The sequence below is a fragment of the Engraulis encrasicolus genome, chromosome 5 (genome assembly GCF_034702125.1).
Source record: "Engraulis encrasicolus isolate BLACKSEA-1 chromosome 5, IST_EnEncr_1.0, whole genome shotgun sequence".
NCBI lineage: Eukaryota > Metazoa > Chordata > Actinopteri > Clupeiformes > Engraulidae > Engraulis > Engraulis encrasicolus.
In genome coordinates, this window is record NC_085861.1 from 41,335,974 (window position 1) to 41,399,784 (window position 63,811).

At 44.4% G+C, this 63,811-nt stretch overlaps 5 protein-coding genes across 9 annotated transcripts in view; 2 read left to right on the forward strand and 3 right to left on the reverse strand.

Annotated features, from left to right (window-relative positions):
- The first annotated feature begins 3,393 nt into the window (after window positions 1-3,393).
- Window positions 3,394-11,738, forward strand: si:dkey-82o10.4 (uncharacterized protein LOC797793 homolog). Its single transcript, XM_063199407.1, has 5 exons — window positions 3,394-3,941; window positions 4,144-4,215; window positions 4,688-4,820; window positions 9,716-9,857; window positions 11,332-11,738. Exons 1-5 carry the CDS (start codon window positions 3,519-3,521, stop codon window positions 11,408-11,410), a joined length of 849 nt encoding a protein of 282 aa, XP_063055477.1. The 5' UTR covers window positions 3,394-3,518; the 3' UTR covers window positions 11,411-11,738.
- Window positions 11,739-15,066: 3,328 nt separating this feature from the next.
- efhb (EF-hand domain family, member B) lies at window positions 15,067-26,466 on the reverse strand. 2 transcript variants are annotated; one of them, XM_063199408.1, is made up of 13 exons: window positions 26,250-26,466; window positions 26,090-26,149; window positions 25,692-25,835; window positions 24,274-24,454; window positions 23,740-23,850; window positions 23,392-23,521; window positions 22,588-22,671; window positions 22,395-22,462; window positions 18,117-18,271; window positions 17,432-17,645; window positions 16,692-16,907; window positions 16,178-16,383; window positions 15,067-15,384 (listed from the first exon to the last, which is right to left on the reverse strand). In XM_063199408.1, the coding sequence occupies exons 1-13, from the start codon at window positions 26,286-26,288 to the stop codon at window positions 15,238-15,240; spliced, it is 1,755 nt and encodes a 584-aa protein (XP_063055478.1). In that variant the 5' UTR covers window positions 26,289-26,466; the 3' UTR covers window positions 15,067-15,237. The 2 variants fall into 2 exon arrangements, with proteins under 2 accessions (XP_063055478.1, XP_063055479.1); XM_063199409.1 differs by having other exon boundaries at window positions 16,178-16,359; window positions 26,250-26,463.
- Window positions 26,467-27,039: 573 nt separating this feature from the next.
- On the forward strand, window positions 27,040-41,664 carry rab5ab (RAB5A, member RAS oncogene family, b). Of its 2 annotated transcripts, none has more exons than XM_063199411.1 (6): window positions 27,040-27,285; window positions 29,468-29,655; window positions 31,758-31,909; window positions 33,648-33,770; window positions 38,538-38,631; window positions 39,218-41,664. In XM_063199411.1, the coding sequence occupies exons 2-6, from the start codon at window positions 29,490-29,492 to the stop codon at window positions 39,334-39,336; spliced, it is 654 nt and encodes a 217-aa protein (XP_063055481.1). In that variant the 5' UTR covers window positions 27,040-27,285; window positions 29,468-29,489; the 3' UTR covers window positions 39,337-41,664. The 2 variants fall into 2 exon arrangements, with proteins under 2 accessions (XP_063055481.1, XP_063055482.1); XM_063199412.1 differs by having other exon boundaries at window positions 29,471-29,655.
- A 69-nt stretch (window positions 41,665-41,733) lies between these two features.
- On the reverse strand, window positions 41,734-45,869 carry LOC134449459 (protein phosphatase 2C-like domain-containing protein 1). The gene is made up of 3 exons (XM_063199410.1): window positions 45,465-45,869; window positions 44,436-45,145; window positions 41,734-42,508 (listed from the first exon to the last, which is right to left on the reverse strand). Exons 1-3 carry the CDS (start codon window positions 45,491-45,493, stop codon window positions 41,808-41,810), a joined length of 1,440 nt encoding a protein of 479 aa, XP_063055480.1. The 5' UTR covers window positions 45,494-45,869; the 3' UTR covers window positions 41,734-41,807.
- A 9,316-nt stretch (window positions 45,870-55,185) lies between these two features.
- Window positions 55,186-63,811, reverse strand: part of znf385d (zinc finger protein 385D) — a 179,583-nt gene continuing 170,957 nt past the window's right edge. For 2 of the 3 annotated variants that reach the window (XM_063199413.1, XM_063199415.1), the window contains 3 exons: window positions 61,837-62,021; window positions 59,263-59,364; window positions 55,186-56,190 (listed from right to left, as the gene is read on the reverse strand). In XM_063199413.1, the coding sequence (XP_063055483.1) occupies window positions 55,924-56,190; window positions 59,263-59,364; window positions 61,837-62,021 (554 nt within the window). In that variant the 3' untranslated portion in view covers window positions 55,186-55,923. The remainder of the gene's footprint in view (window positions 56,191-59,262; window positions 59,365-61,836; window positions 62,022-63,811) is intronic. The other variant, XM_063199414.1, reaches the window with a different exon arrangement.

The following is a 63,811-nucleotide window of genomic DNA, read 5'->3' on the forward strand; positions in this document are numbered from 1 at the left end:
TGATCATGAACAAGACTGAGAGACGGGGGTGGAGAGGGGGGGGAGGAGAGAGAGAGAGAGAGAGATAGAGAGAGAGAGAGAGAGAGAGAGAGAGAGAGAGAGAGAGAGAGAGAGAGAGTAGAGAGAGAGTAGAGAGAAAGTGTGAAGAATAGACAGATACAAGAGAGTGAGCAGGTTTAAGAAACAAGAGATGGCAGTTCAGAGTGGATGTTAATTGTGTGTGTGTGTGTGTGTGTGTGTGTGTGTGTGTGTGTGTGTGTGTGTGTGTGTGTGTGTGTGTGTGCGCATGTGCGTGCGTGTATGTGTGTGTGTGTATGTGTGTGTGTGTGAGAGAGAGAGGTGTGTGTGTGTGTGTGTGTGTGTGTGAGAGAGAGGTGTGTGTGTGTGCGTGTGTGTGTGTATGTTTGTGTGTACGCGAGGTTATGTGAATTTATTGTACTGTGTGTGTGTAAGTGTGCCGGCATATGCATGTGTTTGTGGTTTACTAAGGCACACATACATGGCTGTGCGTGCTTGGATGTATGTCTGTGTCTGTGTGTGTGTGTGTGTGTGTGTGTGTGTGTGTGTGTGTGTGTGTGTGTGTGTGTGTGTGTGTGTGTCTGTGTGTGTGTGTGTGTGTGTGTGTTTGTGCGCGTGTGTGGGTGTGGGTTATTCCATGTACGTACGCTAGGCGGGACGGGGGTGTGCAGGGAGAGTGTGGGTGTGGGTGTGGGGGCTACAGTGCTGACAAGAGAGATGTCAGGCCATGTACCCAGTCGTGTTTAACAGTTTAAAATCAATTTACCTCCCAAGAAGAACCAGCGCGCTGAGGACATACTTCATCCACTTTACCAGGGGACTCTCTCCACACCACACCACACCACACCAGCCCCTCTCCCCCTCCCAGTCCCAGTCCCATTCTTAGCCAACCGCAACCAGGGACATTGACTGAAAATTATCCCCAATTTCTCCTCAAGAAAATAACAGTGAATTGATTGATCATTTTTTATTTGTCTATTATTATTGTATATCTGTCTGGCATGGCAAATAAAACATGATGTGTGTTATTAGAGGGGAAAAAACACTGATACATGATCTGTATGCCAAACAGCCAACCAGACAGAGACAACTTCAATTAAATGAAATTAGTGGCTTCAGTGAATGTGTTGAATGTCTGAAAGAAAGAGTTCCACCAATATTTTGAGAATCGATTGAGAGTCATCGCTTCCATTGCTTGCTGGAAGGATGGATGGATGGATGCTCTTGTGTTATGTCTCACTGCCGGTATACTGTTGATGCGTGTGAGGAGTGTGTGTTCCATACTTGTTTAGGACGCCACATGGTGCATTTGCATAGGATAACAAACATATAGCCCAGCATTTGCATGCCTGAAAGTACACTTGAGTAACCGTAATTACACGTGACACCAATTACTCTGTTACTTTGTATTAAATTATAATGGAAAATTCCACTGGAGAATTGGAGCCTAATTGCATCTTAATTTGCATAATTTTGCATATTAATCACATCTCAGATGAATAATAAATTTCAGCAGATTTTTTAATTTATGCAAGAAAAAAAACCTGTGAAAAAAAAAACATTGGTCACAAAAAAACTGAAATTATTACTTACAGCCTTTTCACTAATTTCTGTCATTACAAAGCAACAAAGTTTGAAAAGACCTTTCTTGGTTTGTCTCTTGGGATATTTATGTGTGTGTGTGTGTGTGTGTGTGTGTGTGTGTGTGTGTGTGTGTGTGTGTGTGTGTGTGTGTGTGTGTGTGTGTGTGTGTGTGTGTGTGTGTGTGTGTGTGTGTGTCCAAGCCCAGAATTGTATGACAGATAACTGAAGCCAAAGCAACACCTATTTTTTAACAGTCGGACACTTGCATTGTCATACATGAATTAAAATAGTATAGCCTACTGATATCACACCAGCTTCAGTAATTAACTCACACATAATTATTATGAATCTGTTATTTGAACTGGTCACCATAGGTCAAAAAATGAACCGCTTGAATCAGTTTTATCCAACGATCAACCAATAACATTACGCGCAGACAACAGTGCCTTATAGTGGCACAACATGGAACACATACAGTAGCCTATACCAAACAAATAAATTCTTGGTCACACAATGTTTGATTAAGATGGAATAGCTATCAAAGTCATTTCACAAATGATGCCCAGTCCCCATGAGTAATAATTTTCGAAGGCATTATGGGTCAATATCCATTTGCGTCCAGATGTCAATCAAGCAAAAAAAAAAAAAAAGCCATCATACTGTATGTCAGGAAACCTAATAGGAAAACTGAAAAAATTCAATAAGGTTACAATTTGGGGAAAATGTTTCCCTACCTGTTTCAATCGTCTTACCACCACGAGTTTCCAATGCGAAGCCGGGGAATTCTGTATCAACTTCGCGCACTTCTTCACTACTCTACCCCCGCCAGATGCAAAAGCATTTCAAACTGACAGGGCTAATTACTATAATAGGCCTACATCTTTAAAATGTTCCCATATCCGGACGCTCCTTTCAATAATCAAGTGCACCACTAATTATTTATCAATAAACTTAGTTATAGAACTTCCAGAGAGGGTGGGGGTACACACGCGCAGGTGTCTGTGCTCGTCTTTCATGCGTGGAAATAATACCTCACACGTGAATAAATCAGCATCTTTCAACAAAGAAAATAGAAATATAACGCAAACGCAAATGCATGTGACCTGTAATCACCGGAAACAGCGGGATGGTAATGATGTTTTGGTCTACTGATCAAATTTCCAGCGTTTGAAACAATGATTTTTGCACCTGTGCGGCAGGCTCAGTGGAGATGCTCTGAGCGGAAACGACTCGGAAATGTTAGGCTGCTTTAGTCCGAAGTATAAAATCAGGATAGGCTGCTGTGTTTATTATCAAGGGAAAGGGATTCTGGCTACTCGGAATACTAATAAGCTATGTCGAACTGTGGATTGTCCCACACAATGAACTAATTTAGTTTAGTGAGCAGGCTATTTTCTCGCCTTTCCTTTTTTATTGGCCTAGACCTATATCGTTGAGTTTGAATAAAACAGTCATCAGCTACAACCCAACACAACTTTATTTGGTGATATGAAAAGTATCATTTATTGATTCCAAGGGGAAATTAAGGGAACCCTATAATATAAGAAAAGTTGCACTCATATGGCAGACTTTGGAAAACACTGCGTGTAAAAGTAGGCCTAGGCTACTACATGATTATTAATACAGCCTCGAAGTCCCCCGTCTTCTATGCGTAATACCCTCACGACTGGAAGACCTCGGGTACGAGTTTGCTCTCTCCAACAATTCACAAGTTAGGATGTGTCTCCATCTACCGGATTTATTCGGATATGTCTCAAAACCGGCTCTTCTTCCCAAAAGCATTATGGGTACAACAGGAAGACAGTTGTGTAAGCTTGACCAGGAACAAACTGAACCGGGGACGCGGCATCCCCGTTCTGAAGATCCACAATGAAAATGGTATCGTGTCTATCTGCGCTGGAGATACATAATCTGTGATGCAACGAATTACCTGTTTTGCGACGTCTCTTGAGTTCGGAGGGATAGTGGGCTGCAAACCGCTGGCCTGCCCTTGGAAGAGAAGCCCTCCTACTACTCTACTACCACAGCATACACCGCTCAGCTCACTGGCGTTTCTACAGCCTCATAACTCCCGTTTGCTGGAACGGACACTACAGCCTCATGATCACAGCTTGCAAAACTGGAGGGGACAGAATACATCATTTGTGTCCCAGAAATGCAGATTCTACAGTACCGACAGCGACAATGAACCCAAGACTTCACCAAGACAGCCAGCCATCTCTGTCGTGGGCATTCCAGATCCCATCACCTGGATACGAAACAAAATCATAATGTTATTCATTGAACTTTATTTTGATCTGAATATTTCCAGCGTGGAGTTTGACACTGGGGTGAAACAGGTAGAGTTAAAGTGTGCGTCTGCGCGTCATGGCGCGCACATGTTATTGACACTTGCTAGAGATGAACGGTGTTAATGTGGCCTCGACTATGATGAGGCCTACAAGAGTCGACAATAAACAGTCATACAGCCATGTACAACATATTGCCTGTGACTTGTAAACTAGGTGTTAATGAAATCTAATATTCCAATTCTGTCCTTAGGCTGTCATCCACGTCTCCTCAATGGTCTCCAGTGGCAAGTTTTGGGCTATAAGAGAAGTAGTGTCTGCAGAGGTACTACACTGGATGAAATCATTACTTTATACATCTGTGACAGTAGTGGGCGACCTGAATTCAGAAGCCACAATAAATGTGGCACTCAGGGGCGGAGCTATAGGAGGAGCGAGCAGGGCATTTGCCCCTGGGCCCAGGGCCTTCCCGTATTGTTGGTGGGGGCCCTACTATGACTTTGGAGGGCCCTGAAAGTATTTTGCCCTGGGGCCCCATGTACAATTGTTCTGCCTCTGGTGGCACTGGACTAGCTTCTGTAACCAATTGAACAGGTAAAATTATTATATGGAATATCGAATATGTTTTGGGTACTAGATTGTAGCTTCTGAATCAAAGTTGCCCATTACTGAAGCACTATTTAAAGTTGCATGGAACAGGAATGTTGTGGCATAATAACTTCTAATAATACTATTTCCAAACATTGTAACAGAAACATGTAACATTGTAATTCTTAATTGATAACACTGCATTTTAGGCTGTCAAAAGAGTCAAGAGGAAGTATGAAGACTTATCAGATACCCAAAGAAGACACCTTGCCATTTCTTCAGATGATATTGTATTTGTACTTCCAGAAGATGTCTCGGTGGTCTTTGATACTGTCATATACGGTAATAGATGACCCTGCGCATCTACTATGAGATATACGGTAATAACTCAGGGACGTTAACCTGTGATGCGCATGACATTGGACTTCATTCCGTTATTAGTAAGTTACTGTACTGTACGTGTGTTTTGACGAGCTGCCAGTGAATAAACGACATTATCTAAAAGGCCTCAAGGAGATCCTTTACATGGTGTCAGAAGCGTAAAATGGAGCTATGCCGAAATTCAACCCTCCGATCAACTTCTCATTCGACAAGCCAGCAGAATGGCCCGACTGGAAGCAACGTTTTGTGAGATACAGAACTGCTACCAAACTAGCAGATGAAGATGGCGCGGTGCAGGTTAGCAGCCTGATTTATGCTATGGGCAGCCAGGCTGAAAATGTGTTTCGGTCTTTCACGTTTGTTGGGGAGGGGGAAGATGAAAATGACTTTGACTGTGTGCTAGGCAAGTTTGATGACTACTTTGTGCCGCGCAGAAATGTAATACATGAGCGGGCATGTTTCCATCAACGCGTTCAAAGAGCCGGGGAAAAAGCAGAGACTTTTATAAGGGCTTTGTACGAGCTAGCAGAACATTGTGATTTTGGCGCGAATAGGGAAGAGAACATTCGCGACCGAATTGTCGTTGGGATACTGGACAAAGAGGTGTCGAAGCAGCTACAGTTAATGCAAAACCTGAACCTAGCCGTGGCGATCGAAACCGTTAGGCAGTCGGAGGAGGTCACCTCTCATGTTAGCATGCAAGGGGCAGAAGCCGGGCTAGTGCACGAAGTAACCAACAAATTCAGAAAGAACCTGAAATTCGGCGAAAGAAAGCAAAAAGGGGGAAACAATGGAGGTGGCAAGTGTGGAAAGTGCGGGAAAATGCGCCATAGCAGGGAGGAGAACTGCCCTGCGCGAGATTCCACATGCAACTCGTGCAACAAAGTGGGGCATTGGAGCCGGGTGTGCAAGAGCAGGAGGGCGGTGAGCGAGGTCGCGGAGCAGCAGCAGCAACAGCAGCAGTCGCGGCAGCACCAACCGACATACTACCTGGGGGCAGTGAGCAGAGCAGCCGAGGGGTCACCGGAGCAGTGGATCGTCAAGCTGCGGGTAGGCTCCACTCCAGTTGAGTTCAAGATCGACACGGGGGCCGACGTGAACGTCATCTGCGAGGAAACCTACCACTCACTCAGACCAAAAGCACCACTTGGGCCTGCAGACATCCACTTGGATAGCCCAGGAGGTGAGTTGCAGTGCATTGGACAGATCAAAAGCACTGTGGCTTACAAAGGTAGAAGACACCCACTCACAGCCTACGTTGTCCGAGGCCGCACAGTCAGCAACCTCCTCAGCAGGCCCCTGTCTGTGAAGATGAACCTGGTGAGGAGAGTGGAGGAAGCGGCGTGCAGCAGCGCCGGACACCTGCAGGCATTCGGTGAGCATGGGACTTTAAAGACTGACCCTGTAAGAATACAGTTAAAAGAAAATGCTCAGCCGTACGCCACTCACACTGCCAGGCGTGTGCCAATACCCATGCTGCAGAAGGTTAAAGAGGAACTGGAGCGGATGGAGGGGAACGGCATCATTGAGAGGGTGACGCAGCCTACCGACTGGTGTGCGCCCATGGTGCCGGTCCTGAAGAGCTCAGGTAAAGCACGCATCTGTGTTGACCTTAAAAGACTGAATGAAGCTGTTAAGAGAGAGCAGTACATCATGCCTACCACAGATGAGATCGTAGCGAAGCTGAGCGGTGCCACTGTCTTCTCGACGCTCGATGCAGCCAGTGGGTTCTTCCAAATCCCACTGCACCCTGACAGCTATAAGCTCACAACCTTCATCACCCCGTTCGGCAGGTTCCAATTCAAGAGGCTGCCGTTCGGGATAACCAGCGCTCCCGAGATTTTTCAGAGGAAGGTGACGGAGACGATGGAGGGGTTGGAAGGAGTGGAGATCTTCATGGACGACGTGCTCGTCTACGGGGCGACGGTGAGAGAACATGACCAGCGTCTGGAGAAGGTCATGCAGCGCATCGAGGCGGCCGGGCTGAAGCTGAACCGCGACAAGTGCTCCTTCAGACAGCACCAGCTGCGCTTCCTGGGGCATCTCATCGACGGAGAGGGAATTCGGCCTGACCCAGGCAAAGTCGAGGCCATAGAGCAGCTGCCACCACCGACGAACGTGCCGGAGCTGAAGAGGGTCCTCGGCATGGTGAATTACCTTGGCAGGTACATCCCCAACCTGTCCACAGTGGCGCAGCCACTGTACGAGCTCCTGAAAGGTAAAAATGCATGGACATGGGGTCACGCACAACAAAAAGCCTTCACACACACAAAACAACTACTGACAACGGCGCCTGTCCTCGCCTATTACGACGTCAGCAAGCCCACGGCCGTGTCAGCTGACGCCAGCAGCTATGGACTGGGAGGAGTCCTCCTCCAGCTCCATGGGCAGCAGTGGAAACCTGTCGCCTACTGTTCCAGACGGCTCACCGACGCGGAGACACGCTACGCCCAGATTGAAAAGGAGTGTCTGGCTGGCGTGTGGGCGTGTGAGAAGTTTGACAGGTACCTCACTGGCATGGACACATTCAAACTGGTCACTGACCACAAGCCACTTGTGCCGCTCATCAACAGCCGCAGCCTGGACAACGTGCCTGTGCGGTGCCAGCGTCTTCTCATGAGGCTCATGAGATTCAGCCCCGTGGCAGAGTATGCTCCGGGGAAAACCCTGGTCGTCGCTGACACTCTCTCACGCAGCCCGCTGTCCAAGTGTGCTGAGCCGGACACTGAGAGTGAGGTGGCTTGTTATGTTGCCAGTGTAGTGGGGGAAATCCCTGCTAGCCCGAGCAAGATGGACGAGATCCGTAAGGCGACTGCAGAGGATGCCGAACTGCAGTCACTCATCAAGGTCATACGGGCAGGATGGCCGGAGCACAGCCGCAAGGTTCCTGTGAGTATAAGACACTACACACAAGTAAAAGCTGAACTGTCAGAGTACAATGGCCTGGTCCTCAGGGGAAGCAGAATCGTGATCCCGCAGCGGATGAGGACCGAGATCATCCACAGGATCCGGGCACCAAGAACTGATCAGGTGTCGGGAGAGAGCCTCCTCATCTATGTGGTGGCCCGGCCTCGCTACAGAGCTCAGCAGCCTGGTGTCCTCCTGCCAGGCATGCCTAGGAGAGAAGTGTACACAGCAGAGAGAGCAACTCATCTCTACACCACTTCCAGATCGTCCGTGGAAGAGAATCGGAATGGATCTATGTGAGTACAACCACCAGCACTTCCTAGTCATCTCAGACTATTACTCTAGATTCATAGAGATACTGCACATGCCATCCACTACCAGTGCACATGTCATACTTAAGCTCAAGGCCGTCTTTGCTAGGTTTGGCATCGCAGACGAAGTAGTGAGTGATAACGGGCCGCAGTTTTGTAGTGCTGAGTTTAAAGACTTTGCGAAGCAGTTTGATTTCAGACACTGCACGTCCAGCCCTCATCACCCGCAGGGCAATGGCCATGCAGAACGGGCCGTGCAGACAGCCAAGAAGATCCTCAGGCAAGCAGATCCAGTGCTGGCGCTGATGATCTACAGGTCCACTCCGTGCTCCTCGACCGGCTACAGCCCTGCGGAGCTGTTAATGGGGAGAAAGATCAAAACAACGCTCCCCATGCTGGAAAAGAATCTCCGACCACAGTGGCCGAGCAGAGCAGCAGTGCAGGAGAAGGACGACAGAGAGAAGGCCAAGCAGGCCTACTACTACAACCGCCGCCACGGGGCCCGACCCTTACCTGTCCTGCAGCCAGGGGACGTGGTGAGGTCCAAGTTGGATCACGAGAAATCGTGGTCACAGCCAGCGGTGGTCTCGGGGGAAAGCAGCACTCCGAGATCCTTCGTCATCAGGACGCAGCAGGGAGCTGAGCTTCGGCGGAACCGCCGCCACCTACAACCTCAGCCGGTTCCCCAGCCACCCAGCGAGAACACTGGGACAGCTACACACTCTGACGTGACAGAGACAGTCCCCGCCAGTCAGAGTGTGGCTCCACCCGCAAGCCTCATGCCCGGTCAATCTGTGACCAGATCTGGACGGGTGTGCAAACCGGTCAACAGGCTTGACCTGTAGACAACCTATGGCCTTTGGGGGGGTATTATTCAAAAAAAAAAAAGGGGGAAAGTGAGAAGAAGAGAAACAAGAGACTGAAATGTGAAAATGAAAACAATGTGAAAATTGTACTGAAATGCATTATTGTTGTGAATGCTGATCCAAGTTCCTGCCGAGATGATTTTATAATAGAAGTTATAGAAATGAGTTTATATTGATTGAGTATAACAGAGGTTATAGAAATGACTTAATATTGATTTTAATGTTAACAGCTGAAATGATTACAGTAAATGTTAATGAAAGTGTTCTTAATACAAGTAAGCAACGGGTTGTTTGTTTAAGGGTAATTATCCATTTTGAAGGGGGAGATGTCATATACGGTAATAGATGACCCTGCGCATCTACTATGAGATATACGGTAATAACTCAGGGACGTTAACCTGTGATGCGCATGACATGGGACTTCTTTCCGTTATTAGTAAGTTACTGTACTGTACGTGTGTTTTGACGAGCGGCCAGTGATTAAACGACATTATCTAAAAGGCCTCAAGGAGATCCTTTACAGATACCAGAGGTACTATGTGGTTTTAATCTACCAACCTCAATTTAAAAATAACATGCTTTTAATTTGAGGATGCGCCATATATCCACTCTGAATGGGTTTTGGTCTCAATCACAGTCGGTATACATGTGGGGTACTGTCGAACATAAGGAATGAAGGGAAGGCGAGCAAGAAAAAAAACCAAGGTTGGTTATCAACTTGTGGTGAATAATCTATGTGAAAATCCTCTCTGTTTGTATGTCTCTTTCCTAGGGAGGAAGTTTTGTTCTATAATAATGCGCCTCTGGCACCTGACAGACGCAGATGTACCTGAGGACCCAGAAAGCACCCGGATGTTCAGAATAACGGATAACGGAGAGGACCCACCCAAAAAGATTGTCACCGCTGTGTACGAGTAGGTGCTAAGCACTTATACACTTTGTTTTGATTTTTGTACATGAAGGAGCAGCCTAATTCATTTTGCTGTAGGAAATAATACGACAAGAGTTTCAGCTTTAACTTGTGACATTCATTTGTCACTTGTGGAAAGTGTCACTGCACCACCCCTCCTTACTGGTGTCCCTCATTAAGGGGTTAACTAAGGAAGTAATCTTGTTTAGTTTTTTCTTGATTGATACACAGCGCAGACTTTTAATAGCCCTAAAGTTTCTCGAGGAAGATTTTCTTTTGAGAAATTGATAGCAATTGACTGATGGATTCCAACGCTTGCTTTAAGTGTCTTTTTTTCCCTTTTCTTCTATTGAGTTAATGGATTCTTAGCTTATGGCAGACATTCATTTCCTTGCAGTGGTTTGATGGATATATTATTGCTAATTGGTTGGCTCTAAGCTGTTTGCGCACACACACACACACACACACACACTTCTTCTTGGTTTGTCTTTAGTCTCTGTCACACATCTGCAAATACCTCCATCTGTCACCTACTCACACTTTGACTCCTCTAATCACTTCAGACACACAAAGGAACAAATTAGTCATGCTTCCGATTCCGAAACCTCGGCATCGTGCAGACTGAGACGGCCCCCCAAATTATTCCAGCTGTTTTCATCTGTCAAGTTCAGCGTTAAAGAGTTTTTCTTTTGTTATTTTATGTGTAGGAACAAGTTAAGAGTGGAAGTTTAAGATGAATAAAAAGGCATATGGTAAATGATCTATGTGGTGATGATGATGATGTTTATGATGATGTTGTTGATGATAAGGGTGAGGTTGATGAGGACCAGGGCGGCTGCCAGCCTTGACCAGGCCCAGGACAAAATCATCTGAAAGGCCCCCCATTACAATACAATGTAATGGGGACCCAATTCTGGGCCTTATCTCCCTGGGCCAAAGACAACACACCCATTTGCCCCCGAGCCACTGCCACATGACTGATTATTGTTTGTTGTTTCTGTTGATTGTTTTATTATTACCTCCGCCAAGGAGTTTATGTTTTCTGTCGCCTTAGTTTGTCTGTCTGTCTGTCTGTCTGTTTGTTTCTCTGTCTGTCTGTCAGCAGAATAACTCAAAAAGTTATGAACGGATTCTGCTGACATTTTTTTGGAGTTGGAAATGACAAAAGGAACAAGTGATTAAATTTTGGTGGTGATTCGAATCACGATCCGGATCCAGGAATTTTTTAAAGGCTTCTTCACCATCACGGGATAGGGCAAATTTTGATATTCCAGTTTCTACTGTAACTCCTCAAAAAAAGACAGAAAGACTTGAAACAAAATTAGGGTGTGTAACATAGTCAAATGTTCTATCAAACAGCTTCCTTGGCAGAGGTCTGCACTCTCTGAGTGCATTACAGTTTATTCTTCATTTTTTGTCTTTATTGTCTTTGAATTCCACAGTGTGTGTTAAATTTCTCCCCTTTTGTCTACACACAGGTTTCACCGGGAGCTGACGACCGGAGCTGACCCCGACTGGATGGTGACCCACATCTGGCACTGGAAGCAGCTGGAGTGACATCAGTGTCACGCTTCGCTCACACGGACACCGTCCGTTGACAGTTGATTGAAGGGGTGTTTGATAAAATGGAGGGTTGTCTTTTCATGTGTTACATTCATACACTTGGTCTGACTGGGTGACGGATCCACTGCCACCATCAAAGTTGAAAATTCTGGGGTGCATTTCTGGAAAGCGTAGTTGTTAGCAGTTAGCAACTTCGGTAGTTGCCAATGGGAAATTGCATTGCAACTAACAAAGTAGCTAATATAGTTAGCAACTTGGCTGTCCAGAAATGCACCCCTGACCTTTTGGCAGAGGTCCGAACAATGGTATTTCGTGTCCGCCCCATGCAAAGTCAGTGGGATCCGCCGTCGGAGAAGAACAGTCGGAAAGCCACATTACCCTTTGCTCATACAGGCACCATCTGCCAACGGATCCTATTGACCTTGCATGAGGTGGACGCGGAAGGCACTGAACCAACAGTTCCGTGGTCTCGGTCTAAAAAAATCAGTATTGTCAACTTTTCAGGCTGTGACAGATCTGTTAGCAAAGTAAACCACATAACATACAAAAAGACAACCACCATCCCATCAGACGCCCACTGTTGAGGGATGGTGCCCCTGTGAATGAAGGCTTACCCGGGCCGCGTCCCACCCTCATAATCAAAAGAGTGCCTGAAATTGACCATGGCCTTCATGTCTCACAAAACCTAACCCTAACCCTTTTATCACCATTACTGTCACACACTCAGTCACTATTCCAAACTTTAGGATACAAACCTAACCCAAACACACCTGATTAAACTCTGAAAACACACAAAAAAGCATCTTTTCAGATTATGCAGTACAGGCTGGTAATGCAATACGGTGGCCACTAAAATTCCAGTTGCTATCCCCAATTTTCCGCAACACATGCAACTCCCTCCGACTACCTCAGGTTTGTTCACTGCTTCAGCATTATTTGTGACGGCAAAAAATGAGCAGCTTCAACTTCCATACACAGTTGTTACATTTACACAGTCAAATAAAATAAATGATTACATCGGCTGACAAAAAATGTCTCCTGTGTTTTCTCAAATTTGTGCGAAGGGGAAAGTCATGCGTCCTCAACCAATCAGATGGTTAAATGAATGACCCATTCACCTCAGAGCTGTATGTTGACTTGCAGTGTTTCCTGTAGGATCCCTTTGAAGATGCAGGGGGCAGGAGCAGGGCTCAAGGACAGGACAGAGTAGGCATTCAGTGCCATTCAGGGAATTTTGTTTTGACCAAACAACTAAACGTGGGGACTTGAAATAGGTTTTAATGGAATAATGAATAAACCAAGTTTTAAGATTTAAGTCTGAACACAAAGACTTGTGGAGATGAGTAAAAAATGTAAAAATGGAGCTCAATGCATGGACTATGAAAATTCTGAAAGTGTTGAGGCAAGCTGCGCAGGCAGTTGATGACAGTATACACACTGGAAACCAAAGCAGAGTGCGTAGCGCTCTGAGCTTGAAACCTTGAGGGAGCGCTGTTGGGGGGTGGGAATGAGAAAATGTTATAGTTCTAAAATGTGAACTGGCTTTAAAGGGACACTGTGTCAGATTTGTAGTTGTTTATTTCCAGAATTCATGCTGCCCATTCACTAATGTTACCGTTTTCATGAATATTTACCACCACCATCAAATTCTAAGTATTCATTATGACTGGAAAAATTGCACATTTCATACATAAAAAGGGGGATCTTCTCCATGGTCCGCCATTTTGAATTTCCAGAAATAGTCATTTTAAGCTGCAAAAATAACTGTACTTGGGCCATACTAGAAAACATTAGTTTATTACTTAGTAAACTTTCATGAAAAGGTCAAATTTGGCAATAGGCGACACAGTTTCAATGAGCAGCATAGGTGCAGTACCTTTTTTTGACCATTTCCTGCACAGTGTCCCTTTAAAGTACGGGGGCATAGTAGATAAATTCGCACAATTCATATAATTGTATGGTTTCCAAACTTGTCTTAATAGTTTAATTTTAAGAATGGAGAAAGCATGAAAGGCGCATGATGACAGGCTTGTGAGCCTATGATAGTATTATGGGATGGTCAGGACCAGGCTATTGTGAGCCATGCATTTCACTTATTTCAGGCTGTAAAGTGGTATGTCCCAGAAGCAACCACTAGAGTGTGTCAAGATGCACTTATTCTCTGTCAGTTTAGAAAGGACAGTATCAGCCTAAAGAAATTGTTTGTGCTTTGATGCACTGGCAATGAATATGGTATGTGTAACTACAGAAGTCTTAATAATTCAATAACAGTCTGTAATTGCATATAATTGATCATATTATAGGAATTTTTCATATCCTATTTTATCCATTAGATATGGTCAATTCTGCTCGCCTACAGAACATTTCTGTAAAATTTGAATGACTGACAGAAAAGAGTGTTCGAGCAATGCAGGGGGACCATGTCACAGCAGACATCAGAATTGGACGCATCGTCTATGTACAGTACAGTATACCAATTATTGCCATAATTTATACAGTAGCTACAACAATGAACATTATTAAGAACAATAAATGCTTTCATTAAGGATAAATACCATTTCTCTTTGAAGCCTGCATGTCATGACTCACTCATCAAATGACAACATTAAGAGGTGCATTCCTTGGCAAGGATGCTGAGACAAATAGAAATGTGTCATGTGAATGAATCCGTTAAACCATATCACAGCGGAATATGACGTAGGATTATATTAATTTTCATATTCAGTAATGATTAGGGTCTGCTCAAGTTTGCGTGGGGGGGTTTATGTGTCACGTGTTTGTTAGCAAGTCGTAATAACATGATTAAGAGAGTGGTAGTCTAGCACCTCGTGTTTCAATTGATGTAAACGTGCTAAATCCATATTAACCAATTACTCACGCCTCTGTGTCAATCTATTAAGTGGGTACATAATGGCTAGGAGCTGGTAATAACAACTGAGGGGAGGAAAAAACCCATTGATGTGTATTAATTTGTCATATTCCTCTATTCTAAGGTGTTTCCACGGATTAGCGAGTGATCTTTAGTGTCTTCCATTAATCTGCTTAGAGTGCATCAGTAATGTGTCTATTAAATCAATTTGCTGTGTAATTTTTCAATATTTTGCACTTGTCAATGAGCGACTGTGTGCACATACAGGATGTGAGTGTGTGTCTGTGTGCGTGTGTTTGCGTGAAAGTGAGTGCATACAGTACATGAGACCGTGCTCATGTCAGTGTGTGTTAGGCTATGGCTTTTTGAGTGTTACGTGATTAGTTTCTCGAAAGCTTCCGACTTAATTAGGCTTTTGAGAGATCCTCTCTGAGAGGCTGATTAATAGAATTATGTGGTAAATATGTGCACAAATCTTATCAAAGGCTTCGGATGAATTACAGAGCACAGCCTAAACAGTAGCACTCGCAGAACATGTCAGTCACAATGCTTTGCAGGGTTGTGTCGGATGGGAGTCAGCTCTGATCTAGGATCAGTGGGAAAGCCACACAGGCACGCCAGTGACAGCTCATAGATCTCTATATTGTTTTCCCTTAGATTATTTCAGGCCTTTTCTCGTGTTCGTCTTACAGCCTGGTTCAAAGCTTGCTCACACAGCTTAGTTCTCATCACAGTTAATTGTAGTAAGAGGGTTGAAAAGTATACTGAATATTGATAGTGATTATTTCTTTCATATGGTTACTTCTTTATTTTTGATGCTCTCATGATTTTCATGACCTTTGGTCAGATTTTATGCTTTTTTTCTGAAGTCATGCTAATTTTCAAATAGTTTCCAAAAGAAAAATATAATTCACCCGATAAAACAATATTGCACCAACTCCAAAATAAATGTTCAGTCAGTTTGAATTTTAGCCAGAGCATTGCGGAATCCCTCCACGCACACTTCCCCAGTCGGGTGCATGCTAGATGCCAGTGCCCAGGCTTCCTTGAATGTCTCCTCAGGTATGTCCATTCCAACGGCCCGGAATATCGCAGAAATCTAGAAAGCACACACAGACAAACTGAATCAGACACTTGAATCAGACACCAAAAGTCATACCAAAAGTCCCCAATCCCAAACACTCACTCAGGTGTCAAAAGTAAAAGCAGAAGTAAATGTATGGTGTGTTCAAGTACAATACTGGACATGATATTACATAGCTGTACTTGATGCCATGCTGAAAGGTGTGGCCTAGGTGTGGTCCAGATATAAGTTCTGTAGCAGTGGGTAGAATGTGGATGCTCTCAGGTCCCCCAGCCATGTCTAAAGAGGCCTTAGGCAAGGTATCTAACCCAACATTCCTCCATGGACTTTAACTAATGGGCCTTTTTCTTTTTCTCATGCCACCAGACAACTTCGATTCAATCCATTTCAAGCAGGTATATAAGTTGCATCCGCTGGCACAGACATAAACTTAGACGGCACTGTTTTTTATGGTTTTCCGCTTTAAAGTGATAGTCATTTACACTCGCTTCTCTTCAAAATGGAACTTGTTTGACATCATTGGAGAATAGGCAAATACCCTGAGATAAAATAACTGCAAGATGCCTTGGATAAAAGCATCAGCTCAGTGTAATGCAATTCAAACAGTATTTTTAGAGCTTTTACACCTTTATCATTTAGACAGGACGGTGAGGGAGTCAGGAAAACGAGTGGAGAGAAAGAGTGGGGAAGGATCGTGAAACAGCCTTGAGCCAGAATCGAACCCGGGTTTCTGGCGTAATGGTACGGCGGCGCACAAGCCCACTGAGGCACGTCGCCCCCTAGGTGTGATTCAGTGTAGTACAATCACCTGGTCTCTGGAGCGCGGATAGAAGAAGTGCTCCTCGTGGACCCCGTAGAGGGAGTGCAGCGGCGGGTGGAGCAGGTCGTACGCCGTGGCCTGGTCTCCGTAGTTGGTGCGGTCACTGATGCGCCTGATGCGCGGGGCAGCTAGATCCAAACGCACTGTCGGGACTCCGTGGGTGGCAATGTCTGACATACCAAACATATGAGAGACTGGGTAACTTTAGTAGAAACTTTATTAGAACATTTTGAGATTATTGGCAAATGTATTGAGTTTAAGACTTCTTCACTGCTAATGAATCTAACAGCATGCAGGGTAGCTTATCCCTGTGAGAAAATTAGGCAAACAATTCAAGTGTTTGTCAAGGCTTCAGCATAGTATTTAAGCTAAATGCTTAGTTATGTATTGCACCTGATGACACATAGCAGCAAGTTTCCTGCTGTTTAAAAAATGCAATTAACACTAGATGTCTTTTGCAAGGTATTTATGATCTCAAGCGTAGAAGAATGATTCTACTAACCGGCAGTGGGTACTCCACCTACAACCGCTCCGATCTTCGACGAGGAGGTGGCAAAGTTCAGGGAGCGGCTTCTGGGGTGGGGGAGAGTCTTTATGGTTTTCAGCCAGCTTCCTGGCTTCACTGGCTCCATGTCGTCCGGCTTCACCAGGGACTCCAACTCAGATGCCTGGCCCCCTTCTCTCTGCATGTTGGCTGGGGCAGTGCTCACTTTACGCTCTGAAGTACCAGAGAGGGGACATGATAAAACATGTATACATGGATTGCAGATGTTGTCAAACATTCTGCTGCGCGCACAGAGATGAATCCCAAAATGCTAGGTGTTTAACATGGGAAGTCCCATTCGAGCCTTTCACAGTGTATGACAAGAACCTGTTGTCTTGTTGGCTGGCTGTTTTATCTTGTTATTTTGTACTCTTATTGACAACGTTTAGCAGAACATATTGTCATGTAGCTCGGAATTCTTTGATATGCTCCCTAAATAACACTATATACCAAGCGGTAGCCGCTGGTGACAAGGTTGCTTTTCAAGATGGGACGCAGCCTCTGATTGTTTAGAAGCTGCAGCTGAAATTGTCCTTAAATGCTAACAACTACAGTAATGTTAAATGACATGTGGATTTGCATTTCGTGTTATTTTCAGTGTTTCAGTGTCATCCATTACTCTTATTCTACCATATTTCAAGCACTTTGTCTTAAATTAAGTTCAGTCAATGCTCTCAATTAAGGGCTCTCACTCTCACCTGCAGCTGCGGTGAGCATGTTTTGTTCCAGCCTGCCGATGGGCATTTTGTCCTTCCAGTTCAGGAAGTTGGCAAACTCAAGAAAGCCGATCTTTCCATCCTTGTCCACGTCGCAGTATTCCAAGAGGCTGTCCAGCATTGGCCCACTGAGGTCCAGGTTAAACTGCCGACACACAGCCTGCAGGTCCTCCTTATCGATCTTTCCTTGACCCTTCTGAAAAGTTAGTATACAGTAGGTGCACGATAAAGTACGCAAAAAGGATTAGTACAATCTTCACAAAAAGATAAAAAAGATAATCTGGGAATGGGCAGCATCTGAGACATGGGGGCTGGATATATGCTTGCTGGAGGATATGTGTGCGAGCGCACATTTCATGCAAAAAAATGCTGCCATGAGTATTTTCAATTTTTGCCACAGTAGCTCAATGGAACACAAGGTGCGCAGACGTGTGCACAAGGTGCAATATTGACATGAAACCCTCGTTGGCTATCTGCCCCAGGCCTACATGACCTCAAGTATCTTGCACAGTTCTGTGATAGTTCTGCTGCAAGTACTGCATAGTGCACTCGTTTGTATGTAAATGATGTCCAGCAAGCATATTCCTGCCTAAGACCACATCAGTCACACAGGCGTTGAGCGTGTGGGTTCTGTACTGTCTGTGTGAGTATGCGGTAAGCAGGTGACCTTGTCGTAGTGGCTAAAGGCCTGCAGGAGCGTGTTGAAGTTGCGGTGATTGGCTTTTTTCAGGTGTTGCCGTGCAACGCTGATCAGCGTCATCTCACGGTCCTTCCCTTTCAGGTAGTCGGATGGTGGGCTGGCATGGATGAGATCCCTTGCATCTGTCGGCATTGGCAACAGCAAAAACGACCGGCCAAAGTCAACAAAGCTGTATACTAACTAGTCAAGATGGCTGGCTAGTACATTGGCAGTAGTGTCAACAAAACTAAAATAAAAGTGGGCATTAACCTGATGCCTGGTCTTGCAAGCTTATCTATCAGTCATGTCACAAAAAAGCTTCATACAATCATATAACTCAGTGCAACATAACTCACTGACCTAAAGGTTAGTAGGCATTTTGTTCAGCAGCAGAGCAGAGCAAGTTGCCATTTGATAATTTGAGGTTTCACTGTGATATCCAGGTATGAGGCTGTGCTGGTAACACCAGCCCCTACACCTCTCAAAGAGTGGAATGTGATCAATAGGTTTGAACAGGTGAACCAGGTGACAGTCTCCTGAAGAAGTAAAAGCAGTTTTTCAAACCAGAGCTGAGCTGACTCCTCCCACCCAAGCACTCCAGAGCATCAAGGATCCAGACCAAAAATGAATTACGAATTAATGTGGTCTGGTAAACCAGGCTAGGGTCATACCAGGCTAACATCTTTGTCCATACTGTACCAATGCGCCAATTTTCCCCACTTGGCAAAGCATAGATGTTCAGCAGCTATGGGTGATGTGTGTCCAAAGCCAGAGCCTGCGATTGATTGACATCAGCAACCTTTACAGCATTGTTGGCCATGCTTTCACGGGTTGTGATGTGGCCTCAGCCTTCAAAACCACTGAGGAAATAAAGAAAGAAAAGAAGACCGCATAGCAGACATGGGACAACTTTACAGAGGCCACTCCAGTAGCCAGCAGTAGCCTGCAGAAGGGTTCAGAGGGTACAGAGGTTCAGTCCTGCAGATTGTATTGATGACGCTAGACATTAACATTTTGCCAGAAAGCTGAGACTATTGCCTCTTTTCCACTGCCGGTTTTCTGGTAGGCCTACCGCTCGACACAGCGTGATTCAGCAGCCACTTTTTGCTTGACGATTGAGCTGTGTCGTGCCTATTCGAAAAGCAAAAAGCGTCGGCCGAGTCTCGCCGTGTGGAGCTGTAGGCCTACCAGAAAACCGGCAGTGGAAAAGAGGTATATGTGAGAAGACATTCCTTAGCCTTTAAGAGTGTGGGTTTTTGAGCATTCTATAAAAAGAATGCGTTCTATAACAATGCAAGATTCTACAATTCCATATCGCATTGAATGACGCCCAGAATTCTATAGAACTTTCACTGCCCAAACATTCCCATCACACCGGTGTGACGCAGGCACGTGCACTCCAATATGGCAGGGGAGGCACGGCCTCACCAGCTCCAGAGAGAATGATGAGATGCAGTTAATGTGAATAATAGTAACAATAACAGCTATTGTTTTCGAGCATCTGCACCATAACTACCATTTGAGCAGTATTTAAACAGTTTCACTCATTTTCAATCATTTCCGTGGCCAAAATCGTAATATTTGCCCATTTCATGTCAAATTGCTCCGAATACGCTGAATTTGGGGCAACTCTGAACTGGCCTCACCCCGGATTGCGCAATCCCTCGTTAACAAAGTTGCGCGCATGCGCCATGTTGCTCGTTCTGTGAATGCAACCTGGTAATATTGTATTAAACGTTTTTATACACTTAATAGAAGTATGTATGGTGTGCCCTCATTTCCTGATATTTTTTAAATATTTTCTACGTGTGATTATCATTTCTTTACTCTGGACGCTTTGGCATAACGCCCACTGAAATATACAATGGTGAGGCGAGCAGTAGCCTGGCCGCAGACTCCTTCTGGTGTTGAGTCTTGCTGGACAGTTACGTCATAGCGAATCTGAAGTTCACAGTACAGTCAGTCGGTGTTGTTGGCTAGCTTGTTCACGTTGACTGCTACAAGTGGATTTCATAACGAAACTAAGAGCATTCTCAAAGTTGGATTTCCAAGGGGAAAATATGTGATAAAGAATGGAGGACCGACAGAGCTGAAGGGTTTTCTACTCAGTTGACCGGTCAGAATAACTACCCGATCATTTCAAAGTGAGTGGTACAACACTGCAGAAAATATTGTTGTTTCCCCTGTGTCTTGTTTGCAACCGGCGAGAATGTGTGGAAGACCATTCGCATGGGATTTTACGACTTAACAATTTACTAAGGACTAAGGAGCCTCACGAAACACAAATCCTCGCGGCTACTCATATTCAATGCCAAATTGCTTTGGACGTTTGGGGCGACGTTTGGGGCTTTGGATGAACAGCACCGGCTAAAGTAACGTTAGCATGCACAACGCTAAAGTGAAGGAAAAGAGCGGCGCATGGACCTGATGCACGAGTTCAGGTAGGACCAATTTCCTATGTGTGTGAAGCCTGTGTTTGTGAGACCCGTGGGTAGGGAGAGAATCCGCCGTGATTCTTGTCCAGTGTGGTAGCTTTTGTTATGGGCACCGGATTCTCATGTGCCCGGTAACTGTTTGTAAAGTTGAGTACAGGGTACCGTTGAGGTAAATCAAATATACCCGTGTAACTACAAGACTCTGATTTAATTCCAAGGTGTAGGCATAACAGAAATGACAGTCCCAAAATATTTGGTGACCATATCGAAGCGTGTGTAATATCTGTTTACTTTGACATTCGCTTCCTGCCACACCTTTGTTCCACATCGCTTGCCGTAGCCTCGTACAAGTAGATGTAGGCCTACATTTGCACGAGAATCCAGTTCGTATCACGAAAGCTATCACACCGGTTTGTTCGCCGTGGTGCTCAGTGGTCTATATGACACCATGTTTTGAATCCTGTGTGTCTTGAGCATCCGCCGTGATGCTCAGTCTACATTGCTGCTGCTGTGTGGTTTATGTGAGATCACTGTTTGAATCCTGTGTGTGTGTGTGTGTGTGAGAGCAGTGGGCTGTGAAGGAGCTTACACTCTCCACTACTCTCCCCTCACCTACCCTCCTCTTCTCCCCTCCTTCTCTCCTCTCCTCTCCTCTCCTCTCCTCTCCTCTCCTTTCCTCTCCTCTCCCCTTCTCTTCTCCTCTCCTCTCCCCCTTTCCTCTCTTTTCCCATCTCCTCTCCTCTTCTCTCTTCTCCTCTCCCTCTCCTCTCCTCTCCTTGAGCTCCTCTCCTCCTCCTCTCCACTCCTCCTCCTTTCTCCTCTCATCTCTTCTCCTCTCTCTTCTCCTCCCCTCTCCTCCTCTCTCATCTCCTCTCTCCTCTTCTCTCCCCCCCCCTTCTCTCCTCTCCTCTCCACTACTCTCCTCTCCTCTGCTCTGCTGTCCACATTGGTGCTGTGTGGTATATGTGAGACCACTGTTTGAATCCTGTGTGTGTGTGTGTGTGTGTGTGTGTGTGTGTGTGTGTGTGTGTGTGTGTGTGTGAGAGAGAGAGAGAGATCTAATAGCATTTTCTCTGCGGAAATGCAGTAAGCTTATGTCAAAATATGTAGGCCTACCTTATGTTAAGAAAGCTGCTATGACATATGGAACTTGTCGGTAGGCCTATTTGGCAATTATTTATTTGAAAATCTGATATTGAAAAAGTTGCCTCACCAGCCATAAATCCCAGCGCACGTTACTGGTGTGACGGTACACAAGAGTAGAACTGATACAACACACAACAAATCAAGTAAGAGGAGCAGGAGCCTGGGAGAGCCAACTCCAGTGGCAGCGGGGAGCAGATTAAATATCTCAGCGCTCCTGCTGTTGTCCAGAGGCATGCCCAGAGGTCAGCACAGCAGCCAAAGCTGCAGGTACACTACGCTACACAGACAGCCAGCCAGCCGCCCAGGTCCAGCCATATGGATGCTGCCAAAGGCACACAACCAGAGTCCTTTGATGGGGCAACGCTACGCTCTCCACATGCCTGAGAGGATCTCCTTTGATCTCCTGTACAAGGGAAGGAGGCCATGCCATGTGCAGCGACCAACATCCACTCGCTGAAAATTACACGTAGGCTACATAGTGAAAAAATGCAGTGTTAATTCAAGACTTAGTGAGTTGTTTTTTTGTGTATGGATATATGATGTAAGCCATGGCTGCTTGATAGTGAATTTGAATTGTTTTTGCGTAACAAGAGTCTTGAAAAAATAAAGAAACTATCCATCGTGTCATGGAGTGGAAGGTTGACCAGGCAGTGACGTGTGACAAGCTGTATTCCAGCAGACTCACCACAGTCGTCAGGTCTCAACAGAACTCCATACGTGTGGTCAGCAGGGACTTTGGGGGGAGCTGCCATCCTGATACAATTGACAAAAGAACCTTGGTTTGTGCAGAAGCTACAGAAGTATATATATATATATATACAGTATATCAGAGGTAGTATATTTATGAGCTGAAAATTAAATAGGAATGTTGGACGCACCGATCATGCACTCTGCCAATTTGAGGCTGAGATCTTTCCCTGAAGTCGTCACATTTCTTCGAGACAATCTTTGCGCTATGATTTCTGTGGAAGCAATACACAATGACAGTTGTAATTTATGCACAATATCATTCTCCCTGCTTCGTGTATTTGGACGTTGTGTAATGTTGTTTTATAAGACATGCATATAATAATGTAAACAAAGAAAACAATAGTATAATATAAACAATTGGTATGGTATACTGCTTTATCACTATGATATGGCAACATAGCAATTGCTTATGTTATTATATTATTTTCTTCATTTATAATATACATATATTTGTACAGTATATATGTCAAGAGGTGTGTGTGTGTGTGTGTGTGTGTGTGTGTGTGTGTGTGTGTGTGTGTGTGTGTGTGTGTGTGTGTGTGTGTGTGTGTGTGTGTGTGTGTGTGTGAAGAATTTCACTGCAAAGTGACTGTTGCAAAATGTAATTTTTTACTTTGGCATCTTGTTATTGGAAATGACTATTCAGACATCCTTTCATCTATGTGTGTGTGAATTCTTGCCATTCAAATATTCTGAGAACATACTTTTTCAGCCTACATAAAATGCAATTTGCAATGCAATGCCCAATCCCAAAATGTCATTTTGCAACAAAGCTCTTCATATATGTACAGTATATTATCATTATTATATCTGTCTTTACAGGCTACATAGATCTGTTTTGATATTGCACATTGCTATACATCAGCTAGGAATCCTATTTTAAAAACACCTACAGCAATAGTAAGAGCAGTAGCAAACTCTGAGAGGCTTACACTTGCTTGTCGCAGGGCCAATCAAGACACTTGGAGAGGTTGTGTCCATCGTTGCGGTGGGGATTGGGCACTCCAAACCTGGTGTCCTTCCCAATGCGGTCCCAGGTATAGTTCCTGTCCACATGCTCCCCTGCAAAGAGCCATAGATGGGATCTCCAGAGTTTCTAGTCACTATTTGCTGAAAACTACATCACAACAATATTCCTTTGCCATTGTCAAGGGAATAGGAAGCTTGGCTGCAGAGTAATACATTGGCAAGCCATTCTTGTATGTACTTGAAGTTATAGAAATATGTGGTATGGCTTAACAGATTATGAAACTACCCAACAAAAACGTCTGTAAATTTACCAACAAAGTAGGCATTATGAGTTCGGACGTAATGCTGATGTCCTTCCCTATAATCTCTCTCGACTTGTTCCGATGTTTTACGCGGGTTGATGAGGTCTTCTGCACCGTTGCCTGCATGGATAGATTTTCTTCCATCAAAAAATGTTTGATGCATCTTAAAGACAGAAATTTTCTTTTTTTTGTGCAAATCCTTGCATAGGATTACACTTCAGGCATCACCATACCTACTTGTTTGAGTCAAAAGATACATTAAATCTTCCTCTAATTATATGGCATACATCAACTTGACACTGGGCTTTCCAAAAAGTGATGATACACAGGGCAACGTTTTGAGCTATGTTGTTCGGCAACGAAATAATTGGCTCCTAATTTTCTAATGGAATGATTAACAAAATCGTAGTGATAAACAGCCCAAATAACATCCTAAATTACCAGGAAACAGCACTCATAACGTTGCCCTGTGTATCATTACCTGCTATTAATAGTTTTTTAAATTTGTCCACAGTATAAGCCTTCCATTAATGTTACACTTACCTTTATCGGTCTTCACGCCAAACGTAGTGAGGTTGACGTTGAACCAGCTGGGCAGGCCGGTGCTCTGGTTGTGAGACCTGCCCAACGGGGCTCTGCGGTGGGAGGCATAGTTAGCCTCGTCCAGCTGCTGCAGCCTCTGCTGGAAGTGTGTCTTTGGTGCTGGATTTATCAGTGACCCAGTCTGCATAGTTGGAAACCAACAACAAAGATAAATACAGGTAGATATTATCACATACTACATTTGGTCTCTGATTGAGTAGCCTGCCTCTCAATATTCACCTCTGTGAAGGTGAAATGTTTTTTTGTCAATGCATACCAAAAGTGTTGGGTTTAATCAATGATGCACTCTGTATAGAGTGAAATAAAGGTAGATAGGGCACATTTTAATCTATATACGTATGTTTACACATATGGACATACACCGCCTGCCCGAAAATAGTCGCCAACAAAAAAAGGTCACACTAATATGTTGTTGGACAACAAAGTCTCTTTGCGCAGATGGTCCTGCCAGTGGGCAGTTCACTCATTGCTGACTCAACTACATCATAACAACATTGCTATGACATCACCAAGAGCCTTCAATAACATATTTAGACTTGGTCATTACAATTTTGACAGTAAGATTGTAACATAGGCTCTGCGCAGAGGGGTTAAACAGCACACATTTGGTGCTGCATTGTTTCAACAACCTACAGCAATTTCTTGATTTACTTCCATGTAGTGCTGCATTTAGTTTTCACCAAGAACGTGTAGTGTATTGCTGATGGCAGAGATTGAATGCTATGCTTGCAGAAGTTTATTGAAACAATACAACACCAAATGTATGGCATAATCAAAGCCCAACAACATATCAGTGAGTGTGACCTTTTTTTGTTGTTGTTGTGAATGTCTTTTGTGGCCACACTGTGTATTTTCAGTTTTTCTTTGTAGGCTACTTCATAGGATACAGGACAGATCCCTAACAGTATGATAGCACACGGAACTTCAGAAGGTACGTGCTTCTTAAGTTCTCTAGCATTGCTATACAAAAGTCCCGCAGTGTCTGCTTGGTGCAGAGTTGTACCACCTGCATTTCTCTTAGTTGGGGAAACTTAACATACTGGACAATGTGCAATATGCATGCATATCTGGCGGTGCCCTTATTTCTCTGGGAAAAAAAGGGGGGGGGGGACAAAACAAACCAAAAAAAGCAGTTGTTCATCCTTTATAACAGCCAAACAAAACTTGGCACAATGCAGGAACTTCAGGACAGGGCCCAGCTGGAGGTAGGGTTGTTGGAGAGGGGCGTGCACAATTCATTTGATTAGTGGGAGAGGGGCGAAACAATGTATGCATAATTGCACTCAGCCATCTCTCTCTCTCTCTCTCTCTCTCTCTCTCTCTCACACACACACACACACACACACACACACACTTACAGTCTCAGATGAGTTGGTTATCACTCCATGCACTTGTGTGCTTGCAATATCCAGGTCATTGGCTCTCCCATGAAAGACACGGATGGCCCCCGTCTCAGGCTGGGTAGTTTTGAGAAACTTCTTCACCATTGGTGGTGTAGCACGCTAAAAGCATTAAGTCATGATCATAGTGGTTTCGAACGGACAGAGCTATTCGTATGCTATGCAAGTCCAGAGATTGTGATAAATAGGCCTAAAAAATCCTGCTCGACCTTCGAAGCTTTCCCCCTCCTATGTCTATTGCTTGGTAATTGTGTTAACATAAAATACCATTGCATTCATGAAAGCAAATAATTAAAACCTTTACCGCAAAACACAGAATGGCTATGGCTGCAGCAACCTAGGTCAATTGGACTCACCCAGGGCGTCACTTCTATGCAGGTTTTGGCTCGGTCTCCAAGAGGTATTCGCTTCCCCGCCTTGGTCAAAGATATGATTTACGCTTCCTTAATTAACGCCACATGTGCTAAAGATTACAATGATATGCAAGCCAGGAATTTTGTTTGAAAACATGCTTACCATCGGAATGCTCGGGAATCTGTCCTTTATCAAAGTCATTTTTTAATCCTAGCATTAAACTAATTCATGCATGTCGCCATCTGCTGAAATGTATCCAGTAGCAGACAAAATGTAGCATTAGGCGCGGAAATGTAACTACTTATCTAGACTAACTAAAATGGACATTATTCGGTAAAAATTAAGAGGATGTTTACAGCCTGTTTCCTGGCAACGAGTTTGGCAACCCGAGAGCGCTAGAGAGAGGTTCTGTGTATGTCCCGAGAGCTTCTATTTACTCTCCCGAGAGTCAGCAGTCCACCCAAAGTCGGTCTCTGACAGACAATTTGTAATGATTGTAGCGATTAGCCTGCAAGGACAAAACATGTGAAGAGGAAATAAGATAAAAGAAAGCTAATAAAGCTATCTGTTACGTCTTTCTGTCTATCTTGATGTAAAAATAGGCTACAACAAGAACCGTGATCACCCTACCTAATCAAAAAAACAAAATAAATAAATATATATATATATATATATATATATATATATATATATATATATATATATATATATATATATATATATATATGTTTTTTTTTTAAATTATTATTTATTTATTTTTAAAGAGATGTTATTAGATTTTTAAGCGTGTATCTGCCTAGTTGAGAGATGAAATTGTACACCCGTCTCACTCTGGGTCTAAAACGTCTCTGATTAGTTATTTGAACAATAACAACTGTAGAGCTAGAGGGAATGTATGCAATTTTGGTTGCTTTCAATAATTCTGGTAGTTCTACATGAAAGAGATGGAAGAGATAGGTAACTTTGGAAGCCAACTTTAAGACGGGAGTTTTTGATTGGCTACTTTGTTTCTGCGCGTAGCGATGTCAAATCCAGTCATACGATCTGTCATCCAACGTTTTGAGGCAAAGAGGGAAGTTGCGAAGAAAAGGAAGGAAAGACATTAGCAGCAGCTAGAGAGATTTCTCTGGTGTTGGCCACAATTAGAAACGCGAAAATATTATTTGTCGAGCGCCCTTGTTGTTTCCCTCTGGAGAAGGTAACGTATACATCCTTTTCAAACGCAGGGCTCTTTTATTTTGGATCATGATGTTCATTAAAAACAAGTTAGGCTAGCTAGCATTAGCAAAACTGCAAATGCACCACAGGCTACGTAGTTAGCAAACACGAATAAGGAACTTGGTTAGCTACTGTTAGCTTTGTTATAAACACAGGCCTTTTAGTCCCGCAGTACACACGAGAGAGTTTTGTGCGCTGTTGCAACACAATATCATGCCATTTGTCTGGCAAGTGTTAATGGCGCGTAACGCTGATTAGCCATTGAATGGTTTGCTACACTTCAAAAGATTGTAGGCTACTTCGGGGCTGTGGAATGTTATGCTAGACTGCCATAGCTCGCTAACATAGCTACTCACTGACACTGGGCTCTGCGTTGCTCAAATAATGAGTGGAACTAAAAGGCTTCATACGACTCATTAAAATATAGTCTGTTAATAGTGATAAACAGCTGGCAAAGGCTGCTGCTTCTTGTGTGCGGCACGTGTGGTTATGTTTACTTGTTCATTCGTTTAGCCAGTTTGTCTGTGGGTCTCTGTAGAGGTAGAATGCTTTGGTTGTTTTCCATCACATTAGGTTTAGAAGGAAGGGAAAGGTGTCCAGCTAGCTAGTCGGCTAGCTAGCGAGCTACATGACACAGCTTGTTGCTCAATTATGATGTGCCCATGGTTAGTGGCAAGACTATCCCTGAAGTGAACTCAGCCTTGTGTCTACTATGTGCTGAACTGTCTTTTGTGTCATATTCAGCCTTTTGGAAGGTGTGGCAGACTTGGATAATATGCCATGTCAATGATGACGAGGGATGGTTGGCGTGATGAGCTAGCAAATGGACACCGGAAGGGAGATGTATATATCTGAATATTTGTGTGACTGCTGTTTACATATGCTGTCCCTTTGGTTTTGAATGTGTCAGAGATTTCCCAATTTTGGAAGTAAGTGTGTTGACAGGTTATTTCTATCTATGTATAACCATTCTTAATGTTATACTGTAATATACCCCACTGACAAGAGTGAAAAGTTAGCAAGCAGCATTTTCTCTGTTGGCTATTCATGGTCTGAAGAGTGATGTAACAAATAACCCGTTGGGTTTAAATCGTCATGCTTACTGAGAGGACGAAAACTGTGGTTTCACATGAGTCATACAGGAATGTGTAAGTGCGGATTTGGTTCTTTGCTTGACTGCATCCCTCGCAGAGGTAATTATGAGTGCTTAACTAGGTTATATAGCTTGCCTATAGAGTTGGTTATGAAGTAACAGAAGGGCTTGTATGGTTTACTTCTTGTCTTTTCAACTCCAGTGTGAAAAAGAATTTCAACTGTGTGAACAAATATGTTTTTGCACTTTTTTGCTAGCTTCAATGACCTTAATGGGGTCAGTAATATTTTGGACTTGCTTTTGGGAAAGATGTAGGCCGATATCTGTGGATAATGTGGATCTATAATGTGGATTTTAAACTCTGTTGAAATGAATTTATCTAATACAAGCGAGTCTGGTCTGTGATGGTGTAATCCTGGTAATTCTTAATGTTTATTTTGTCTGTGCTTGTGTGTTTGTGTATACTTAATTACATGTTAGCCTGCATTTAGACACACAGAGGAAGGCAGTTTCTGTCATGCCTTCTGCCTCTGAATGTGAGGTCCAAGGGTAACCTGATTCTTTTGTACTTTTAGGTTTAATTCACTTATAGTCATGGGTGGGCAGTCATGGGTGAGCGGTTAGGGCGTCAGACTTGCATCCCAGAGGTTGCCGGTTCGACTCCCGACCCGCCAGGTTGGTGGGGGGAGTAATCAACCAGTGCTCTCCCCCATCCTCCTCCATGACTGAGGTACCCTGAGCATGGTACCGTCCCACCGCACTGCTCCCCATGGGGTGCCACTGAGGGCTGCCCCCTTGCACGGGTGAAGCATAAATGCAATTTCGTTGTGTGCAGTGTGCAGTGTGCAGTGTTCACTTGTGTGCTGTGGAGTGCTGTGTCACAATGACAATGGGAGTTGGAGTTTCCCAATGGGCTTATAGACTATGGAAAAGTTCAACACTCCTACATTTACAGTCAAGCAAAACAATTTACTTTGAAAGCTGACATTTCGGTCAACCAGACCTTCACTGTACTCATTTAATTCACCTAATTATCTCTTGACCACTCCCTCCTTGCCTGCTTGAACAGCAGTGTGTGTGGCATCTAGGTTATGGCAAGTCGGGGTGGCGCTTCGAGACCCAATGGGCCCAATGCCGGAAACAAGATCTGCCAGTTCAAGCTGGTGCTGCTCGGGGAGTCAGCCGTGGGCAAGTCCAGCCTGGTGCTCCGCTTCGTCAAAGGACAGTTCCACGAGTTCCAGGAGAGCACTATAGGAGGTGAGAGAATTTTTGAATTTTTGCTTCTTTTTGTAACTCGGACTGTTCCATCATAACATGACTCCCACCAGATGATTGTAGTTCCCCCTTGCTCCATGCATACATTTGGAGCATAATAAATGAATGTGAGGCACTTCGGGGTATCCAGGAAATAAACAGTCTAATCCGGAATCACGGCACACACATTTTCATTAATGTGTGACGTAGCAGAGCAGTGGTTGTTTTGAGACGACAATGGCAGCTCACATCAATTACAACCGAGTTGTGGCATCTACCCCATTCATTCTTGAAAAGATGAATAGAGAACCGTTTTGAAGGCATTCATTGGTGGCAAGGATGTTTTCGTTCCTCTCACGACCTTAAAAGCCCCCGTCTTCTGAAATGCCTCTCCTCTACAGCCTTCTTGGATGCATTTGTGGTGCAAGGCATAACTTCATTCATCTGGTGAGAGTTGGGTTAGTTGTCTCAGAGATGAAGACTGAGCATGGCTTAGCATGGCCACGGGCCATGGGCAGATCTCTATTTTTCTTGAGCTAAGCTGTGTTGTTTCAAACGTGTAAACGTTTTTTTAATCTTTTACCTGACAAGTTTCGATGGAGAAACTTCCGTCTTCATCAGAGGTTCACATGGATGTTGAAGTGTGACATTCTTTAAAAACAGCTAATGTTGTGGAGGTGTGACCTTCCTGTCAATATTGACAAGTTGGTCACATCTCCTGCTGATAAAGATGTGGCCTCAGGATGGTGGTCCAGGTGTGAGACAGGCAGCATATATGCCCCCTCATCCCTGTTTATGGTGGTTGGTGGTTAGGCCACCATAACGGTTAATCACCATTGGAATCCAACGGTGATACCTGCTCTCTTGCTGTATGATTTTGGCATTGTCCCAGTCCATTACATTATTTTTTCCTCTGCAGTGGTCTGCTATTGCTGATTTTAGGAGTTACTATCTCTTCCCACACTGTCCAGTGCAGTCCTCTCACCCCACCCAAATACTGAGGTCTTTTTTTAAAGAGAGAGATTAGGAATTTTTGTCCAAGATCTCACACAGTTGCGTTGAGTGGAGGAGGTCCAGAGTGGTGACGGCAGGTCTGAGCTTTAGGTCTGGTGGCCTGGCTGTTGGGGTCAGCTGAGCTGATGAGAAGTCAGCTGTGGTGTGGGAAGGCTTTACAGTACATGCAGCGGAAGTAGAAGTGAAACCCTAAGCATGTTGCCTGCCAGTGGACTTCATTCATGACTCGCCCGGCGCTGCTGTGTTGTGCTATGTGTCTCTCTGTGTGAATGTGCTGACCATTGGTTCCAGAAAGCTTCGTTTGTGTTGTTTTGTCACCACTTTGTAATTGCCCTGGTCAAACATTATAATGTAAATCATATGTATTAAGTTCATTATGTCTAACTGTTTAACTTAAACACTTAGTGGTTTCTTTTGCCTTAACTTCAGAGAAGTAGATGTGTGCACATCCCACCCGATGGGCCAGGTGCAGGACAATGAGAGTAAATCCAAGTGAAAAGAGAAGTCCGCGACACTGCTTGTCTATTTATGATTTAATCGAGCAACGTTTCGACCTTCAGGTCTTCATCAGGCGACTTTGCCTGATGAAGACCTGAAGGTCGAAACGTTGCTCGATTAAATCATAAATAGACAAGCAGTGTCGCGGACTTCTCTTTTCACTTGGATTTTCTTTTGCCTTAAGACATGTAAAAGTTTTTATCTTTTACCTGACATGTTTCAACGGTGTTACTTCCGTCTTCATCATGAAGACGGAAGTAACACCGTCGAAACATGTCAGGTAAAAGATAAAAACTTTTACATGTCTTAAGGCAAAAGAAACCACTAAGTGTTTAAATTATAATGTAAATCTTCATGAAAAGATCAAATTTGGGAATGGGCAGCATAGTTGTAATGCCTACTCTGGCCACAATCCTACATACTCTACCTTTTTATATCTACCAGCTACTTGGACATTTTACCTGCATTCTCCTGCAGTTAACCTGCATACCTGCAAAGCGTTCTGTCTTGACCCACACACCTGTCAAAGCATTCATCAGCAGTTCAGTGTCTGTGTGTTAATTGTGTGTGCTTCCTGTTTCCGTACTGTGTAGCCGCCTTCCTCACTCAGACGGTGTGTCTGGATGACACGACAGTGAAGTTTGAGATCTGGGACACAGCAGGACAGGAGCGCTACCACAGCCTGGCGCCCATGTACTACAGAGGGGCACAGGCGGCCATCGTGGTCTACGACATCACAAACGAGGTACACACACACACACACACACACACACACACACACACACACACACACACACACACACACACACACACACACACACACACACACACACACACACACACACACACCAGATACCACAGCCTGGCGCCCATGTAGACTATTACAAAGGACGACAAGCTGCCATTTTGGTGTACGACAGGGAGGTAAACACACACATGGGGGTGTCACAGTTATTGTGACCAGAGGAGCCCAGACCGCCATTGTGGTCTACAAGATCCCAAACTAGGTAAACAGGAGTGTGTTCACTGGGTGAAGGACCTCGGGCAGGGGATAGTAGGCTCAGGCTGCATGCAAGTAAGTTAGACGGTAGAGGTGTCATTGCCATGGGGTCAGGAAGTGAAAACGTTGCCAAATGTGTTAGTCTGGCTCTGTGTAGTTCCATGCAGCTCCAACAGGGATGGCTCCACAAGCTCCAGATACAGGGCTGGTCAACAGCGCCATTTGGGAAGTTTTTAGTCCTGGAACTTAACAAATCGATTGTTGTTTCAGGTAACAATGGCAGCTCGCATTGAGGAGTGACGCACCAACTGTATTGAAGATTCCACCACATATTGGTTCTTAAAAAGATGAATAGAGAACAGTTTTGAAGGAATGTGTTAGTGGCAAGGAAGGACAAGTGGTAGGTAAAGCCATAGCTTCTGAAAACGAATTCCAATGAGCAACTCTCCCGGACCTGTCAGTGGAGCTATGCCTAACTACACAGGTCCAATGATTACTGAGGGATAAAAAAGATGAGGTTCCACTTCAACCAGGATTTTTTTTTTTTTTTTGCTGCCTCTGTTTTTTGTTGTTTTGTTTTTTTCTTATGTGACGTTTCGGGTCAATGGATCCTCTAACGTGTTGAGAAGTGTCCATTGACTCGTCACATCACGTCACATAAAAAGGAAGCAAGTCAGTGTGGGAGCAAAACATTCTGGTTGAAGTGGGCTCGTTTATCTGCTAGTGGACTCTTTTTATCTGCTAGTGCTGTTTTGCCCTACAAAGTGAAACATCCCACATATCCCAGATAACCTACAGTATGTGTTTATGATTCCACTGGTGAAGTCCTGCACCTAACTGAACAAAGCATTACTTGGTGATTTAGTGAATATTAGGGGTGGTACGGTTCACAAAATTCGCGGTTCGGTCCATATCACGGTATGAAGGTCACGGTTTTCGGTTCTGTACAGTTCTCGTTTTTTTGTGTTGTTGTTTTTTTTATTCATAATAAATGATGCACTGGGAATATTACACCATATTTATACAATTGCAATTATAAAGTGATGATGCTTAAGTTGAATTTTACATTTTGCATATGTCTGAGAACCGCCTATTGTGCTAACCTTAAGCTGTCGTCAGCTGATGTGCGCTGTCTGAGCGTTCCAAATGCCCTCTTTTACATATTTTTATGTGCAGTACATGAACTGCGGTTTGCCACGGATTGCACGGTTCGGTTCGGTATGTGTGTGAATTGTACGGTTTCGGTTTTCGGTGCGGTTTGTGCCATCCCTAGTGAATATCTAGAAAATATGAGTGGCCCTGGATTGTAGCCTTGGGAGCCAGATGCCTAAAGATGCTTCTCCGGGCAGTTATCTAACCGTACTGCTTCCTGGTCCAAGAACGTGTCCATTGAAATAAAGCAGTAATCATGCTTAAAGAGTTATTGCATTTTTCTCATGTATTATTGCCTAATGTCTTAATAAATGGTCTTGCTTTTGCACAGGAATCGTTTACACGGGCAAAAAATTGGGTGAAGGAACTTCAGAGACAAGCCAGTCCCAACATCGTAATAGCTCTGGCTGGCAACAAGGCTGACCTGGCCAACAAGAGGACCCTTGACTTCCAGGTTAGTGTCAGCGTCAAATCTGAATCTTGGAAGCCTCAGGAAACACAAGACAAAGACATTCATAACCGTAGTAAAGAAGAAGGATCACCGCACACGGGTGGACTTGATTTAGCTGCTTTTTCATTTAGTTTAAGTGAACAACACTAAATAGAAAAACAGCAAAATCAGGTCCACCAGTGTGCGGTGATCCTTCTTCTTGACTGTGGATTACTGATGACTGCACTTCACCAGCACCTGGAACCTGGCTGTGCATAGGAGTTTCAGATCTTTCAATACATTCATAAACGTATTGCATATTTTTTCTTGGAACACAGCTTTTTGTGTTGTTGACAAATTTTATTTTTGGTATGTGAAACTGTTACACTCTCAGTGCTGTCAGTTTTATAGTAAATAACTGTAAATATTATTTATGGTGCTCTTACTACTGGTCATATAATTAGTGCAGAGTAGATATTGCAACTATGTCTATGATGCTAATCGCAACTGTGCTGCCTATACCCAAATTTGAGTTTTTCATTTTACTATTATGACCAAATACAGTAAGTTTTGCAGCTAAAAACGACTGGAAATTCAGTAAATTCATCTACTGTACATTGTGGAGTCGTATTATTGATGCTAGTCAACTCCTGTAAAGACGTTTGGCAGGTTGTTTCTCGGTGTTCGTAACGGCCTATTAATTACATAGATGCAAAGACCATACTGGTGGTGTTGTATGAGAGACCAAATGAGATATTTAAATGTATTGACATTTAAAAGTAAATGCCCATAAGGACATAATGATATGTAAAATCACTCAATCGAACCACACACTGGTGTGAGATGTATTGGGCCGCAGTGTCTGAAAGTTGGCAAATGTGGCCAGCAATTGGTCTGGTACTTTTTAACATTCAACAAATAGCATTCCAACTTAAATGAATGTCAGTGAATTGAAGATGGAACAAGAGCATGTAATATAGTGCATACAGAAATCCGTTAATTTATAAATACTGTATAACAAGGCAATATAACTCTACACCATTTTCAAACCTGTGAGAGTCAGATGAAGCGTTTGGGAATACAGTCTAATAATAGCTTGCAAATGTATGGATGCTGTATTTTGACCAGTTCTGTGCTCTGTGGCCAGGTCAAGGTCTGTGGTGTCTGTCTTCTTTGCTGTATCTCCAATAGTGTTCTAGAAGGGTTGAGGTCGTGTTGCCCTTGATGGCAGGCAGTGTGTAGAAGGAAAGACTTTTAGTCAGTTAAGTTAATTATGCCTCTGGGGCAATTAGCTTAGTTCTTAGCTGACCTCTCAGTGTGTAGCTCGCAGGCCCCCCCTGGTGGAGCTCTGCAGAACTACACTACACACAGCTCTGGACTCCGGAGAATATCTCCGCCAAGAAACTTGCTGAAGCGTTTATTGTTTCAATAACAATGGTAGCTCGCATTGAGGAGTTGCTGGACAGATAGCAGACTGCAGTGTAAATTGATTCTTTAGAGATGAACTGAAAAGGGTTTTTGAGGGAATTTGTGGGTGAAAGATAGGACAAATGATGGATAAAGATAAAGCCAAGCCTTCAGAAGTCGAATCCAATGCCCGCACACCTAGACCTAGCAGTGTAGCTTGCAAAGCTGCGTGGAACTGCAAAGCTCTGGCGAGAATCAGGTTATGGGACAATTGGATCTGCTGCACCAAAATAAGACACAGACGAGACACTTCAAACAAGGAGGACATTACTCCTGCAGTTGTACATTATTGAACCATTGGACTTACATTGCCTCACGTTCGCCCTCAAAGCAAGGCCATAACCAACATTCCCACATGCAGATCATGACTCCACAGTCTTCTCCTCGGCCACTTGAATTTCTCCTGTCTACTGCGCCTACTGTGGAACATTGAATATTACATCTGAATATTTAATGGTATTGAAATACTCTGCAATATCTGCTAAGTGCGAGCCCCATTATTCTGACTGACTACCCAATATTCATGGTGTAGGATCATTACTGTGCAATATGTAATTAACACGCAATAATCCACAGGCCACATCACACCGTATATAAAGTTCCATTGATTCTTTTTTCACAATTAAGGAGGACCTCAAAGACTATACAACAACACACACCCACGTTTTCTTCGTATCCTATTGCTTCTAATAGGGATGCACCGATACTGGTATTGGTATCGGCACCCAATACTGCTCATTATACTTGTACTCGTACTCGTCAAGCACTTGCTGATACCAGGAACGATACTGCTATTACACAAAACAATGCAAAGTCTTGTCACGTTCTGTGGACTTGAAAGCAGCATGGAAAAAAGTGCCACCTCATACATACAATGTCATTACAACTAAATCTACATGGAAATGGACAATAAAAATATCACAGGTGGAAAAAACAAGGCCATGCATTTATTTTCATTGTATTGTGGTGGTAAAAGGTATCGGTATCGGTACTCGGTATCGGCAAGTACACACATTAATGTACTCGTACTTGTATCGGTTTTCAAAAAAGTGGTATCGGTGCATCCCTAGCTTCTAAGCTACTGTGTTGTGAATGTTCCGTGCATGTCTACAGTGAGAAGGCAGAACTTCTAATCCCATGGCTTTTGTATCGTGGCAACAAAAGCCATTCCTTAACCCTCACAAATGCCTCTGCCATGCCTCTCTACAAGGGTGTACACCAAAGTTGGTTATATCAAATGAATCAGGAGGAGAAATCAGGCTTTCAGACAGATAGTGACATCTTGACAAGTGACCCATCAGCAGGGGCCTGGAGCCTGTCAAACTTTTTTTTTCACTCGGGAGCTGAAATTTGTGTGCCCTATAAAGGGTTAAAGGGACACTGTGTGAGATTTTTAGTTGTTTATTTCCAGAACTCATGCTGCCCATTCACTAATGTTACCTTTTTCATGAATACTTACCACCAGCATCAAATTCTAAGTATTCATTATGACTGGAAAAATTGCACTTTTCATACATGAAAAGGGGATCTTCTCCATGGTCCGCCATTTTGAATTTCCAAAAATAGCAATTTTTAGCTGCAAAAATGACTGTACTTGCACCATACTAGAAAATATTTGTTTATTACTTGTAAACTTTCATGTAAAGATCAAATTTGCCAATAGTCAGCCCAGTTTCAATGAGCAGCATAGTTGCATTACCTTTTTTGACCATTTCCTGCACAGTGTCCCTTTTAAGACTTTTTTTGAAGGGGTCTACATAAGGGTCTCATAAGGGTCTCATAAGGGTCTCATGTAAATGAAAACTAGAATTGTGTGACCCATGTCAGGAGCGTTATTGACGTATTATTGATGTTTGTCACTGTTGTCATCATGTATCATTTGACTTTGGGAATGTGATCAAGTCAAGTCAAGTAGGTTTTATTGTCAATTTCTTTACATGCACTGGTCATACAAAGAATTTGAAATTACATTTCTTGCTTTCCCATACAGACATAGACTAATTAAGGTAAGGACATAGACAGTATAGACATAGACAGTACTTATACATGGACTTAAGACAGTATGGACATAGACAGTGCTCATACAGACATTTAAAGTGCAAGACTGGACAACAGAAGACTTGTAGAGGACATACATTAAGAGGTATTTGTTGTGTTTTTGTGCTTTTCCTAAAAAAAGTCCTTTATAGCGTTCTGACATGGTAATAGTAGCATTTTTGAGGAAANTAAATATAAAAAGGTCTGTCAAGTACACCAGCAGCAGTGTGTGTGTGTGTGTGTGTGTGTGTGTGTGTGTGTGTGTGTGTGTGTGTGTGTGTGTGTGTGTGTGTGTGTGTGTGTGTGTGTGTGTGTGTGTGTGTGTGTGTGTGTGTGTGTGTGTGTGTGTGTGTATGTGTTTAGTGCAGGTAGAAGGTGCGGTGGTGCGTCTTGTGTGTGTGTGTTTGTGTGTCTGTATCTGTGTGTGTGTGTGTGTGTGTGTCAGTGTGTGTATGTTGGGTTTAGTGCAGAAAGTGCAGTGTGCTTGTGTGTGTGTGTGTGTGTGTGTGTGTGTGTGTGTGTGTGTGAGTGTGTGTGTGTGTGTGTGTGTGTGTGTGTGTGTGTGTGTGTGTGTGTGTTGTGTGTTGTGTGTGTGGTGTGTGTGTGTGCATGTTTTGAGTTAGTGCAGGTTGAAAGTTCAGTCACAAGTATAGTAGTGCAGGTGGAATGTTCAGTCGCAGATATGGTGGTGGGGGATGGGGAGGGGGGGGTTGTCAGTGGCCTTGCTGGCTAGAGGCTGACAGTGGGGGGGGGGTTGTCAGTGGCCTTGCTGGCTAGAGGCTGACAGTGGAGGGAGAGTGGGTTGAGTGTTCAGCATCTTGATCGCTTGGTGCATTGTGCTGCTCGCCAGCCGGGTGGTACGGGAACGGAGGCGCCTGTACCTCTTTCCAGAGGGCAGGAGGCTGAACAGTTTGTGTGCAGGGTGGCTTGTGTCTTTGATGATCATCAGTGCTTTCCGGGTGAGGCGTGTGGTGTAAATGTCCTGCAGGGAGGGGAGTGGTACTCCAATGATCTTCTTCGCTGTGTGATCTTCTTCGCTGAGTGATTCGCTGTGTGATTGCACCCAAACAATGTCAACTTGACTTACCAATTCATAAAGAGCAATCATGTGTCATTAATATTCCATGACATGGATGAGTCATGTCATTTGTATGCCGGTTTTAATTTCATGACACACCCTAACATATACCTTTTCTAACTAAGTGTTACCAGCTATATTCCATTGTAAGAGAATCACTGTGACAGTGGTGGTTTCTAACCTGTGGTCTTGTCCCCCCTGTGTGGCAGCTTGCACAGACGTACGCAGATGACAACAGCCTGCTCTTCATGGAGACCTCAGCAAAGACATCCATGAACGTCAACGAAATCTTCATGGCCATTGGTATGGATCTAATTTAATTCATGTGATGCCTTCTTGTCTTTGTTGGTTTGTGTTTCATTTCAGGCATAACAAGCTTTCTATTATTTCCATATCTTCTATTATTAACCATCTAGTTTCACTTGCACTTTAATAGTTACTTAATAGCCAATTGTATCTCCCATAAACTATACATTTGCGTAAGTGTGTATTGAAATGTTTATTGGCTGGGACGACAGAATACAGAGTTGCTGACGGCTCATGGTTGTTGAATTACACTACAGGTAATTGATGTTTTCAAATTGGTATCAGTATATGATTATTGTGGAATTATACTACCAGTAATTGGGATGTTTTCAAATTGGTTTCAGTATCTGTATGTATGGTAGACAAGGGGCTATTTTCAAACTGTTCTCCTTTCTATTTGTTCCATACCATTTGGGGATGTATTTACTTTACTCTTATTACTCTCTCTCTCTCTCTCTCTCTCTCTCTCTCTCTCTCTCTCTCTCTCTCTCTCTCTCTCCCTCTCTCTCTCTCTCTCTCTCTCTCTCTCTCTCTCTCTCTCTCTCTCTCTCTCTCTCTCTCTCTCTCTCTCTCTCTCGTACAGCGAAAAAGTTGCCCAAGAGTGAACCACAGCAAGCAGGAGCAAGTGCCAGGAGCAACCGAGGGGTGGACCTGACGGAGCAAGCTCAGCCCACGAAAGGACCATGTTGCAGCAGTAACTAACTACGTTGGACTCCTCTCCTCTTCTCCTCTCCTCTCCTCTCCTCTCGTCCTCTTCTTCTTCTTTGACTCTATGTAACATCTAGACATGGGGCTCATCTTCCTCCTCCTCCTCCTCCTCTTGCGACCTGTGTCCCCCTGGATTAGCTAAAGACTCTGTGTAGATACGTTTCTAATAACTTTTTTTATTTTTGAAGGAAAAAAAAAGAAAAGGAAAAAAAAACAAGTATGATCATCAAGATTAATAGATGCATGTATCACTACAAACGCCTAAAAAAGACACACACACACACGCACATGAACATACAGACATGCACACAGACCCACACATATACATTTTGTAAACTTCTAAACAAACTAGTAGAAGAGTGTCCAAGTGCAAGACACGTGTATGCATACAGATGTGTCTGTAGTGGATGTGTGTGTGTTGGGGGGGGGGTGGATATGACGGTGGGTAGTTGTCTGAGGACTGAGTTACTACAGGGGGAGGCTTAATGGGGGTTGTGGGTGTGAAAGGTTCTTTTTTTTTATTTCTCGGAAAAAAAAGCTTGCCACCATGAAGATGATGAGAGTGTGTGCGGCTCCCTCTCTTCTTCACCCTAGCCCAGCCCACTACTAGCCTCTGGGGCTATGTCTGTATTCAGTCATCCGCAGTATTGACGCTTACTCTCCTTCTTGACTCCAAGCATTCCTCCTGAGTCCCTCCCCCCACTCCCACTGCAACCCACTAAACCCCATCAGCAGCCGCACGCTTTGGTGGTGCTCGGCCCCCTGCATCGCCAGCCTCCCCTATAAGATCAGAAATCAAAAGCTCAGCGGCAGGGTCTGTTTTGGCATGAACATTGCCAAAGATTTGTTGCCCGACAAGGAGGGAAAAAACAGTATAGCACATTACATCTGCGAAAGGTGTTTGGCGTGTTAATGTCTTTCCTATTTTGTCCCCGACTCCTGAGGGATTTTCCCTTTCGATTGATGGATATCATGATGTGCTTTAGGGTTTTAAAAAAAGCAAAAAACAAAAAAAAAGATCATGGACATCAGAAAAATACAACAAAAACCAACCCAACTGGTCTGTGTTTTTTATTATTAATATTATTCGAAACTTTGTGTTTCAATTTCTGTCACATCTGTTTTTAACATTGCCTTTTCTGCGATCAGTGTATGACGACAACATGAGAGGTTTAGTGTGACGTGTGTAGGAAGGTCTGTGTACAGGGTGCCATAGCCCAGTGCAAGATGACCAGTGAGAGCTGCAATCCCTCAAGCTCATCCTAAGCGAAATGAATATATTGTAAAATAGAGCAATCCAGTGCAGCCTTTGTCTTTCTTATTTGTTTAAACGATGACAGCAGTGCAGACCAAGGGTGGGGTGTTTAGGCAGTCAAAATAACCAGATACGAGTTCATGACCTCTAATGGTGAATCTCCAGATCATCAGCCTGTCTGTGTGTGTGTGCGTGCCTGTGAGTGTTTGGAATGGGATGTGTGTGTGGTGACGTTTCCTGCCACCTTCCGTGCTGTGGGATACAAGCTGTCTCCAGAGCACAGAGAAGTATTCCAAGAGCATGGTTATAAGTGATAAACTTGGCCAAGTTAACCAACAGGAAGTGGTGAACCTGCTAGTAGGTACCTCACATGCCATTTAGTTAAGACTATGAGGACTCCAGGCTCTTCATGAGAGGATTTCCCATTACCTCAAGGTTTACTACTGAGACAGGTTTTTGGAATACTCCCCAGGTTAACTGCAATTTTAGTGAAGAGTATGGAGGAGTCATGATGAATCTTTTTTGATTTTCATGTCATACCTTTGCACTGCTAAAATATACCCTCGGTTTGTTCTGTGAAACCTAGAGATTGCAAATGTACAGTACAGTTTCCCAGAAATGCTCAACTGTGGATGTAGATTTTTGTTTTGTTTCTGTTTTGTTTTTCATTCGCAAACTGGTCAAATAATGTTAAAAGGTGTGTTTTTTTTAATGTACCTCGTATTATTAACGAATCATTTTCACATTTACTCAGTGGTCTGTCTTTGTAGTTCTATCTTATCAGTCTGAGATTTTATTTTATTTTTTCTCCTCCCTGAGGACTCTTGGCAAATTGCACAAATTCTGAGGCTGGTGACTGCCCGTTTGATCAATTTAAAACGCATAACCATGGAAGTGCTAACCTACTGCTGAAAAAAAAACACCAAATGTAGCTGAGTTATGTGACTGTCAGAAAACCAGATGGACAAAGTGATGTAACAACCTTAACAGCGAAGGACTAATCTAAAATGGATTGGCCAGGTACTAGTTAATATTTTCAATAAAGGGGTGAAATTGTGTACATTTAATGGTGTGAATGTTTCATGACGCTCATCACAAGGCACAGGCCCTTTTTGTCCTTGCATCCAACAACCACCTTGTTTTTTTACTTTATTTTCAAAAATAGGTATTTATAGTAAAACTCATAGTGGGTCTGATTGAGGGACCATAATCAGACCCTTGTGTCCACCTCATCTATTCCTTGGAAGAGGATCACAATCACTGATATATTCTCTCTGGAACCTGCAGCTACCGCTTTCTTAATCAATTTCTTACAAATATTGCCTGCCAGTTCCTTATCGTCCTCATTGCTCCTGCCTCTATCCTCTTCAACATGTTCATCCGTGGGCAGTCTGTTGGTTGCTGCTGGCTCGTGGTCATCCTCCTCTCCACCTGTGGATGTTTGCTTCTTAGTGCCCTCTACTGTCATGTCCTCAGCGTTATCTCCAGTGTCCTCCCGGGCCTCGGATCCCCTCAGGGCTCTGCACCGCTGCTCCCTCTTGGCCCTCTGGCGACCGAGCTGTGCCCTCCAGTCCTGGACGCAGCGCTGCACCACAGGAGCCACGTCTTCCGGCTCCAGCCCGCCGCCCCACAGCCCGCTAGAGCCCAGCACCAGCAGCTCGGCGGAGGGCTCCAGGCTCAGGGACACCTGGTGTGGCACGGGGATCACCAGCCTCCTCAGCCGTTGGTCACCGTAGTTCCCCAGGGCTCGTGTGGCCTTCAGCAGGCCCTCCACCAGGCCGTGGTGCTTGTTGGGGCTGATGGAGCCTCCCTCCCGCAGGATGCGCTTGTGCTCCGCGCTGTTGGCCGTGCTGTGGTCCTTGGTCAGCCGGAAGCTCTTGCCATGCTTGCACAGGACGGCGTGGATGTTTCCTGTGTCCGGGAATAAGTGCACGATTTAGGTAAATCCAGAGCCATCTAATAACAGAGTTGCGCAAACCGGGGACCAGGAAGTCGGTTGGTGATGTGATTCGCGTAGATTAAAATGTTTCTTAACAGTAAACTTCTGTTCGTTGGAAACTAACACAGAACCATCACATACCAAACAAAGATTAAGTACAAACAAATTACATTATCTTTACCACATTTTCTGTGTTCTACGGCCACCTCCTGGAACTAAGTAACTTCTAATAGAACTAAAGTCAATGGGGATTTCCATGTTAACGCTCCGTGAGGCTCCATGAGAGCCGCCATTGCTGTGGAAAGATTGGTCCATAGAGGTCTATGGGAGTGGCGTAACTCTGATATTAGATGGCTCTGGGTAAATCACTTCACTGTTGTGGTGTGTTGTTGTGTTATAATTGTGTTCCATCCATGTAACAGTCTCATTTTTATACTGTGCTGCCTATCTTCCATTCTTATTGCTGAAACTAACGTCAGCAACTAGACTCCTTTTTTGGAGGTGAACACATTTAATTTCTCATCAAAAGACCTTCAGTTCTGGCCTGAGAAAAAATAGAATGTATTGATGTACATACTTAGTTGATTAGGTGCTACAGTCCTATCCAGACCACTAGAGGTGGAGCAGTACAGTAGCCCACACTCATCACAGAACTCAGACTTGAGGACAATTTTGATAAAATGTCTTGAAGTCCAGTTGACCATAACTTCCAGTTGCTTACAGCTGCTTTGATTACCATGACCTGACAGAATGTTAATCTTCACAGACCAATACAGCAATCAATTGTTAACGCATTGACAAATGGCAGGTGTAACAAGACTAATCAAAATTTGTATTGCGTAGACAACAGCGTTAAAATTCCAAAGTCCTTAGTGCCACTCAAGTAGAGAAAGGTGAAGTGATTCAGAAAAGCAGAGTTGCTAGACTGTTAAAAAATGTCTACCCTAATGTAGTCTAATGAAATCTGGTATCTTAAGGGTTTTGCAAAGTAGCACTTGAAAGTGTCAAATTTTAAGCATTTACGGCTGGTTCATTTATTGTCCAATTATTAATACATTTTAGGGTCTACTGGGTTGTCAAAGAACGGATACATTTTTCATTATTCTTCCCTAAGCCATCAGATACTATGAAGGTGTAAGATCCAATTTTCATCAAATTTGCTCCTGGCCACAAAAACTATGATACTACCTTGTTGATAACTGGCCATTTGTTTTGGGTGCTGTTGGGAGGATGTTCACCAATACAATGTTCAAGTATGCTACAACTATGGTTTTTAATTAATATTTACTTTGGTGTAAGTCTTATACCATACACCCAATCCTCAGGGGAAAAAATCTGTACATACTGTTGTACTACTAAAGCTGAATTTAGTGAAGGCACCATTAGACCAGGGACCTACTACTAAACTGTTTCAGGAGTAAACCAGGTTAAGAGTCTAATGAGGTCTCTTCTATTAGATGAGGCTCTTCTCCAGGCTCTTCTATTAGATGATTTACCTCTTAACTTAACCTGGTTTACTCCTGAACCAGCCCCAGGCCTAGACAAGACATCTGGAGCAGTGTTGAAACGTTGAGCCTTATCCCCAGTGCCGCTGACAGCTTTGGCTGGAGTCTGGACCCAGGCGCACCCAATCCTCTGGGAAAATCCCTACATGCTGTTGTACTATTAGAGTTCAATTTACTGAAAGCACCATTAGACCAGGCCTAGACCAGACATCTGGTTGAACCTGTGAACCTTTGAGCCTTATCCCCAGTGCCGCTGATGGATTTGGCTGGGCCTAGGGCAAATTAATCTGAAACGCCCCCACCCAATGAGTATTGAGGACCCAATTCTGGGCCCTTATCATACCTGGGCCCTGGACAACTGACCCCCAGCCCCCCCCCATCCAGTCCATCTTACCACAGTTAGCAATGTGCAGTGTTCCCTGTGATGCCTTGTGGCCCGACTTCTCAGGGGCCGATGAGGTCTCCTGGTCCACCACGCAGACCACAGAGGTGCAGGCGCTCCAGCGGAACTTGGAGGTCTCTCCCCGGCCCAGTCCCAGGACGCAGTCCATGTTGGAGAAGGCCCTGGCGAACGCCTGCGTCATCTGCTGCTCCTTGCTGGTGACCTCCACATCCACAGGACCCTCAGGGCCCAGTCTGGCATCATCCCTCTTCAACAGGGTCGCCATCCGGGACAGGAAGTCCTTCTGCTTGCCATCCAATAAGAACGAGGGGTCCACCCTGACCAGCTGCTCCAGCAGCAGCACCGACAGCTCATTCGCAGCCATCTCTGCCGAGGCGCGTCCATAGAAACCGTCAAACACTCCGAAGAAGCCTGTCCCCTTTTTAGCCCCGTAGTTTTGGAGGAGCACGCTGACGTCCTCCATGTCTTTCTTCCAGGGTGCATTCCTGTCCTGTCCCAGGGCCACAGCCCTGATCAGGGGACTGTTCCATGGGTAGGTGACCACTTTGGACTGTGGCTCAGGAGGAGGCAGTTCGCTGGAGGCTGGGCTCTTGACTGTGGCTTGATCAAGCTCCACACAGCTGGTTTGGCCATCTGAAAGGCTTGAGGAATCCGGGCCAGAGCTGTAAGCCTCTTCTGGGACTTCGGGCAGTGCTGAACAGCTGCAGCATGATGAGTGCAAATAATGACAGAATCAGGCTCTCATTAAATGACATGCTAGATTATTTTAACTTAATACAAAAGTGGCAGAAGTCTCAATTAATTGAAATGAAATTGAACAATATGGGATTCAATCTTAATACTAGCTTTGAAGAAAGTAAGGACTACCTGTATGTGTCCTAAGCCCTACCCCTTTACTGTAGGCCTACTTAAGTGACTGTTTTTGTTTTGTCTCAAAGGCAACCCAAGCAGTTAATTAATCAATCAAACAGTAAGACATTAACCAGCTAGGCCAAATCCAACAGAACAAAAGCAAATTACCACTTGGTCTCTTTTGGCTTTCTATCCATGAGGGCATGAGAATTCTAACTGTAACTTGTTTTGTTCTGGAGACTGTTGCCACAGCAACCAACAATCATTACAAATACCTTTGGCTTAAAACCTTTCAGATATAAACGAGCCAAAGTGTTGGAATACATTTTTTGTGGACTCAAATTGAGCAAGACAGACAGAAATCCCCAGTTCACATCCAACCTCTCTCCTTTTCCAGCACATATGAAAGGAGTTAAAGCCTTGAAAGGTCTTTTCTATTCTTTTTCTTTTTCTTTTCTTTTTTTTAAGAAAAATATCATGGGCTGAAATTCAAGTCTTCACACATCCACATGATGACATAATAAAAGGCATTGAAGTGAGCTGTGCTGCATCCAATGTGTGTACCCATGTAGTCCAGCAGATGGCAGCAGTGTACCCTCTCAGTCTCTTGTGCCTGGGTGACACACACACACACACACACACACACACACACACACACACACACACACACACACACACACACACACACACACACACACACACATACTTATCCCTAAAGAAAATGTTGTGACCTTCTCAGACCCACGCATATCAGTCTGCTTTGAATGTGGGCGTAATATAAACAAAACACTCAATGTACGATCACTCGGTCTGTATACAAATGGCTTTATTGTGCTTTGCCGTGTGTGTGTGTGTGCATGGTGTGCTTCCAAGACCCACATGCACCTGAGGACGTGTAGCGTAACCTAATTGACTCCACTGCCTGCCCATGCCATGACTCACCCAGCATTACTGCCACATCCCCCACTTCTACCACTCTGGCAGGGCCCTCAATTGATTACTTATCACACCTCTTCATTTAATTGAAGGTCACTGTGCACCAGACAGTAATTAACTAAGTAAAACAAACTCAATGGAAAGGGAAAGTATGTGCATTTCATGTTTCATTTCTTATGTACAGTATATCATTTTCCACCTCCAATGATCAACTTTTGTTCATGACTGCTGAGGTTGTGGCTGCTTGATTAGTTGGTACAACACAAAGAAATAGGCACACAAAAAAAAGTTACACATTTGGTACATCCAGGTTAAAAAAATGTTCATTTCAATTCAATTATTCAAAGCACATACTTTTCATAATATGATAATATTTAGCATAATACCAAAAAAATGACACTTTGGTAAGACATAGGTAACTCAGCAGCCCACCCTTCCATTTCTTGGCTGGACAGCATGCTAGGAATTTGAATACATTTCTTATGCCTTTTCCACTTTCATTTGTACACTTGCATCTGCAAACATTAGGAACTAAAAACCAAATCAATCAGTCCCAATGTTGGGGTCAGAATTGTGTAATCCTATCAGCTGCTTGTACCATCTGCACTGTTTTTGTTTGTCAGAAATTCAGATCATTTTGGGAAGGCATAGATGGTATGGTAGGATCAATTGACTGGGTGGTTTGCATTAACCTTTGTGGTATAGTGTCATAAAACAGTGATTGAACCCATCACACCTCTTTTCTACTTTCAGGGAAAACAAATCATAATCAGATTTCTCTGGAACACCCAAGGTGACATGATGGGGGAGGGGTTGGCAGTTTGATTCAGCTGGCACTGGGCTGTATGGTGTATTGTGGCGTAGCAGTGGTGACACAGTGGTGATGGTGATGATGCGGCAAGGTACAGCTGCGCGGCAATGTGCTGAGCCCACGGCATGCCTCAACTGTCCCCTGCTCGTCACCCGGGCTCTCTGAGCTGACACCTCGCTGACAGTCCCATTAAGATGATAACTCGACCCCCCGAATACATTACTGTCACGTCGCTGCACCGCCCTGGCTCCATCAGCTCTCACCTCCATACTCCCTCCTCGCCAACCACACTACCGCTAAGGTGGCACAGAGGTGAAGGAAGGGATGAGGAGAGAGAGAGAGAGAGAGAGAGAGCTCCACCACCTTGCTCTCACCTCCATACACTCTGCAACCACACTCCGCCAAGGTGGCACAGAGGTGGAGGAATGGATGAGTGGAGGGAGGGAGAGAGTGAGAGAGAGATGAGGAGATGGAGAGAGAGGGGGGAATAAGGAGAGAGAGTTGGAAAGAGAGAGGGGGAAGAAGCAGGAGGGAGAGATAGTGGAGGATGAGGAGATGAAGAGAGAGGGGGGAATAGGGAGGGAGAGAGAGAGGGAGAGATGGAGATGTTGGTTGAGGAATGCAGAGGAGATTGGTGCAGTCAAATATACCCAAAGTGGAGTCCTTTTACCTGTCCTTTATCAGTACGTGCTGAAACAACTAAACAAAACAACAGAAATAAAGTTCAGCTTTGGGAGCCATTTGTATGTAACACAGAGTACTGTACAGGCGCTCAGGCATTCGCTTCAGTTCTTGGATGATTTCCCAACATCACCTTTTCTGAAGACTGAAACAGCTTTGGCAATACTAAGTAGTAAAATGTCAGTAAAAATCAACAACAAAGAGAACACAGGTGTGTGTGTGTGTGTGTGTGTGTGTGTGTGTGTGTGTGTGCGCGTGTGTGTGCGCCTGTGTGTGTGTGTGCATGTGTGTGTGTGTATATGTGTGTGTATGCCTGTGTGTGTGTATGCCTGTGTGTGTGTGTGTGTATGTGTATGTGTGCGGTGTGTGTTTCCATATGTGCACGACTGCCCGTGTGTGTATGCATTTGCACATTTGTGTGTGTGTGGGTGTGTAGCAGTTCAGTAGTATCGGTAGAATAGGCTACATACATATGGATGAGCAGTTTCTCATGCAATTATTCCGGCGGGTTCATAATGTGTCTATATTTTATAATGTCTGACATGCCCAACACGTTATAGAGCTTTGAATTTGTATAAGATAAATATTCCCTCAGGACTACCTTTTCTCTTCCTAACGACTCCCTGCTCAGAGGGGGAGCTCTACTTGAACTATAGAAATATTCAGGGCGGCATTCGGGGTCTGTGAAACACTACCGGAATAAACTAGAAGTGCAGTGTGCTGAGTTTATATAAGCAGTGCGTTCCCCCCAGCTTGAGTAGCTCACCAACACTAACATCCACCTCTCCACCACCTCCACCCCGACTACCCCCCACCCCAGGCAGACTAGCCCCTGGCCTCGTCCCCACCCCGGATGAGTCACCATCCATCCTGCGGTTAGATACTAATCTGCTGCTGTAGGAAAAAAGGTCCTTTCCCAAGGTCTCCTGGAGCATGCCCCTGGACACCAAGTCCTATTGCCAAGCCCAGCCGCTGACACAGAACCATTCCCCCTGTCCCAGTTCCCAGTTTTATTTAACTTTTTTTTATCTCCTGCTCTCCTCTTCTTTTCACTTGGGGAATTTATGAGCCTCTCTTCTTCACGCAATGAGAAGCGGGCGGCGGGAGCAGACTGCAGAGACAAGATATGCTCTAGGAGTCTACAGGGGCATCAGGGTCGTTTCCTCAGGGTCACTCTCGGCAGAGCCATTGTGCCACGCAGGGCCGGCGCTCGGCATAGGCAGACCAGGCGGTCGCCTAGGGCACCGAATGTCTTGGGGGCGCCAAGTCCCACAGAATTAGAACATTAAGCGATATAAAGCATTAAGCTTTGTAATATTGACAATTATGAATGGGCACTTAGTACATATGTAGGTAGTAGATCAGCAGTGCTTGATCAGATGACGCTATGTTTACAGATGCCAATTTCTAAATCCAGAAGAAGGGTGCTTGTCTAGGGTCCCACATTGACTAGAACCGGCCCTGGTGCCACGCCACGCCACTGGCATCTGGACCTGCAATGGCTCAATGGCTTCCCTCCGAGCGAGCGAGCGGGCAGGCGGCGGTCACATAGAGGAGGATGGACGGAGGGAGAAGAAAAAAAAGCCACGCTGTCAGAAGTGGAAACATTTGTCCTCTTCTGACAAAAAAAAAGACACATGCGGGAAGAATTGAAAGGCTCTGTGTTTGTTTTCCTGTCTGGTTTCATTCAAACAATTTCTTCACACAATAAAAGAAGACGAAAATGGGCATTGGTTGAAGGAAATCCTCACTTCTAGCGTGTGTCACAGTGACATGGCCTGCTCACCATCTCGTAAACAATCAGGAAGTCATATTCTGAGGACATCAGATACTTGCAGTTGTTGCAGCCTTGCCCTTTGACTTGGCTGCAGATCTGCTGAAATCTTAACATGACCAGAAGCAGGCAGACATGTGGGACAAGCATAAGCGGAGTTTGACTTTTGCATCAGGGGTGGCAAGAATATTATAGGGATAATAATGTATTACAAAAAGATAATAGGATTCAAGTTAATTTCGTACTAGCATGCATTAACCAAAACATTTAAAACACAAGTTTCAATTTTTAACATTTATATGTTGCCATGTCCTTACCCCTCCTGCTCCTGCTCAAAGCACGCCCATGTGGACAAGGAGCGCATGGGTTTGTGTGATCGTCAAAACCCGAACATGTTTACTAATAATGAGGTAACCAAATAGTTTCACATAATGTGCAAGCAATTACATAGCAAAGCTCACATTATGAAATGCATAACCGCAAACATGCCCCGCGTCCAAAAACGCCCCATGATTTGGCCAATGAGCGTGTCTTGACTGTGGATTGAAAGTGTTTTGATGGCTACTCTCACTGTTCTACTCAGCACCTGGATCAAAGCCAGGAGTATGAGCCAATTTTCAAGTTTGATGTAATACTAAATTGGTACACAGTATGCTGCCACAGCAGAACCTGCTGATGTGATGGCCAGGTAAAAGACTGCAGCCATGTCATTTTATCCTGCCAATAAACAAAAAAAGACACCTGGCGGCTGATGATGAGTAAGTGGAGATAGGGAGTTTATCCAATTCAATCAAATTATAACTCAATCACTCAAAGAAAGTTTAACACCAGAAAATATTGTCCTCATACAGTTGATCAATAGGTGTACTTGCAAATACATCTGACAAATTCAATTTCTGGCATTCTGATTACTACCTTGCCATTTACATGTATATGCACTAGATTCAAATAAAATGGACAGGAGCTGTTTAAATATTTTTATTATGTCTGTCTAAAAACATTGTGTTTCACTAGGCATCCACCTTCACAGCCATCACTAAATTCCTAGTTTCTTGACCTCTGAGTACTCATAATATGTGTACTGTGTCTCTGGCAGTGTTGGGCAGTAATGCATTACAAAAGAAATGAATTACTGTAATGTGTTACTTTTTGCTGTAATGCAGTAATGTAAGGCATTACAGGGCAAAAATCTGTAATATATAGGCTACTTAGTTACAATGCTAAATAACTTAAGTTACAATGCGTTACAATGACCTGGATTTTAGTGGTATTCAGTGTGGTGGGTCAGAAAGAAGCTATTCCCGAACCTAGTAGTTTTTTGTCTGCACTAAATGGCCAGATGCATATTTAGGCCTACAGTTCTTTTGGTCAAAGTAACTAAATTAATGCAAAAGTAGTGTAATGCATTCCATTTTAAAAATATTGTAGTGTAATGGATTATTTTGAAAAGACAGTAACATGTAATCAGTAATGTGTTACAGTTTTTGAGTAACTTGCCCAACACTGATCTCTGGCCACCTGGAGGTCAGGGGGTCAAGAGCCTGTAACCATAGTACACTCTCTTCCTGTATTTTCTCTGCTGTAACCCAACAGTGCGACCAGCTGGCCTGTGTGTTTCTCCAAACAAGGTCATGGCCAAAAGCATTTCTGGGAGTAATTTGGTATCTGGAATGCCATCAAGTTCACTCATTATGGGTGGAGTGTCGCAACGCTAATAGGAACAAGCCTATCCATTACATCCGAAAACTCTCGTCTGGATTGTGACTATACGTTGCCAAGGGAGTGCTCGCTCCTCAGAATTTATAAAAGATAAATGTGATCAATGATCACGTTTTCAAACAGCTTTTGGAGAGCGAGCAAAGAGCTTGCTTTTCCTCTGCTTGCCATTTAGGCCATCCATTACAGGATGTTTAGTGAAATCGGGGCTGTCATTATGCTAATATTTCTCCTGCGCTAATGTACCATGCTGTAAACAGACACATCTGTCTCGTCCTCTGCATGCAGAGCGCATTGACTGTGGGTGCTTAACGTACTCTTTTAACAAAAGGGCAACTTTACAGCCGTGCCCCCGGAGTTGTTGTCCAAGGCTTTTCCAGGGCATATGTCATTTTGATGGATGATGACCGTCTTTATGAGCACTCCAATATTTCAAATCCCGATAACAATCTCTGAAAAAAAAAAGGTCTGATGAAAAATCTGTCAACATGATCCATGAAGTTCCCCCACGTGAGGATGAGTGGAGAGAGAGAGCCTGGGGTTACACTGCAGGACATGCAGCGCAGGATTCCAACCAAGTAAAGCTCTGGTGTTCCGAAGAAGTCAGGAGCCCAATAGAATGAAAATAGCCATGCATTTCTCTCTCTCTTTCTCCATGCATTTCTCCTTCTCTTTCACTCTCCTTTTCTCCATCTCTCTCTCTCTCTCTCTTTCTTTTTTCGCTCCCATATCGTGATGCTAATTACTACATTTGTCATGATCACGAATCAAAGCCGTGCACATATGAGCGCGGGCCTACGCAAGCGGCCAGTTTGGCCCCTAGGGAGTTTCTCCACTACAGTCTTCCCTTCCTTTTTATTCCTTCCTGCTCACATATTCCTTTAGGCAGTGAAAAAAAGAAGAGTAGAGAAAAGACAACGTCCCAGCAGGTGTTACAAATGTGTTGTGTGGGAGTTAAAAATCATGTTGGGAAGGAAGAAGAACAAAAAATATCAGTGAAAAGAAATCCCGTCGCCTGACGGAGAGAAAACATCCTGAACCATTTTATACTCTTCAGTAAAAGAATGAACATGAACTATTAAGAAAAGGCAACATCTGAATTCGTATAGCAACAAGGATGATGTAGGCCTAAATGTAAAGAAACACCACTATGACCGCATACACTGTATATTTTTTATTGTTTCAAGTCCTTTCACTGCTATAGGGCTTAAAAAGCCACTTTAAACAACTGCTGAGGCACATTTATATCCTGCAGCTCAACATTTTCACAAGGTGACGGGACCGAAACCAGAGCCCTCGCTGTGGGCTTGGACGCCCACCACCAGCGGTGAGGATGGGAGTGGGAGTGGGAGCGGCTGTGCTCCGCTGTACTGCGCGCGTTGCTGGGTTGGTTGTTCTGTGTATACGTGGAGACGTTGAAAACTCCCTGGAACTGTAGATTGAGAAGTCCCCGTCCCGCTGCCGCAGCGCAGATGTTCTTGATTACTGTTTTCAGAGGACGTAATAGGAGCAAGATGGTGCTGCACCGTACCACTGGTTCTGTTCGACAGGCTGTGTGTGTGTGTGTGTGTGTGTGGTGCATGCGTGGTCGCAGCCAGACTCATTGTGTGTGTGTGTGTGTGTGTGTGTGTGTGTGTGCGCGCGCGTGTGCATTGTGTGTGTCTGTGCACACGCCCAGGCTCTTTGTTTCAGTGTTGTGTTCGCATGAATGTTTGCGTGCATAGTGCTCAGTATGCATGCTTGTGTGTGTGTGTGTGTGTATGTGTGTGCGTGCGTGTCTGTGTGTGTTTCTTGCTTGGCGCATGAGGAGCCTTCACTGGCTTCAGAGCAATAGGCAAAGCTGCATGCAACCTCTCTTCTCTCTTTTGCATTGTGTGCGTTGGGAGTACTCCCTTCTGCACACGTTTTTTTTTGCCAGCCCAGTGAAATTTCAGAGGCAATTTCTGATGCAAGCAGAGAAAAGACAGAGAGAGAGAGAGAGAGAGCGATGCAGGGTTCACAAAGAGGTCTTTGCTTGAAATGATGGGGTTCACCAAACACCTGATGACTTATGGTGTTTTGACAAATGCGCCCGGCAAAAAACTGTCAGGATGCAAAATTGATGGGCCCAGAATTTCCCCATAGGCCTGCTCTGAATCAGAGAAAAGAAAGGGAAGACAGTGGGATGACATGGAGTCTAGCGAAAGGCCACAGCGTTCAGTTGCATCGGTAATGAAGCATGGGCTCGCTGTGTGTTCGCCTTAGTCATCGATTGTTTAGGGGTTTTTTCCCAACCCTTTTGTGCTCTAAATGAGTAATGCTTTTAATTGCCCCGGGCTTGTAAGTTCGGCCAGATTTTAATGAGCCTTTAACATGAAACCATCCAATCGGGGTGTTAAATGTGTGTGAGTGGGCGGGTGTGATGGAGAGAAGGAGGAAAGCATAGAACAAAAAGAAGGAAAAAAGAAAGAGACAGGAAGAGAAACACAAAAAATAGAAAAAGCACCTCTGTCCCTCTGTGGAGTGTGTAGGAGGTTCTTCAAGTGAGACTGACACTAACGTAACAAAGTAACTTTCTTTTATTTTGAAATGATTCATCTTCTGTTCATATAGACAAGTCAGACCGACGAGATATAGTTCCTGTCACATGACACACGACTCATCTGGTCTCTGCGAGTTGGATGGCAGCTTCTCTCGCCATCAGTCCATCAATAGCACATCATTAATCCACGCACATGTGCGCGCACCTGTATTTACATATTTTTTTTAGCTTAGCACACACAGCACTGTCTTCTCTTGTCCATGTGGTTTCTGTACAGAGCAGCAGCATCTAAAGTTTGTGAAGATCCAGCTTCTGGTCTCCTGATCATGTCGGCTCCCTTAGCCTCATTGTAATGTCCCTTTGCTGCAACCACATGCAGTACACATACGCACGCACGCACGCACGCACGCACGCACGCACGCACGCACGCACGCACGCACGCTCACACACACTCACACACACACACACACACACACACACACACACACACACACACACACACACACACACACACACACACACACACACACACACACACACACACAAACACACAAAGCCACCCCTACACATATGGACATACACACACTCACACATGGTTATCCAGTCGAACACACAAACACATACAGACACCTACACGAACTATACAAGAGCGATTATGTCACAGACGTCTAAACTATTGAGGACATCCAGCGTAAAAGGGTGGTTAAAGTGCAAACAGCAAAGACAATTTGCCCCTCCCGTCTATTCCTCTCTGTATCAATATTCTCATAGCTGAACAGACAGAAGCAATGACCTCAATGACAATAGAGTTTTTTGGTAACACTTTACTTAAAGCCCATTCTTTAGTGCATTATGAGCGTATTTATAATGAATTACAAAACGCATCATAATTAGTCACAATACATTATGGCTACACTCGTAATGCTCCATGATGTATTATATCAACAGTTATAACTATACATCTAGCTTATTATGCTTTATAAATACAAGGGTGTTATTCATTTATCTATTTATATTTATTATAAGGCATTTATATAGTTATAACTGTTGATATAATACATCATAAAGCATTATGAGTGTAGCCATGATGCATTGTGACTAATTATGATTATTATGATTATAATTCATTACAAATACGCTCATAATGCACTATAGAGTGGGTTTTAAAGGGACACTGTGTGAGATTTTTAGTTATTTATTTCCAGAATTCATGCTGCCCACTCACTAATGTTAGCTTTTTCATGAATAAGTAACATGAATAAGTATTCATTATGACTGGACAAATTGCACTTTTCATACATGAAAAGGGGGATTTTCTCTATGGTCCGCCATTTTGAATTTCCAAAAATAGCCATTTTTAGCTGCAAAAATGACTGTACCTTGACCATACTAGAAAATGTTTGTTTATTACTTAGTAACCTTTCATGTAAAGATCAAATTTGGCAATAGGCAGCCCAATTTCAATAAGCAACATAGTTGCAGTACCTTTTTTGACCATTGTCTGCACAGTGTCCCTTTAAGTAAAGTGTTACCGAGTTTTTTTCTCTCAAAAAAACAAAAACAAACAAAAATAAAAACAAAAGCATCAGTATATTCTTTAGTCATGTACAGCTTCAAGTCTGAAACAACACTGCATAGTTACCTTGGTTTGTCTTTTTTCTTAATTATTGCAGAGTGATATCAAACAAACAAAATTCCTGGTCTGGAGTGGGTTTCCCAAAACACTAGTCGCTAATGGCTCTTTTCCACTGCCGGTTTTCTGGTAGACCTACAGCTCGACACAGCTCGACTCGGCCGCCACTTTTTGCTTTTCGAATAGGCATGGCACAGCTTAAACGTAAAGCAAAATGTGGAGGACGAGTCGAGCTGTAGGCCTACCAGAAAACCAGCAGTGGAAAACAGGCAGAAGTACAACAGCTGCAGTGCTTTGTTGGTTGTAAATGCAATCACCCATCATTACCAACCAACGGAGTTGCTAACTTGTGGCTATGTTTTTGGAAAAAAAAACACTCCGGAGGAGAGGAACTCTGGAAAAGGGGTTGAGAGGGTAAACGTGGATGTTTGGCAAAGGTCCGAGTAGAGTGCCTTTGGGAGGTCCACCAGCTAAACCTGCACCTCCTCGCGAAGCAGCAGGCCAGGCCGGCAGGTCAAAAGGTCAGAGGTGAAGAGTTCAGAGTTGAGAGGTCGGTCAGTAGGGGGCAAACAGCACAGGTGTGTGGGTTGTCCTGACGGGCCCTGGAGCGGGACGGAGGAGTGCAGCTGGGAGAGACTGAGTCTGAAAGAGGGACGGGGCGGGAGTGGAGCGGTGGAGGGTGGGGTGCAGGGTGGAGTTGATGGCGGCTGCAGCTGCAGCCACGGCTGCCAGGTGAGAGGGTGCCATCATCCTGGTCTGCAGAGCCTGGCACAGCTCCTTGTCCAGCGACAGTTTTCCCTGCAGAGAGAGATTTAAAAAGTCCTTTATTGGACCAAAATGTCAAATTAAGTTCAAGTTCATTATAGGCAAATCAACAGTATAACATACAGTTGCTAGGAAAGTCTTTTGGTTTGCTCACAGAATTTAACAACACAAATACACTTTGCTTAGACAAAAGACAAGAAAACAAGAGGAGCCAGAAATAAACAGGGAATTACGCACACAAATAGACATTGAAAAGTGCAATAAGACATAATACAGTACAGTACATAGTGCAAGGTAGGCGAGAGGTAGAAGGCCAGGCAGTGGAGTGGCTGTTAAGTGCTAGTGCATGTTCAAGTTCAAGTGGCGGATGGCTTGTGGGTAGGTGCTGTCCCTAAAACAGCATGTGAGAAGGTGAAGTTTCCCTCCCCCTTCTCACTGGCTGATTAAGCCTATTTTAAGAACTCACAAACGGTTAATATGTGAACATTTTGAGTTGTCTAAAATGTCTGGACTTTGACGAGCGAAAACACACGCGCACACACTCGTACATGCGCACACCTGCGCTCGCAATGGAACACTTTTTCGAACATTGTCATGGCCATGGGCGGAGGCGCGCACCGTCAATGGCAGGATTCCATCAGTGACTTTTGGGAGGGGAAATGTGTGGGGATTTTGTCATGTTTGTTATTTGTGACGATTATGAATGTGTACTTGGGCAATCTGCGTTCTATGTGGTTATGTTTTGAGTATTGTGTTTAAACTGGCTGTTTTTGTTTGGTGATGGTCGGAAGGAATTGTGAGACCAATCGCGTAGGCTAGTCTAGTCATGCAGCATTGAGCGTGTAATTGAATTAGTGAATAATTGGCTGACCCTAGGAAATGGGTGTATTTAAGCCGTAGTCAAGTCGTTGATGTGAGCGATTTTGATTGAGAAGCACCTGGTAACCTGTAGGAGGTGGCTTCGCGTAAAGCTGCTGCATATCGGTGTAAGCAGAGAATTGTGCTGTTAGACTTTGATGCTGAAGTTAAGTAATTTCGAAGAAGACTGTCGTTTATTTTGTAAGCCAGTGAAGTGTCCTGTCCGTTTGATTGATGCCCACGTGCACATTTATTTTCTAATGTCTGGTGAAAAGGTGAATGAAAAGGCCTAATTATTTTTGATACTTCCGACTTCGTGCCTCATCATCTCCGCTCTGCTCGTTACGCACACATCCTTGACAGAGGGGTAGCAGTCGCTTCCTCACACAGCACCTTATTACACCTTATCACAGAGCCATCAGTACATAATTTTTTCTAAGCGGAGAAAAACAAAAGACAAAACAAAAACAGTTCCCTCCTCACAGCCTCAACACAAACTTCTCATCCTCATCCGCCTCACAAAGCATTCCTCTTAGTCCCCAAATTCCCCCCCAAAAAGACTCAACACCATTCATTAACTTGTAATAGGCAAACTCCACCTTGACCCTACACCCCAGCCCCCTTTAAAACTTCCACGGGGTCGGCAGAGAGACATTGGCATTAAACATTCTATATAAAAATGGAATAATCAGATAGTCCAAGCGTCCACTGCATATCCAACAGCACCACTCTCCATCCCGTCGTTGCTGGTGGTGGTCTGATAGTTCTTTGATAATGTACATAATTCCCAGGGAGAGATGGTAACACTCATGGAAAGTATGCCCAGCTCTCCCACATTAGAGAAATAAAAGTACACATTAGGTAGAATATTACACCTCCAGTTATAAAACAGCATTAAAAAAAAAAACTGTACCTCAACGAAAACAGGTCAGGACACTTTTGAAGTAATTGGACTTATAAAAGGGGGCTTTGATTGGTACATAATTGGTCCTAAAAAGGGTCCTGCCCTAGAAACAAGCAGTGGTGCCTACTTCAACACACAGTTGTACTCCTAGTTCACTGTGTGTGGAGAGCCAACATGCCCAGCTATGGCCATGCATATAACCATCCCTCATCTGGACATGAGCTGACTGGTAATTTACCATACCACATACCACCGCGAACTCTCCCAAAACCAACAACATCAAGTAGACATGGCGCCAGTGTAAATAGCCCACTCAGACTTCTAGTTTGTTTACATTTGTGTGTGGAGAAAGAGACTAATGAATCCCTCAAGGCCACCGGAGATGTCATTTTACTGTCTCGCACCAAACTGGCCAACTGGCTCTGTCTTCATACATTCTTCTCCGTATGTAGTCATATCTGGGCCTGTCTGTGTAGTTAGTATGTGTGTGATTTTTCTGTCTGCCGTGACAAGACATGTTTCAGACACCTGCGAGTGAAGCCTGCAAGTCCGTCCGTTCTCCCCTTTCCCCCCCATTTCGGGAAAGCGTCCAGTGGGCGAATGTTATGTAACGCTGATCCAGACACGTCACACCTGGGACTTTAAAACCTGTGATAGGCTGCTGTTTCGCTAAAAAGCAAAACAATTACGTGTCTGGCATGCACTCACGGTCACGCAGCTGGGATTGCACTGTAGCTTTCCGCCGTGGCCATAAATTAGCTGCTTTATTAGGACAGCGTGAAGAAAGGAAAAGGAAGATGGGGGGGGGGAGAGAGAGAGAGAGAGAGAGAGAGAGAGAGAGAGAGAGAGAGAGAGAGAGAGAGAGAGAGAGAGAAACACACCACTAACACTACCACCACTGAGTTCCCAAAGACTTTTTAAAAGGGTCAGGTGGTCGCCCTCAAAGAGGCTTCCAGAGGTCATGTTGGTGCAGCTGTCACAGAGTCCACTGCTGTTGAATGCTACTCAGGGGGAGAGGGAGCCTCCATTTCCTCACCTGACTATAGGAGGAGCACCCCCCACTGTGGGGCAAGAGCAAGCAAAGATGACAGGCAGAGGAAAGGAGAGAAAGAGGGGAAAGGATGTGAGAGAGAGAGAGAGAGAGAGAGAGAGAGAGAGAGAGAGAGAGAGAGAGAGAGAGAGAGAGAGAGAGAGAGAGAGGAAGGAAGGAAGGAAAGAAGAAGAAGAAGAAGAAGAAGAAGAAGAAGAAGAAGAAGAAGAAGAAGAAGAAGAAGAAGAAGAAGAAGAAGAAGAAGAAGAGTGAGGCATAAAGCCAGAGAGAGAAAAGAAGAGAGAAAGAGTGCGAAAAAAGAGAAGGAGATACGTACCGGTTGTTTAGTTTGTCCTCTCTGGGGTTTGGTGTAAGGGCTATATTTAGGCTTGGCCGGTTTCCCCGCGGCTCTGTCTTTGTGGCGTCGGCTGCTGATGTGCTAGAGGGGGACAGAAGAGGGGACAGCGTCAGGAAGGACAAATTTACACAGTATGTACCGGTACAGCTGGGACCAAGTGCCAAGAGAAGAGGACAGCGGAACACCTGAGGTGAAACTGCTCAGAATGCTACAGGCCTGAGGGTAGAGGAAAGTCTGAACATTAAGCACTTTTTGAATTAAGAAAACCTAATGGTTACATTTTATTCCTGTCGTCGTTTTGGGTAGCGTGTGCACATCCAAAGTCACTTGTTGCAGGTGCTAGACAAAAGTGCCAGATAGTTGAAGAAGGTAGGTCTGCACACTGCAGAATAAGCACCAAAACATAAAGTTTATTAAATAAAAACAGCAACGTTTCGATCACCCAGGATCTTCGTCAGGCTGGCATGTGCAGACCTACCTTCTTCAACTAAATTTTATTCCTGCAAACTAACTCTGTCAATGCTGAAATCAGGCACTAAGTCTGAAAATGATCTGCCTTGCTACAAACGTAAGCACCAAGGCACCACCATCATTCATCAGAAAGTAGTTTTCCTAGCGGTGGTGGTCAAGCTCTTGGAGACTGAGAGGAAAGTTTATTGAAGAAAAAAAAGAAATGAGTGTTACTTTATCCCATTACTAAATTCATTCATAGTGCCTTGGTAAAATAATAATAACATCAAGTTCAACAGAGTTTAAATAAAGCCTTTAAACAGAGATGAGGAACTTTTTGACCACAGAATGTAACAAAATCACCACATATATTGATTCAAACTGTGAAACTTCACCAATCGTCTCATCTAGTATCTGACTGACAAGTTGTGCAAATGGGAATCAGCTGGGTTGCATTTCTGGAAAGCGTAGTTTCTAACTATGTTAGCTACGTTGCTAGTTGCTATGTAATTTCCCATTGGCAACTACCGAAGTTGTTAACTGCTAACAACTACGCTTTCCAGAAATGCACCCCTGGTTTGCTGAAGGCCAAGACCTTCTGAATCTGTGTTTCCCATCACAGTATCCAAAGAAATAAACAGACAAGTATCCATATACACTGTGCTGTAAGTGACAGTCAAACAGGAACGCCAGCCAGGCACAGAAATCAGATGGGATCTGAATAGGAACAGATGGGGCAAGCGATGATGGACTTTGTGACTCATCCTTCATGGTAAGTTCTAGCGTTAATCATTCCATGGTCCCACACACTGTTTTGTCAGTTTGAGCTGCTTCTATGAGATGATCTGCTCAGAATTGGACATAGGATGTCTTTAAAGTGTGTCCCAAAGTCTCAAAGTGTGGTCTGGGAAACGCTGGTGGTCTGTAGGAGATCTTAATAAGTCCAAGTATACTATCATATGATATACTATTACTATTACACTCACCGGACACTTCATTAGGAACACCTCTCTAATGCTGGGTTGGACCCCCTTTTGCTTTCAGAACTGCCTGAACTGCCTGCAACAATACTCGGGTAGGCTGTGGCATTCCAACAAAGATAAATTAGTACTAATTGGCCCAAATTGTGCTCAGAAAATATCCTTATGTCATTATATCCCCAGCCTGAAACGCTGATGTAAGGCAGGGTTGACCCATGTTTTCATGTTGTTGACGCCAAATTCTGACCATTCCACCTGAGTGTTGCAGTAGATATCAAGACTCATCAGACCAGGCAACATTTTTCCAATCTTCTAGTCTCATTTATGGTGAGCCTGTCCAAATTGTTGCCTCATTTTCCTGTTCTTAGCTGACAGGAGTGGCACCAAATGTGGTTTTCTGCTGCTATAGCCCATTTGCCTCAAGATTTGATGTGCTGTGTAATCAGGGATTCTCTAATGCATACCTCGGTTGTAATGAGTAGTTATTTGACTTAAATGTTGCCTTTTTATCAGCTCAAACCAGTCTGGCCATTTTCCTCTGACCACTGTCATCAACAAGGCATTTTTGCCCATAGAATCGCTGCTCACTGCATTTTTTTTCTTTTTCGTACCATTTATTGTAAACCCTAGAGATGGTTGTGTGTGCAAATCCCAGTAGAACAGTATTTTCTGAAATACTCAAATCAAGCCCTTTCGGCTTGACAGCCATGCCATGTTCAAAGTCATTTAAATAACCTTTCTTCCCCATTATGATGCTCGGTTTGAACTGCATCAGATCATCTCGACCATGTCTACATGCACAAATGCATTGAGTTGCCACCATGTGATTGGGTGATCGGAAATTTGCCTCAATGTGCAGTTGTAACAGGTGTTCCTAATGTAGTGGCCGGTGAGTGTATATTACTGTAGCTTGCCTTATATACTATACTATCTATTGTATTACTATACCTTATACAGTATACTATACTATACTATACTATACTATACTATACTATACTATACTATACTATACTATACTATAATACACTATACCCTTTTCCCAACTTTTTCCCATACTTGCCAGGGCAATCCGTTACTTGTCAACAGAACGCCAGCATTCTGGAAAATTGCATGTGTTTCTCACCTGTTTCAGCTGTGTCTCCGAATTGACGTGCACATCGCAGGTCTCACAGTGGAACGTTTTGTTCTGCAGGCCGGTGGTGGCCACGGTGGGCGCTACTGGTAGCTTGCTCTTGACGCCAGCACGGGGGAAAGACTTGATGGAGCCTGTGCCGGTCCGTGCCTCCAGCATGGTCTTGTGTTTTGTGCCTGCCAACGGGGAGAGGAGAGACAGCAGAAGTAGCAGGGGGTAAGAAAAAGGGAATTGCGTGCAGGGCTGTTGAGCGCTATTGCTGGGCCCAGGCCACAGTTATCTGAGAGGGCCCTCCATCAAATACATATACAGTGTAAGGAAAACCCAGTTTTGGGCCCCCTCTCTCCCTGGGCCTAGGACAACTAACACCCACCCCACACACACACACACACACACACACACACACACACACACACACACACACACACACACACACACACACACACACACACACACACACACACACACACACACGCACACACACACACACACACACACACACACACACACACGCACACACACACACGCACACGCACACGCACACGCACACGCACACGCACAACCACACCCCCATCGGCTTCCCTGATTGGATCGCATGAACCCCTACTGGAGGCACCACGCCTTGCCAGGCATTTCCAGAGTGCAGGGAACTGTTTCATTTCAAAACAGCATTTCACGCCTGCTGGGATTTGACCAGGATATGGGGAGTTCGTGACAGGGTTTCTTTTTTTTAAAGTTGATTTTCTGAATTCTACAAAGGCCTCGGCAGGCTTTTCATGCCGTCCAGCTTCAATCGCTAATAGGCAATTTTCCTGGGAGTCCGAATTAGATCTAACTGTCGGAAAAGTGAGAATTTGCTATTATTGTGAAATATTAGTCGTCTGCTGGGAGTTGATTTTCTGCGAGTGAACTTGTCCACCTTTTGGTGCTTTGCCACTCTCTCTGGGGCTGTCCACAGGACTTGAAAAGGACGTATGAGTTTGACCCACACATCAGAGTGAGAAGGGGCTTTTTTGCTGATAACGGTGGGGAGATAGCGTGCTCACTCCATCTCACATTAAGTGTGGAGCGTGTGGCTCACAGCCAATCTAATACCTCTCTAGAGGACACTTCCTCTGCACACACACACATGCACGCACGCGCACACACACGCGCACACACACACGCGCACACACACACGCGCACACACACACACACACACACACACACACACACACACACACACACGCACACGCACGCACGCACACGCACACAAGCACGCACACGCACAGACACACATAGACACACACACACATCACTGTCCTTCCTCTCCTTTCTGCCCCTCTCCTCCTCTCTATCCCTCCTATTGCCTCCACTTCCTATGCACCCCCATCGTCTTCTCGCATTCACTTTCCCTCATCTCCACCCTCCCTCATTCTCTTGTCCTCCTCTCCCCCTTCTCTGCCCTGCCTTCACATCCTCTCACCTGTTTTCCCCTTCCCTGTCTTCCTCTTCCCTCCTCTCCTCTGCTTTCCTATTTCCTATCCTCTCATTTCAGCTCCTTTCCGGTGCTTTCTTCCTCCCTCCTCTCTTCTCCTCCTCTTTTGCCTCCTCTTCTGCCCTTTCCTCTCCTCTCCCTTCCTCTCCTCTCCTTTGCTTTCTTTTCCCTCTCCCCTCATCTCGCCTCCTCTTCTGTGCTTTCCTTTCCCTGGCCTTCCCGTGCCCTCCTCTCCTCTCCTCTCCTCTCCTCTCCTCTCCTCTCCTCTCCTCTCCTCTCCTCTCCTCTCCTCTTCTCTCCTCTCCTCTCCTCTCCTCTCCTCTCCTCTCCACTACTTTCCTCTTTCCTCTTCTTCCCTTCCCACACTTCCATCAGCCAGACCAGGGAGGGAGAACATAAAAAACTACAGGAGGTCTTCCACATCCACCCCAATACATATGTTAACCATAAAGCATGATGTTTATTTATTTATTATTTTTATTGACACAA

Bases quoted from the DNA above. Each gene is read 5' to 3' on its own strand.
- si:dkey-82o10.4 (XM_063199407.1), top strand. From the start codon at position 3,519: ATGCAACGAATTACCTGTTTTGCGACGTCTCTTGAGTTCGGAGGGATA. The intron at 3,942-4,143 runs GTAGAGTTAAAG...TTCTGTCCTTAG, and splicing joins TTGACACTGGGGTGAAACAG to GCTGTCATCCACGTCTCCTC. The intron at 4,821-9,715 runs GTAATAGATGAC...TCTCTTTCCTAG, and splicing joins CTTTGATACTGTCATATACG to GGAGGAAGTTTTGTTCTATA.
- efhb (XM_063199408.1), bottom strand. From the start codon at position 26,288: ATGACTTTGATAAAGGACAGATTCCCGAGCATTCCGATG. The intron at 22,672-23,391 runs GTAAGCCTCTCA...TTGCTTCCACAG, and splicing joins TGGCCCTGCGACAAGCAAGT to AAATCATAGCGCAAAGATTG. The intron at 22,463-22,587 runs GTGCGTCCAACA...CAATTGTATCAG, and splicing joins ATTGGCAGAGTGCATGATCG to GATGGCAGCTCCCCCCAAAG.
- rab5ab (XM_063199411.1), top strand. From the start codon at position 29,490: ATGGCAAGTCGGGGTGGCGCTTCGAGACCCAATGGGCCCAATGCCGGA. The intron at 29,656-31,757 runs GTGAGAGAATTT...CGTACTGTGTAG, and splicing joins CCAGGAGAGCACTATAGGAG to CCGCCTTCCTCACTCAGACG. The intron at 38,632-39,217 runs GTATGGATCTAA...TCTCTCGTACAG, and splicing joins CGAAATCTTCATGGCCATTG to CGAAAAAGTTGCCCAAGAGT.
- LOC134449459 (XM_063199410.1), bottom strand. From the start codon at position 45,493: ATGGATAGAAAGCCAAAAGAGACCAAGTG. The intron at 45,146-45,464 runs GTAATTTGCTTT...ATCATGCTGCAG, and splicing joins AAGCCAAAAGAGACCAAGTG to CTGTTCAGCACTGCCCGAAG. The intron at 42,509-44,435 runs GTAAGATGGACT...TCCCGGACACAG, and splicing joins ACTGCACATTGCTAACTGTG to GAAACATCCACGCCGTCCTG.